Source organism: Bidens hawaiensis, unplaced genomic scaffold, assembly GCF_021521415.1.
Source record: "Bidens hawaiensis isolate Kalapana, Puna unplaced genomic scaffold, B.hawaiensis_p1.1 tig00021378_1, whole genome shotgun sequence".
NCBI classification, from domain to species: domain Eukaryota; kingdom Viridiplantae; phylum Streptophyta; class Magnoliopsida; order Asterales; family Asteraceae; genus Bidens; species Bidens hawaiensis.
This window is the reverse complement of record NW_027493320.1, coordinates 2,826-74,914: the sequence shown is the minus strand read 5'-3', so window position 1 is coordinate 74,914 and position 72,089 is coordinate 2,826. Positions and strand designations below refer to the sequence as shown.

The 72,089-nt window shown below is 35.8% G+C and overlaps 3 protein-coding genes and 4 pseudogenes across 7 annotated transcripts; 3 read left to right on the top strand and 4 right to left on the bottom strand.

The window, feature by feature from the left end:
• Positions 1-1,255: 1,255 nt before the first annotated feature.
• Positions 1,256-3,152, top strand: LOC143563385 (putative pectate lyase 18; annotated as a pseudogene). Its single transcript, XR_013140658.1, has 4 exons — positions 1,256-1,406; positions 1,508-2,247; positions 2,631-2,769; positions 2,849-3,152. The product of XR_013140658.1 is annotated as a putative pectate lyase 18 (transcript).
• A 2,119-nt stretch (positions 3,153-5,271) lies between these two features.
• On the bottom strand, positions 5,272-8,966 carry LOC143563408 (protein SIEVE ELEMENT OCCLUSION B-like). Its single transcript, XM_077050953.1, has 7 exons — positions 8,633-8,966; positions 8,173-8,295; positions 7,568-8,016; positions 7,381-7,490; positions 7,132-7,274; positions 6,567-7,049; positions 5,272-6,001 (listed from the first exon to the last, which is right to left on the bottom strand). Exons 1-7 carry the CDS (start codon positions 8,816-8,818, stop codon positions 5,384-5,386), a joined length of 2,112 nt encoding a protein of 703 aa, XP_076907068.1. The 5' UTR covers positions 8,819-8,966; the 3' UTR covers positions 5,272-5,383.
• Positions 8,967-37,650: 28,684 nt separating this feature from the next.
• On the bottom strand, positions 37,651-45,909 carry LOC143563401 (protein SIEVE ELEMENT OCCLUSION B-like; annotated as a pseudogene). The gene is made up of 7 exons (XR_013140662.1): positions 45,716-45,909; positions 41,719-41,841; positions 41,112-41,560; positions 40,516-40,628; positions 40,275-40,417; positions 39,709-40,191; positions 37,651-38,260 (listed from the first exon to the last, which is right to left on the bottom strand). The product of XR_013140662.1 is annotated as a protein SIEVE ELEMENT OCCLUSION B-like (transcript).
• A 2,014-nt stretch (positions 45,910-47,923) lies between these two features.
• Positions 47,924-50,748, top strand: LOC143563403 (28 kDa ribonucleoprotein, chloroplastic-like; annotated as a pseudogene). Its single transcript, XR_013140663.1, has 4 exons — positions 47,924-48,435; positions 49,623-49,724; positions 50,244-50,525; positions 50,618-50,748. The product of XR_013140663.1 is annotated as a 28 kDa ribonucleoprotein, chloroplastic-like (transcript).
• A 1,265-nt stretch (positions 50,749-52,013) lies between these two features.
• Positions 52,014-54,095, bottom strand: LOC143563384 (high-affinity nitrate transporter 3.1-like; annotated as a pseudogene). The gene is made up of 2 exons (XR_013140657.1): positions 52,795-54,095; positions 52,014-52,654 (listed from the first exon to the last, which is right to left on the bottom strand). The product of XR_013140657.1 is annotated as a high-affinity nitrate transporter 3.1-like (transcript).
• Positions 54,096-58,894: 4,799 nt separating this feature from the next.
• Positions 58,895-61,352, top strand: LOC143563382 (uncharacterized). The gene is made up of 6 exons (XM_077050935.1): positions 58,895-59,209; positions 59,759-59,976; positions 60,062-60,142; positions 60,619-60,705; positions 60,862-60,982; positions 61,080-61,352. The coding sequence occupies exons 1-6, from the start codon at positions 59,068-59,070 to the stop codon at positions 61,232-61,234; spliced, it is 804 nt and encodes a 267-aa protein (XP_076907050.1). The 5' UTR covers positions 58,895-59,067; the 3' UTR covers positions 61,235-61,352.
• A 1,540-nt stretch (positions 61,353-62,892) lies between these two features.
• Positions 62,893-64,169, bottom strand: LOC143563381 (uncharacterized). The gene has a single exon (XM_077050934.1). The coding sequence runs from the start codon at positions 64,001-64,003 to the stop codon at positions 63,107-63,109; it is 897 nt and encodes a 298-aa protein (XP_076907049.1). The 5' UTR covers positions 64,004-64,169; the 3' UTR covers positions 62,893-63,106.
• Positions 64,170-72,089: the final 7,920 nt, after the last annotated feature.

Here is a 72,089-nt window from a genome sequence, read left to right as displayed (position 1 = left end):
ACTTTCATACAATAAAAAAAATATAAATTCAAAAAATAAATAAATATTAGAACAAATAACATAAAACAACCCCCGTAATAAAAACTAGTTTTAATATGAATATACAAATGGTCGATTATTTCAAAATTATTAAACTGCTAAAACGTACAAAATAAATCCCGAGGACTTTTAATTTTTAAAACACTTCAGAGTTCAGATTCTGGTAGCAAAGATCGATACATATATACGTTAAACACACTCTTGTTCGAGTTAGATGCATAGTGTATTGCCGTGTTGGGTATGTGTTTTGTTTAGAGAAACTTATTAAAGGTTTGAACTCACCTTTTTTCCATAGACGAAACAATACAACAACTATTTAATTAAATCATTTTTATATACAACAACATTATATAAATATCAAAAAACCATAATTTCTTGCTCTAACTAAAATCATTATTCATCATTCATCAATGTACCATTTTTTTCAGCTTTCAGTGCACCACTAGGATTCATTGCCTTTAGTTTCAGGACTCCTTTTTTCTTTGCACCGTAGCTCTCCCTAGTAATGTTTAATAATTAAACTTAAGTATCAATTGTATAAATTGATACACTGATTGAAAAAAAAAAACAGTTTCGTATATTCTCTTTATATAAATATATTCTTAACTGTAACTGTCATTAATTTAGCTAAAAAGTTATGTATATCCTTAACAAAATTCTTAAAATCATTGATTGATATAATATCAGAAAAAGGTTCGTTTGATTTCTTTATTAATCAATCAAAGATTTCATCTGTTTTTAATAAAAATAAAAATAAAAATTAGTAGCCGGTAGAGAAAATAAGGTAGTAGCCGGTACTGGCAGGACAAAATGGGTTAACTAAATCGATTCGATTTTAACCTAAGCCAGTTAAAGGTTTGAACCGATTTATGCGCACCTCTAAGCTATAAGGATTAAAACTCGACAAAACCTATTTCTATATAAGTTGATAAATCTCAAAAATTATAACAAATAATTTAATATATCTTCCTACTCCTTTTAGAATTCTTTTCCATTTTTAACTTCATTATTTCCCTCTACAAATTATGTACACGTACGTTATATATTTATGTAAACATATACATACATGCTGTATATATATATTCAAACATTGTGTGTTAGAATATGACAGAAAATAACCACCAAATTAAACCACAACTATTTTAGTTAATCACGGCATTACTTTGCACTTTTTCTTCTCTATATATATACCTTTGTAAATGTTAATCAAAACACTCAAAACATATTAACAACACAAACACAAACACAAACACAAACACAAACATGTCCCCACTGTTTTGTTCTCTCCTTGTACTCTCTCTCATCTCCCCCATCCTCGTATCCGCCGTCACACAAGATCCTCACAACATAGTACTAGAAGTACAAAGGTATATTCACCACTACCAACTATTTATATTTTATATTTTATAGTTTATACACATATTATATTATAATATTCAAAACTAATTTCACCTTTGTTTTTGTGTAGGAGTTTAAATGAATCCAGACGCAACTTGGGTTCCGTGTCTTGCGAGACAGGAAACCCAATTGATGACTGTTGGCGGTGTGATCCTGACTGGGATAAAAACCGTCAACGTCTGCAGACTGTGCCATTGGCTTTGGAAAAGATGCCGTTGGTGGCAAACACGGGGATATTTACGTGGTCACTGATTCTAGTGATGACGATGCTGTAAACCCTAAACAAGGGACCTTACGGTATGGTGTCATTCAAGATGAGCCGCTCTGGATTATTTTCGAGCGTGACATGGTGATTAAGCTTAAAGAAGAGCTAATCATGAATAGTTATAAGACGATTGATGGTCGTGGCGCGAGTGTGCATATAGCTGGTGGACCGTGCATTACGATACAATATGTTACGAATATTATTATTCATGGTATTAATATTCATGATTGTAAGCCTGCGGGTAATGCTATGGTTAGGAGCAGCCCGTAGCACTACGGGTATAGGACAATGTGTGATGGTGATGGTGTGTCGGTGTTTGGTGGAAGTCATGTGTGGGTCGATCATTGCACGTTGTCGAATTGTGCTGACGGCTTGATCGACGTCATCATGGGGTCCACCGCGATTACGTTATCGAACAATTATATGACCAAACATGACAAAGCGATACTTTTAGGCCATAATGATTCGCATGAGCAAGACAAGAATATGCAAGTCACTATTGCTTTTAATCACTTTGGTGAAGGGCTAGTCCAAAGAATGCCAAGGTAGTATTATATTTATTTAGTTATTAAAAATAAATGTTATTGTTGTTATTTTTGATTCAATGTTTACTTTCATATGAATATTTTAAAAGTTTTAAAGATTTTTTTCCTTTTTTGTGGTATTGTTTACTTTCATTTGAATAATTTAAAACTTTTTAAGATTTTTTTATTTTTTAAACACTTTTTTTTATCAATATTTTATGATATTTCATAGAAACATCCAAACGATTTACAATGAAGTGGCAGGTAAGCGGGCAACAAGCTGCGCCGCAACCCCTTTTTGGATAGCAAACACTTGTTTATTTGTAAAGAGGATAATGAGATATGTTTCTGTTAGAAAAATATTTGTTAAATTTTAAGTAACATTTGATGTAACTATATTGTAGATGCCGGCACGGTTACTTTCATGTGGTGAACAACGACTACACCGAATGGGGGATGTATGCGATCGGAGGAAGTGCTAACCCGACCATCAAAAGCCAAGGGAATCGGTTCTTTGCATCTGATAACAGATTTACCAAACAGGTAATCAGACTTTTTTTAAAAAACAATTTCGCGCTAGTGTAATATAAAATATATTATTTAAAAATGTGGTACTATGTAGGTGACTAAACATGAGGGTGCACCGGAGAGTGAATGGAGAAAATGGGATTGGAGTTCGGAAGGCGACTTGATGTTGAATGGTGCATTTTTTGTAGAGTCGGGTGTCGGTGCTAGATCTAGTTATGTGAAGGCTTCAAGCGTTGAAGCTAGGCCCTCATCGGACGTTTCCAGTATCACAGCCAGTGCAGGCGCACTAGTTTGTAGAAAAGGCTCCCGTTGCTGATCCAAATGCTTAACTTTGGCTCAAAATTATGTCAAAGTTATTAGCCGTATCTTTTAGATGTTTTGTTTTTAGTTATCTAATTTAGTTTGCTCCTTAATGCGAGCTACTTTTAATTTTATTGTTCTTTTTTTATTTTTACCTTTTGATTTTATGCTATGTTCTTCCAAGGTACAACATTGGCTTGCCACTCTACGAAAACTTTAGTTGAAATAAACATATTCAATCTCTAACAATCACACATATATTTCTCCTTTATCTTTGTATGTTTTTGAAATGTTAAGCATGACAAAATAGTTCTTATCTATTGATTGAATCTCATTTCAAATCCTTCAAAGCATCCACCATAAAGTCGCCATAGTTGCATCGATCATATACCTCTTGTTCTTGTGAATCACAAGCGAATCCATCTACGAGGCTAACTTCCTCGGTTTTTTAGACCAAGGGAAGTCAATCTCTTTACCTTCTTGTTTTGAAAGGATTATGGGAAGAGAGTTTTAAATGTCTTGTCCAAAACAATACTTATATTCAAATGAATTTAATTTATGTTAAATAAAAAAAATTCGTTTTATTCTTTTTCTTATATTTGGTGATAATTAGAGTTTAGAAGCAGACTGCTCTTTTATTGGAAAAAATCAAATAGATTTTTATATTTTATGTTAATTGTCCGAATGAAATCAACACCTTAACTAAAATAATCTAACTTAGTAACTTATGTAGACAATAATAACTAAATCAAATTTGTCCTTTTACGTTTTAGTTTTTCTGTTTTGTTTTATTGTCAAGGTCTAATAAACACTTATATATGGCTATAAATATATTTGTATATTTAGGAATTGGAATATAATAAGTTAAAAATTAATACCTTTTTTTACCAAAGGTCGTCAAGAAATAACATTAAACAAAAATAACCGATACTTGCGAGGATCATCAATAAAACACATGATACATAATATTTTCGTAATTTTTTTTTTTGGATAAAAAGAAAAAGGTTGATGGGGTGAGAGAGGCTCGAACTCTCGACCTCAGGATAACTCTATATTGCTATGAGACCTACGTGCAAGCCAACTGCGTCACCACCTCGTTGTTTATTCATAGTCAGGGTTTAATATAACAATATTAATCATTAATATCGTTGATATTTTATATTTTGATCACTCGGTGAAATAATTATTTAACGATCTTAATTTCAGTTACCCAGAACATTTGCGATTACAATTATTTGTGTATGAAATGAAATGTGTACCTTGTCTATTTTAAGTGTGTCTTCAAATCTGTAATTTGCTATTTTAATGTACTGTTAGTGTAGCAAATTCAAATGCTACGAAGTGTTGTAGGAATTGCTATTGGTCGATTAATCGCTAGTTGGTGTGTTATCGATTTGATTTCACCTAATTGTACCAACAAATCGGTAGTTGGTCAAAGCATAGTTATCAAATGCGCTAGGAAAAAAATGCACTTAAATAAAAAATATATTATGCATACGAAAAATAATACTAATCTTAAAATAAAATAAACAAAAGTTATTTTATATCCTTTAATATTATTAATTAGTACCAAAATTTCTAAATTAGTCAAGATTCAAATGTAATTCCAAAATTGAATAACTATGGGTCAACACTGATTCAAATCGTTCAAAACCGGTCAAATTTTGGTCAAATCTGTCAAAATCTTTGAAGTATTTGACTAGTTATTAATCCAATCGGATTAATAAGTTTGAAAAACTATATATAAAATTTTGAAAAAATTTGTATGTATATATAATTTTGAAGATCCATGTATATTGTATTGTAGCCACTTATTAGTATACAAGAAGGTGTGACCTTGAATGCTTGTTTCCTGTGAAATTTAGTTAAGCAAAACTTTATAAAAGTATATTTATGCAGGTATTATTTTGTCAATGCACAAGCAGTTAAATGACCTGCTGCTATTGCAGAAGCCGAAGGCGGATACAAGATCGAAGCTAGTTTAGATTCCTAAGGTACCATTGCCATAACTGCAATATTGGTTTCTCCTACAATTTGTGAATGAAAGAATTTGATTACCATTTTCGGATAACCTGCCGTTGCATCTTTTATTTGTAAATATTAGAATGTATGTTTCTTTAAACTGAATACAAGAATACAAGTTTTCATTCTTGTACAATGCAAGTAGAAATAATAATAATAATAATAATAATAATAATAATAGCAATAACACACTGTTAGTTATTTAAAAACAAAGAACCAGTATCACATACTGGTGCTGATACCAAAACAAGTAACAAAACATAAATTCAAACTCAACCGAAACGAAACAATCAAGCGATCATTCCAGTTAATCGGTACAACAACGAAACATAAAGAACTTCTCCATAGTCTGACCACATTCCGAACACACCACCACATCAGGAATTTCGCCACTAACCCCGGGAAGAATAAGCCGAGTACAATGATGAGGTGTTTGATTTTGCGCCAAGTAAGCGTTCAAAGCCGGGACAAACCCGTTCTCCTGTGCATCTCCTTCCCAGTTACCATACTCGGCTAAACTCGAATACGCCAAGTCAGCATTTGCTCTTGCCATGTCACTTGATCCCTTACAAATCAATGCCCACCCTTTATCACCCCCATCAAAGCTCATCATGGTCATAACTTCTTTCATAATCGGGTCGTTTTCGACACTTTTACCTTGATGAATCTTTGAGTGCAACATGCTTTCGAGTCGGGTCCAGAAGTACCACACGGATGTTGGGTCGGGCCATGTGTGGCTTAGCTTCTCTTCACTGATTGTTGTGCTTATTTTTCTTATTCTTTCTTTGGTTCCACTTTTTCCCACATAAACCATCTCTAATGGGATGCCTGTGGCTCTAGCGAGATCCGTTGCAATCTTTGTGAATTTTCGGATCCATTCTAGATCATCTCCTCCATACAAGCATATGTATTTGTCTTCAGCAATCTAGCAATGTTAAACATATTGAGAATATCTAATTAGTATTAGGCTTGTAAACAAACCGTCCCTTTAAGTTTAACCAAACCAACGATCAAACATGAAGAACTAAACGAACAGGGATTTCTTGTTCATGTTCATTCATTAAGTTAATGAACATGTTCGTCTTCGCTTGTGTTTGTTAACAGTGTAAATGAGCGATTCACGAACGAACATAACTGGACGTAGATGAATGAACATAACTGAGCTAAAAACCAGTTAAAAGTAATGTGAAAAACAATGTGTTGGTCCTTAAAAGTTATTAAACTAAACTAAATTGTATTGGGCCAAAAATATTTAAATTATATATTAACGAACATAAACGTAGTTGAATAAACGAATGTTCGTGAACATAAATGAACGAACTAGACAAGTGTTCATGTTCGTCCATTTGTTAACATAAACGAACTTCCGTTGAACGGTTGACGAACTGTTCATTGGACGTTCGGTTCGTTTACATGTCTAGTATAACTATTAAGTTATAAGTTCATAACTAAACTTATCAAAATGCTACTAAGTAAGAGAAGTTACTTACCCAACGTAAAATATATCGATCAATGTTGTCTACCAAAAACTCGAGTGTCCAAGATTCTTCCTTCCATAATGCATCCTCTTTCATGCTAGTAAAAGGGTAAGCAACATTTCCCCAAATCCAAACCATATGAAGCGCGTTTGCTGATGTCACTTTGCCTTGCGGATCCAGTGGTACTAATATCGGCTTCTTTTCAAAGTGCCATACTTGCTTAATGTACTTAATAACTGCTGGTTCTAGCATTGATGGGTGATGCAGCATATGCCACGTCATCATCGATTGAAGCTGCTCAAGCTTGTGTTGACTTAAATCATTCCATGCTGTCAAATTGTCCACAACGGGGACCCACACGACTTCATAGTTAAGATCCGGTTGGGTTCTTGAGTTTTTGTAGATTTGAGTGAGGACTAGTATCTCTTCGTGAGAGATGTCGAGGTCTGATATTAGCAACAACACTGTCTTTCTCCTTAACACGTCCACGTTAACCTGTTTTAATCATTTGATTTATTAATGAAAGTGTATTAAAGAATTATAAATATAAAAGGGATCCAAAATGGCAAAATCTAACCCGTGTTTTTGTGGATCCATCAAGAAGCGGATGAATGTCGTCTTTGGCACAAAACAAAGCCTTGAGAATCTTCAAGTTGTCTATGTGAGACACATCAAAGATTCGTACAAGCATGAGATAATATTCATCATGTTGTTTCTCCTCTGCAGTAACATTAGTATGAATATTATTTTTTCTTTCTTTCGAGCATATCATCAAATCATAAACATTAAACATTAAACGTGTAATATTATTTTATTAAATTCCTACCTATATTTTGCATGCAAAGAAGTAGTAGTCCTTTAAGGTGTTCATGAATATTATGAACCTTATGAGCCAAACTCGAAAGCTCCCATGCTTCTGAGGTAGCCGTGATATACCTGCAACATGTAGGATATTAGACATTATATCTTATGATTTCGATTTTCGACATAATAAAATAAAAATAAACACTTACTCATAATTCATGCCTAAAAGGCTTGTTAGTTGAGATGCACAAGCCACCATACTCTTGATGGACCAATAAATCGCAGTGGGAATATGAGTCAACGCCGTTGACTTTGGTGGCGTGTCATCTTGGAGATACTGATAAGGTAGATTCTTGAATGCAATGATACATTTGGTGACATCCAACATAGCCTTAATGAGAATATTAATCGCGTCAAATCTAGGTTTGAGTGACTTATAATGTTCTATGATGTTTGGCAGTTGTTTGAGCAATGCAACCGATTTAGCAAGTGGATTGGTGGCAAATAGTTGAGCCACAAGCCAAAATTCTCCAAAATTGACTGCGAACGCGCCTAACGAGATTACGAATTTAGCTTCCCATGTGTAGTTTGAAAGCATGTTGAGAATGGCTAGTGCTGATGCATGAGCATCTGATCCACCCGAGCATTTGCAAGAAAACTGCATGCGGTTAAAAGTATTAATAATGCTTTGCAGGTTGTACTTTATGCATTCATGCTTTACGTCTTGTACCGTATCAGGTTGTACATAAAAAAATTTAAAAAATTATGTCCAAAGTTTCATTTTTAGTAAACGGGTCAAAATGTACATACTAACCTCACACGCGATTTTATGGATCACACTAGCCAATCCGTCTGGTATCCCATCAACATCTTCAAAGCTTGCGAAAACGGGCTTCTCTTCTCCGGCCAATGCATCAATAGGCGCGCTATGTGTGCCCTAAAATGACAAGTTAAGCATCTAAAATATTAGAGTTGCTAGTTTGAGTAACGCGTCAAAACCGATAGTTTTATTAAGTTGATTAATGCGTATTGTGTTAAATATGATTACAAAACGTATATAATTATTTTGACAATAACAATAAACCCGTTAGAAATAAAAACATTACCCAAACATCACAAAATGTTTATTATTACTATAACAATTTGGACAACTTTTGACCTGTGTGATTAGTTCAGCCCGTTAGGATAAACCACAGCCCAAACCGACCCATTTAAAATCAAATGGGTCAAAACTGCCACCTTTTATGTAAACATAAGTATAGAAATGCACATACATTAATGACACCATCAATACTTGCAGGAACGGCCCGCTGCAGCGTTTCTTCAATGACATTAAGAATGGGTTCCAAGAGAACCTCACGACCATCGGGTGAGTGGGTCCCAACAACCTGTTTCATTATTGCATTGTCATCAGACGAACTGAACATTCGTCGTTCCTTCTTAACCACTTGTTGCTGCATATTCGGGCTGCTGTCTTGTCCGTTTGGGCTCAAACCAAAAGGGTAAAGAAAGAAAGAAGGTAAGTTTGGTGTGGTTTTCTGATTACGCGATATGCAGACAATATATAGTACATGAAAAGATGGAGAATATCTTAAAGTTGATATTGGATCAAGTACCTTACTTGAAGGTATGTGCTAACTCTTAAAACTAAAGCTGTTTTTTATCTTTGGATAAGCATTTAGATCATGGTGGACCACTGCATATGTCTTAATATCTTAAGACATAGTGTGCTAAATTTGATTGTAAAAAAGTATATATGTACAATAATAGAAACTTGTATCTCACAAAATAATTTGAGGGTTTTATGCATTTTTGAATACATTTGGTGTTTCATTTTTGGTTAAATCTTTTAGCCTAATTATCATGTCTAGTTGCCATATAGCCAGCCAACACAGTTTAATAAGTCTTCATTTTCATATAACTTGTTAGTCTTGCAATCTTTAATTAATCTAGCCTGTCAAACCCGTTCGTTATGCCGGATCTGACTCAACAAATAGGAAGCACATGTGACCGCGTTATACCCCGAATAGAGGTGTACAAACAGTGTTCTTTTTCCCTGAAAAATGTTTCGGTTTGGGTCAACTAAAGTCAAAACCGGTTTTTTCCCAATCGGTTTCGTTTCCAAACCGGTTTCCAAGTGGAAAAAAATTGGTTTGGTTCCAAAGCAGTTCATGCGTTTGACCGTTTTGGTTCGGTTTATCCACTTTCAATGGAGAGGTTCTCAACTGATTAATGATTACAAACCGGTGGTTCGGTTTAGTTCAACTGGTTCATTCCAAACTAGTTATGGTTAGGCCTGTAAACGAACGGAGCATTTGGTGAACTATTCGTGAACAGTTTGGCGGGAAGCTCGTTTATTTAATAAACGAACGAACATGAACTAAAAATTTGTGTTTGTTTAATTAAACGAGCGAATATGAACACATGTTTCGTTCGTTCATTTATGTTCGTGAACGTTCGTTTATGTTCCTTTATGTCTGTTTATTTATGTTCGTTTACATATTAATAGAAAATAATAAATGTTATCTATGTCCGTTTATTTATGAACACATGTTCGTTTACATATTAATATGAACACATGTTTCGTTCGTTCATAAACGTTTATTTATGTCTGTATTTATGTTCGTTTACATATCAAGTAAATGGTTTTATATTTGTTCATTTGTGTTCAATTATGTATGTTTGTGTTTGTTTGTGTTCATTTATATTTGTTCATGCATGTTTATTTTTGTTTGTTTAAAAACATGATATGATCATGATATGATCACTTTTGTTATTATAAGTTAATAATAAGTATAGACAACAGCCTGTCAGTAAACTTTGTGAGAAACAATCAAAGCATTTGTATTCTTTTACTTTTTATAAAGCCAAAGGAAGTGAATAAAGCCAAAGGCAAACTGTACTTTTACTTTTAGTTAAACAAAAGGTTTTAACCCGGTGTTAGTTGCTTCTCGTTAATGATACGTATATTTATTTGTGTTAAAAACATCAATCCTAACTCTTAAGCACGTTTAGGATCATGTAACCCGACTAGTCAGAATGGGTTCGCGGGTTATAATTTGCGTTTTGGGCTGCATCAAGTTGTGTCAACGGATTGATGACTCGACCAATTTATTTACAAACCAACTCGAACACGAATAGTTAGTTAAATTTTATGGGTTTATTATTTTTGTTTTTCATCACCAAATTTTAAGCAACTGAAAATTTATTTTGATAAATTTACAGTTTTAAGTTCACCATTAATGATCAAATTAAAATAAATAATGTCAAAAGTAAACTCATTTTGCCTTAAAAAAAATGATTCAAGTTGTTAAAATCCCATAACCCAATAAATAATCGGTGTTACAAAGGGGTGAGCACAAGACCAACGAAAATTTTAACCGAATCATGGGTATATATCCTAGCTTGTCCAAAGCGCATGATTTTGTACTTTAACACGAGTAAATTTTTTTATTTAAATGGTGTTACGAACAAATTTGAAGAAGAAGACAGAGTTGAAAGAGAAGCGTAAGAACAAAGATAATCCAACTAATCTATGTCCATGTCTCATGCCGATCGTCCTTTTGTACAAATAGACTATTACAAAAGACCCCTAATACTATTCGAGAATTACACTATAGTCTCTACACTATTTATTACTGTACCAAAGGGAGTTAGTGCCAGGCTCTCGGCTCGTGGGCCAGCCAAATCAAGCAGTGGCTTTGGGCCTCCGGTATTTTTAGGCCTCCAATTTTATATGGGTTAGTGAGCTTTTTTTTTTATTAAGAACTAGTCGTTGATTGACCATAAGTTAAGAGTGATGGTCATGTGAATTTTGTTCCTATTTTTGGCTACTTAGAATTTCTGTGAATTATTAGCAATTTGTTGTTTTTTAGAATTAAAGATTATTTATAGTTAGATTTTTTGTAATGTCAAATAGATTTCGAAAGTTTGAATCAGGTCATTCTAAAGGGTTAAAGAAACAAAAAACTCCGTCAACTATAAACTTATTAGTTTATCATTGTTGGTCCAAGCCCGGGAAAAGGGAGGAGGTTACATTTGATAGATTTTTTAAACCTCAACATTTTAGTTCGCTTTAGGCTTTCACAAACGTTGAGACGACCCTGGTTAGTGCAAAAATATGGAATGAGCAAAAGTATTTGATGACTTAGTTCATGAATCATGTGAAAAGATTATTCTCTTTAGTTTGTGTGTTACACATCTATGCTGCTTAATAGGGGAAACTTTACTATTTCATATCCCATATGTTAACAGCACGGATACTATTTTTAGTGCAATTTTTTTGTATCAAAAATCTGAAAGTTAAGATGTTATGCAATGATAATATAGGTTGCTTCTAATTTTTAATCTAAAAAAAAAATTATTTATATTATTTGTTAAAGGATAAAATGTTCACGTTTGTGGAACTCATTGAAACCTAAATCACACTATGGAGGTTATGGTATCGGGTAACTGTGTTAGAAGAGATAACTCTTGTTCAGATCCGTCTAGATGTTGTTTGGTGCAGGTGTCCTTTTGTCGGACATGAAATGAGTTGCAACTTGCAACCACAAAAAGTACTCGTTAGAGGGCCCATGGGCTTTAAGCCTCGTGGGCACCCCGACGCCCAAGTCAGTCGAGTCCACATTTAAGAAACTTGCCTTGGTTGTTGAAGACTCCATATTTATAGAGGTTATCCATGGGGTTAAGTTTAAGTTATAGCCTTTTCGAATTCTAAAATCATTTCTTTTTAGCTTTTTTTTTCCATTGTGTTGTACAATCACATCAAAGGGTCATGCGACTTGCAGTTGTGATGGCACGGTTGATAAGTATCTTGGACGGGCTTCATCATGTTGATATCATTCGACGTTGTTCGACCCAAAACCAAACCTTCCTCCACCACCCTGCATTATTGACCTATATCGTTTCTCAAAGTCGACTTTAATTGTGGGACAAAAATGCACCACATTTCACATAAATAAAAATGATTCCAAAGCTCTTGGTTCCTAATTGTACAACTTGCGCAATCGTTAAGTTGCTTGACGAAGATCCACCACCAATGGAAATGGAAGATTGTGATTGACCATAAGTGTGCGCCATTTTGCGAGATTAATGACATGTTTTTGCATTTCGAGATATTAGAGAACATTTTTAGTGTTGTAATTAAACCAACAAGCCTAATACCAATATATACTAACAAATAAGGGTAGAAAGATAACGAAACACTAAAAGCGCTCAAAATTGTATTCACAACGGTAAAGGCTGGTTTTAGATCGGTTCTGTAACACCCCACTCCGAAAGGGTGACGTGCCACTATCATAGATATCAAAACATAAGACATAATTCCATAAGTCAAACAGTATTATAGAGCCCTAGGTTTAATTATTTATTACATAACATCAGTTCTAGATGAGCTAGCATAGGCTACCAAAAGTGACTAACTTTATCAATCCAAAAGTCCTAGAGCTCAGTTTTTCTCTCTACACACCCCGCCCAGAGTAACCTGTGAAGCTGCTAAAGAAAGGATTTACGGAATGAGCCGAATGCCCAGTACGGATAAAATTGCACAAGTAACAATAATAACAATTTAAAAATATCAAACAATAACATAGCATAATATGATACGACACAAAGTTATTAATCCAATTGGATTAATAAGTTTGAAAAACTACATATAAAATTTTGAAAAATTTTGTATGTATATATAATTTTGAAGATCCATGTATATTGTATTGTAGCCACTTATTAGTATACAAGAAGGTGTGACCTTGAATGCTTGTTTCCTGTGAAATTTAGTTAAGCAAAACTTTATAAAAGTATATTTATGCAGGTATTATTTTGTCAATGCACAAGCAGTTAAATGACCTGCTGCTGCTATTGCAGAAGCCGAAGGCGGATACAAAATCGAAGCTATTTTAGATTCCTAAGGTACCATTGTCATAACTGCAATATTGGTTTCTCCTACAATTTGTGAATGAAAGATTTTGATTACCATTTTCGGATAACCTGCCGTTGCATCTTTTGTTTGTAAATATTAGAATGTATTTTCTTTAAACTAAATACAAGAATAAAAGTTTCCATCCTGTGCAATGCAAGTAGAAATAATAATAATAATAATAATAATAATAATAATAATAATAATAATAATAATAATAATAATAACACAGTGTTAGTTATTTGAAAACAAAGAACCAATATCACACACCAGTGATGGTCGGGTAAAAGTCATGTATATTATTACATTATTTGTTTACTTTTAGTTTAAATATTATGTGAACTTTGATATTTCAAGCATCTTTATATGTTTCAGGATACTTGACGTTAAGGACGCTTAGCGGGATGAATTAGTTACTTGGAACGAAGATATAGAAGACTCATGATAATTGGCACGCTTTCCTATGCAAAATAAATGAAGAAAATAAAGAAAATTTTGTCAGACACCCTTAGCGCGACGCTTAGGGTCCTGATGGTGATGTCAGATATACTCTAAGATCATCATAAAACTGAGTCTTTAGCGCCGCACTAAAGTCCCACTGTTACAAGCCAAACAGAAGAACTCAACCCAAAAGACTAGTCTGATAGGTGAGGGAACTCATTTGGCTTATAAACCCACATCAGCTGCCCATACAACCGATGTGGGACAAGTCCCATACCTTGCAATGGTTTCAGTCCGTAACACTCACCCCCTGGATGTTAGCGCGGCGCTAACATCCTCCTGACGGGAAAATTAAATCTAACTCTAATATATTTATTTTTCAGCCCCCATTTGAGAAATCTTTCATTCCTTCAACCAAGTACAAGCCCTAAGACGATTTTGCATCATCCCGAAGCCTCCGGTTCGTCCGTTCATCACATGCTTTCATCCTGTCATCATATAAGTGAATCATTCGTGATGCCGATGTCAGGCTAAAACCACTGTATTCACTTTAGGCTAGGGTTTTGCGTAAACTAACTTTGATCAGATTCTATGTTTTGAATGATTATAAACTTTATTGAATGTCTTTAATCTTGTTTTACATTATGAATTGATTGTCTAAACAGTTTATGATTTTGATTATCAAACTTTGCATCACTTTTCTGGTTGTGTTCATCACATGTAGGGGAAGCTCTTATGTCATTGAACCAATAATCGTTAGTCATTGCTTATAATTGATTTTCATATTTTAAACTGGTAATTGGGTAAACCGGGGTTCAGTTGTGTCAACAATTCGGTTAGGGGATCGATTGTCTTCACAGCGCAACTGTTATGTTTAGTAATTACTGCGCACTTAATCTTATGAATATGTGATTAGTCGGTCATCACATCACTTGAACGTGAAGTGAATCTTTCTCTCATAATTGTTTACAAACTTTTCCAAGTAACCGTGTGTTCTTATAATCATCTTCATAAACTGCCACTACGTGAAAAATGACCTTCGGCCACACGAAAAAAGTGTGGTCGTAGGCCTTTAGCCACACACATTTGGTTCAGGTCATATGTGGTCAAAGGTCGCGACACCGTGGGTATGATATGGCCACACACAGTTTTTAGTGGCCTTATGTGGTGATAAGTGTGGCTAAAGGGTACAGGCATTAGTTCCTGGCCATCAAGAAGCCTCTCCAATAAGTGTGGCTAAACGGTAGAAATTGGCCACATGATAATTTACTATGACTGACCATTTCACGTATATAGCCACATGAATTCATGTTTCAGTCACATGAATTTTATATTATTGTGGCCAATAGGGTTGTGTTAATCTTGGATTGTGACCTATACCATGTGGATATAGCAAATAAATAGCCACTTAAATTTAATAATAAAGTGACTAATTATATGATATAGACACTGGATATTACATTAAAAGTGGCTAAATATGTTTACTTGCCACTAAAACACTCCTTTGTAGATTATAGTGTGGCCATTGTCTTACCCTTTGTCACACATAATGCTTTTCCTAATTTAAAGTGTGGCTATTGTCAAACTTTTCGTCACACATAGTGAGGTACTGTGTGGCTAATAATATCATATAGACAATGGAGGTTGTTGTCAATGTGGCTAAAAATGTGAAGTTGCCACTCAAACACTCTTTTGTAGTTTGTGGTGTGGCCATTGTCTTACCGTTTGTCACACATAATACTTTTGTAATATAAAGTGTGGCTATTATCATACTTTTCGTCACACATAGTGAGGTACTGTGTGGCTAATAATATCATATAGACAATGGAGGTTGTTGTCAATGTGGCTAAAAATGTGAAGTTGCCACTCAAACACTCTTTTGTAATTTGTGGTGTGGCCATTGTCTTACCGTTTGTCACACATAATACTTTTGTAATATAAAGTGTGGCTATTATCATTTTCGTCACACAAAAATGTTTATGTTATGGCTAATGGTCATTTATAGACTCTAATTTTTGTAATTTCAGGTGTGGCTATTGTCTTACTTTTGGCCACACCTATTTAATGTGTTCTATGTGGCCAAATTGTGTGTAATTAGGTAATATATAATTATTTTTATTTTTGTGCAGTAATATAAAACAGCTATAAGCAAGCATGACAAAACAAAATTAGAAACACATTATAATAACAATAATATTCACTTAAGAAAATGTATATGCAAAATATCTTACAAAATACAAAAATAACGACTACCTATATACTAGCTAAGGCGTCGGTTTTCTTGGCACTGCTCCTTGTCTTCTGTTTGGTCACCCTGTCTATCGCTGTGTACTTTGTCTTTGCCTTCTTGCAAGCTCTGTCTGGTTCTTTTGAAGATGGGAGTGGTGGTAGCTGGAACAACAGAATATGAAAAAAATATGTATAATTGATGTCGTATTTTGTAATTGAATAGAACAAAATAGTAGGCCTGCAGACGAACCGAACGTTCGTTTAACTGTTCGTGAACCTTTCGGCTGGAAGTTCGTTTATGTTCGTTTATCTTTGTTCAATTACGTTAGTTTAGATTATAAACAAATGAACATAAACGAACACAAGTGTTCATTTTTTAAACTAAATGAAAATGAACTTAGATATTTGTTCGGTTAAGTTAAAAGGGAACAAACCTCCTGGTCACATAAGATTAGGTGTTCTGGCCAAGCAACAAAAGTACCAATTGCGTTGCCAACAGTCGTAATTTCACCTGCCTCACATGGAATAATTGCTTGTTCCTTTATGGCTCCATCAATACTAAATTTATAGCAACCCTCCGGGATTGCTTTTCCATGTAACTGTTGTGGAACCGATGACCAATGAACTTTACCATTTGCCACCTTGTTACGCTTGTCATGCACACACAAACGACACTCATACACATATAATCAAGCATGTGAAATTAAGATGGCTTAGTTGAAGTCAATATATAAGTACATACCCATGTTGGTGGGAAATTAACAATGTTTCGCGCAGTACATACCTTTATATCAGCAGGTGGGGAAGCTTCACCCGTAGATACATCAACTTTTCTTTTGCGGCTTCTCTGTTTTACCTAAAAACCATTCAATGAATCAATCAACAATTAAAGGAAAAACTGAAATTGCCAAATACTTCCTGATGGTTTTTTCGAGCCGTTACTATCCGGAGTGTGGTGTAGTTGTGTTGATGCTTGGTCAACATTGTTCTCTATAGGCTTCATTGGTAATATAAAAGAAACTGGAATTGTTAGACTTATTAGTTATAAAATATAAAAACTGAAATTGCCAAATACTTACTGATGTCGCGCTATGGGGATCGACTACCGTTTGGTCAACACGTTTTTCCACAAACTTGGTCTGCAATTCGGTAATAGAAAATGAGCACACTCACATTGGAAACGAATTATAAAAAGTACTGAAATTGTCAAATGCTTAATGATGTCGTGATATGGGGAGCGGGTACCGTTTCGACAACTATTTTATCCGCAAACTTGGCCTACAATTAACTTATGCAAAATCAACACACTCACATGGAAAGTTAATTATTAAAACAAATCAATCAAACTGTCAAATGCTTACCTGAGAAGCGGATTCTTGTTGCACAGCCTCACCTGAGGTTAAGATGTTTCCCACAGAATTGGCCTACAAATCAATTTATTAGGTTATGGAAAATAAAAAATCACATGGAAAGTTGTAATAAACAAAGAAACTGTCAGATACTTACTGGTGCTGGCATTTTATTTTGCGCCACAGCACTAGTACTTTGGTTAGAACCAACCTGGTTGGGAACAGGATTTACGAATTGTGACAAAAATAGTGCCAATTATGTATGTCGAATGCATTAATTAATATGTAGCATACGTCACTTACTTGACTTGCCGACATTTGCGACAACAATCCTTCGAGATGTCTGAACCTGGCCTCAAATGCTAACTGTTCCTTCTCACGGCTTGCTAGCATAACATTCGTGGATTCAAGTAGAGTCGTCAACCTGTTCACCACTTCATCTCTCTGCACCGCCTCATACTCAAGTTGGGAAATCCGTTGCTTAAACGAGCCTTTTACCCGACTCACACCCCAATATTTACCTATTGTCAATCCGTACCCAATCTCTTTTAAAAACCCACCTTTCTCTTTGCCAAGAACTAAGGTGACGGCATCTGTGCCCGGTTCAAGTGCCAGGCTCCGGAGGCGATATGCTCCTCATGCTGAACCTGCAAGAAAACAAATATTCTAATACAATTGTAACACGCTTATGTACAAAAACATTTATAAATATTCTAATACGCTAGTAACACGCTTATGTATCCACATCAAGTGTTGAGACAAGTTATACAGACTCAAGTTTTTTTGACACCAATATAAGACAATGAATTGACTATAACAAGATTTAAAAAGTTTAATACTAAAACATACTAATTTGGCTGCCATGCCTTCGACAACAGCATTCTTGTATGCACCATCTTTGTCCTCCCTTCCTTTCATCCACATTAACGCACGGCCGGGGATCTCATCCGGTTCAATTTTCTTCTTTTTGACCTTGTAAAATATTCAAGAGAAAGCAGCTGACGGTCATGCATTAGACACATAACCAACAAATCATTAAACTAGAGAGAAAGCAGCTGACGGTGATTACCAGTTTCTCTCAAAGGTAGGTATAACCCCCTCGTCCCATGTGATGATCAAAAACATTCTTTGCTCGAGCTCCCTTTGATGAAGCCGATTTTTTCTTCAACCACACATTATAAACATTTCATTATATTCAAACAAAAAACATAAACCATATATAGTCGATCAATCTATGTTTGCAGAGTAGATGATTTATACCTGAAACTGCTCTAATTGTGTGTACTCAACGAAGCCATCCCAGTCTTCTTGCCTGATCATCGTCCTATATCCCTTGGGTATCGCCTTCAGCTTCAGAGGTTTACCGATGTTCGGCATAATGTATTTGGCATACATTTTTCTTCTGAAATCCCGAAGAAGGTGTTCGAGCCGATTCATCACAGAAGGCCTGTGAACTTGGTTTTAAAAAGCGAGAGGCGAACAAAAGCGATGAGGTCTAAAACTGAAGCGCGAAGCGCAAAGCGCAAAAAGCGAAAGCTTTTCGTATATGAGGCGTAAGGTTTTTACATAATTTTTTTAAATATATATCTTATGTTTTTAGCATCCCAACTCTAAATGTAGCAATAAATAGATGTTATATATGATTCAATATATAAATTATCTACATGTACAACCTAAAAAAACATGTTTTACAACATGTTGATGCATAAAAACGACATCTGTACGAAAGGCGCTCGCTTCGGGTTCGGCTCGGCTTCGCGTCAGGCCGCTTTTTGCCTAAAAATAGCGTCTCACTCTCGCCTTTTGAACATTGCTCGCCTTGAGTAGGCAAAAGCGATGAAGCTCTCGCCTTAGGTCGCCTCTCGCCTCGGCTCGCCTCAGGCGCGCTTTTTTAAACCAAGCCTGTGAGACGCCTCAATCTCAAAATATTTCTGCATAATATAATACAATAAAGGTAAATTACTTCTCAAAATATAAAATGCACAAATAAAAATTAAGAATAACCGTTATTTGTTCTCACAGTTTATCTCTAAGCTCCTTTGTGACCTCCCTCCAACTTAAATGTCTCAAGCCAACTATTTCCCTTACAACATCCCCAAAAAAACTTGCAAACTTTGATCTGTTTTGGCCAGTGAACCTACCCAGATTATCAAACTCCACTACCAGTCTGACACCTCTAGAGTTTGCATAATCGGTACGTAGCTTAGGTAACCTCGTCAACCCCCTTGTAGGTTTTTGAGTAGTAGCAAAACTGTTGAAGGGTTCGATAGCCATCGTCGCTATAGCATCGTCTTCTTGACCGTCGTCGTCGTTGGCTTCCTCATTGGAGTATAAAACATGTTCTTCTTCGATTCTTTCATCTATAAGCTTCATCGTCGATTGTTTTTTAATAATTTGGAGTGTAATTTGGAGTATAAATCACTGTCGTGCTGATTTGTGGAGTGGAAAATTTTTAATAATTTGGAGTGTAATTTGATTTTTGGAGTGTTAAATGTAATTTGGAGTTTTTGAATATCTGGAGCCAGTATTTTGGAGCCTTTTGAGTTTTGCCTCCTTTTAAATAAGAACCAATAGATTATTGGCATAGTTTTTACGACAGAGAACCTGTGGCTGAAAATAGACACTTTGACAGAAGATGGTTCGATAAGCGTGTTACTTGCATATTAGGATATTTATATATGTTTATGTACATTAGTGTGTTACAAGAGTAATAGTATTTTTTAACAAAGTGTTTTTTTTATTTTTAGATTTAACCAAGTGTTTTTAGTTTTTTCGATTTGTTTTAAGATACTCCATAATTACCATTCATTAAAAGTTTTAATACAAAAGGCATCATTACAATACATTCTATGAAACAAAATAAGAGTGAATAACAAAATAGATGATACAAGAAACTATAAAAGTAAAGCATTTAAAAGCTAACCAACCAACATTCAACACAATAAACTAAAAAGTTTATCAATACAACCATACAAATATTACCCAGAGTGACCAAATCACAAATGTTCCAAAATTCACCAAACACATCACCAAATATTTCCCAAATGTTCCAAACATCACCAAATCACTAATCAACTTTTGAAACTAACAAAGTAGCTTCATTGAAGTCATATTCAAATCTGCACTTATCACCAATCTGTAACTCATTTTCCTCCTTGAAAATTTTCCACTTTTGTAAATAATATCTGAATTTCAGCTTCGACACTTCACCATGGAGTTTCATTTTTTTACGACCTTCGGGATTGACCAAAGTGATTAGCATTCCATCATAGGCATCAATCTTGGTAGCAATGTGACCCGGAAGACGCTGTGAAAAGCAAATTTCAAATATACTTGTAAATAAAAAAGAAATTTAAAAATTCAATTTACCAATTTCTTTGTGACGTTCATGTGGAAGACGATTTTAGAGTCATCATTTTGCTCATCAAGATGAATTGGGTTTTGGGAGGAACTACCTTGATTGCTTAATTGGTAGTTGAGAAACAGCTGATTTGACCAGGAAGGATAAATTCTATGCCATCTTCATGAAAGACATTAATATGAAATGTCTTATCTGATATGATTTCAAACACAGCAAACAAACCACCTTTCAAGTTGGTTTGGTTAAAAACCTCAATCCATCCATCCTCTAGCCTACAACCCGTTCCATCCCAATGACATGAAACGTTAAACAACACTCTATCTGGAGCAATAAGCTCGAAAAGCAAATTCATGCAATTTTCACCAAATTCTTGAATCACGTACCACTCAGGGAAATCCTGTTAAACATGTTAATTAATAGACATTTAAATTTGGAAACAATCATTAAAAACAAAAATTAAAACTTACCAAGTAATAAACGTGCCGGTTTCTGACTGGAATGAATAACATTGTACCGGATTGATCATTTACGTTTCTTTTGAAAGTAAATATCTTCAACATAGATGTTGACTTAACCTCAAAAACAACATATGTTCCAGCTTCTATACAACATTCTCTGATTAATTCAGTCCAACCGGTTCCAAAATAAAAGTCATCAAGTACTTTGATTATAACTACAGAAAACGTTCTACCACTTTGATCATAAATCAAACAACAACCGGTATTCGATTTCATGTCAGCAAACATTGGTTGAACAGCTTTAGGAATGAGCTATAAGTAACACAAAAAATGTTCTTAGAATCGCTGTAAAATGTTTCATAAAAAAAAATTACCCAGATAACATTAACATACCATCCTACTCATGGAATTGGTGTCGATATCTACCAGGAACTTAACTCCATTATTGAGACGTGGCATTTTATGTCAGACGATTCTGTATGTTCTTACCAGAATAAGCGAAGTTAGAAGTCAATTTAGGGTTTTGAAGTAAAGGAGTTTTATCATTGAGAATGGTTTGAATTTTTATTTTATTTTTTTATTTTTTTCTACACATTAAATTATATATATATATATATTTGGTTTTTGTTTTATAACTTATTATATTTAACTCTATTAAAAAATAGTACAAAAACATAGTCTTACTTTTAGTTTTTTTTTACTAACATTCCGGTATAAATTTCGTTAAAAGTTGAGTTCGTTTAATAAATCGTATTTTTTAAATAAATTTAAAATTTTATATATTATTGAACCATTAGTAATATTTTCTAGATAAGATTTACAACTTCGTAATAGAGAAGCTCATAACCTTCTAGTGTTATCATTATCATAATGAATAAGTATGTAATTGTGTATCATTATCATCTTCCAGGTTATCATCATCACCATATGTGTTATGATGATGATCAACATCATAAAGTTATCATGGTTATCATGTATTATAGTGGTTATCATCATCATAATCATCGATCACCGTCACCATGAAACGACTTCATCATCAGACGTGTGGGTAATTAACGTGGTCATTGTATAGGCTATCGTAGTCGGCGTTGATCATACGGGTAACATATATCTCGCTATCAGTGTCGTCATCATCGTCACACATCATCATCATCATCATCATCCGATTGCCACGTACGGGATGTAGTCAGCATCGTATGGGTTATCGTAAACAGAACGCCCAATATTAGCGATCACTGTCGGCACCATCTTATGAATTGTTGTCGTCATCAAACGACATCATCAGTCGTACATGCTACCATCAATATGACCATCGTATATGTTATCATAGTCGTCGTCGATCATACGGGTTACATGTCATTAAACATTGGTGTCACCATCATCATCAACATATATATATGTGTGTCTGTGTGTGTGCGCGCGCGCCTGTGTGGCGTATTGTCATATAGGTACGTATAATTGGTCATCATCATATATATGTGTGATCATCATCATAGACGTCATGCTCGTCGTACGAACTACAGGCTCCATCATGTGGGTTGGCGTAAGCAAACCGTACCATATAGGTTAGCAGCATCAATATGATAACCACCAACAACCCAGGTTGTTATATTAGCATTGTCTCGTCATAATTGGGCAAGTCATCATGGTCATCATACAGGATAGCACCGTCATCGTCTCATGTATTACATATCCGCAATCATACTACACACCACCTACTACCACCATCCACCGCCCGCCACAACGACCTCCAGCACCAACCACTAACCACACTCCACCACCACCCACCACAACCACCCACCACACCACCACCACCCACTAATATTATATATAAATATATATACATTTATTTATACCCATCCACCACCACCACCGACCTCCGCCACCACCACCCACCCACCACCACCACCACCGACCTCCCCCACCACCACCTACTGCCCACCCACCACCACACATCCGCCACCACGAACCAACACACCTCCGCCACCGTCCACCACCATTTAATATTATATATATATTGCTACTATACAATACAAACCGTACGATTAAAATTTAAAAGCCCGCACCTTTTTGCTACTATACAATACTAACCGTACGATTAACTCATCTACTTCTGGAACAGCGATAATTATTCCCAAAATCCAACCTCGTAAGTCAATATTCCTAAAAATCATCGACGATTCGTTTCTACTGTGAAGCACAAGCACAAGCACAAGCCCGACTGGTTTAATTATTCTGGAACGGAACCAAAATGAAGAACCCTAACTCATCTACTTCTGGAACGGAACCAAGGACGAAGCAAAAGCACGATAGGTCTCAGAATAAAGATGGAACATGTGTTAATTTATGATTTTTTTAGCGTTTTAGGTTTACTTAATCTTAAAATGTAAGCATTTGTTTGAATCTTCGTATGTATTAAAGCGTTTGATAAGCGTGTTGTTGTTGTAATACACATCTTTGTTTTTTTTAAATCTATGTATAATATTAAAGCATGTTAGAAGTGTATGATTAGCGTGTTATGGCTTTGGTATGAGAATTTATCATTATGATGTTTGATAAGAGTTTTCTGTTTCCTTGTGATTCGTGTTGTTATCCCCTACCCCCCGTGTTTTATTGTATGTATGTGATTCAATTGTCGAAAAAAACAAGACTGATAAAAGGAAGACTAAAAAAGTTGCTCCGATGGGGAAAACAAAACATGTTGTGGAAGCAGACTCTGATTCAGACCTTGACACAAAAATCGACAGGTTGTTGTAAAAACGGAAACAGGTGGAACACAGCACCTCTAGCCCGGACTTTCAGCGTCCGAAAAAGAGAGCCGTTAAAGAAAAGAATCCAGCCGAGAGGGGAAAACCTTTTGTTAAATTTGTAGACAAAAAATTGAAGAATAGGTGTGCACCTATTAATATTGTTGATGCAGTGAAGGCAATGACCACTGCCAAAAAAACTTGTGTAGAAGAAATGGGTTTCGGGTCAATGGTAAGACTTCAAGTAACCCAAACTCCAACAACTTTAGGATATTGGTTGCTCATGAACTATAATAATCGTTTAAATGAATTGAACATTGGGAGCGGTGTTATTAAGATAACACCTCAAAAAGTACATGAAGTGTTGGGTACCAATGGGTAAGATTCCTGTTTTAGACAAGAGTAGACCAAGATTGGGGGAAGATGTTACTACAGATTTGTTCAAAAATCAATTCCCGACAAATTCAAGAATAAGTATAAAGCATGTGAAAGACAAACTGGCTGTGGATCAAGAAGTTGGTGAACTGTTTAAGATTAATTTCCTTGTGTTGTTCAACACCTGTATAGGATTTGTGACAAAATCAACAACAGTCAATCAACGATTCATCTCCGCAATTAATAAAACCTAGGATATTCCAAATATGGACCGGTGCAGCTATGTTATTGAAAACTTGAAAATGACAAAGGAAGAATGGAGAGGTATCAACGCTCAATACAACGGTCTGGTCACCTTCCTTGTGATGCTTTACACGCATGAATACCAGAAAAAATATGGTCCATTTGGGACTCCCGTCACAACGCCTGCAGTCAACTACATAACAACAGCTACTTTTAATAAGATGGAAAAATACTTGGAGAATAATGGTCCTCCCTTAGAAGAAGAAGATGCTACTGAGGTTGCTACTGTGACGTTTAGTGTTGACGGGAAAGGGATTGATGCGGCTGCTGCTGCTCCTGCTGCTGTGACTGTTAGTGCTGCCGGGAAGGGACTTCATGAGACTGCTGATGCTGCTGTTGCTGATACTGCTGCTGTGAAGTTAGTGCTGCCGGGAAGAGACTTGATGAGAATGCTGCTGCGGCTGCTGCTGTGACGGTTAGTGTTGCCGGTAAGCCTGGAGTTGAAAAAAACACTGCAGCTGAGGAAAAACAAGAAACATGGTATTAAACTTGTTATTTTCTTCTAAAAAACTCTCATATCTCTTATATCTACATGCATTTTATGTAATACAACATTATATGTAATTAAAAACAGATGGTCAAAGTGCATCTGAAACAGATAATGCCGATCAAACAGCTGAACAAGATTTGGATGATTATGTAAGCGATTATTCACCTTTAAGTTTGCAATTGCCTATCGTGCTTGTTGACTATTATTTAACTCTATTAAAACTGGCTGGGATAAATTGAAAATGTTTTTGAATTAACAATAACTATATTTTCTTTTTACAGTCTTGGAATAAGGCAATGGATAACAAGTTGAAGAAATTTGATAAAATTTGCTCCGAGATCAATGAGTTGGTCCGTCAAGGAAAGGATAGACATCCATCAAATGAGAATATCTTTGCTAGATGTTGTGAATGGGAAAACAGATTCACTAATAATGTGGTCCCTAAAACACAAGATTCATATGTTGGTGTTGGTGGTCCAGTGGCTGCTCTAAAAGGTATTTGGGCTAAATTAATTATTAGTATAATTAAAACACTCTTAAAACACTTATGCTGTTATTTTAAACTTATTACATCTGTGTGATGCAGTTGATTCAGGTGTTGGTGTTGGTGGTCCAGTGGCTGCTCAAAAAGGTATATCATATATGTACCAGCTTAATTATATACCAGCTTAATTATAATCACAGTTGAACATATTACATCTTTGGTTGTCATAAAAAATGATGCAGGTGATGCAGGTCAAGAAAACAATGTCTCGTGCGCAGATATTGATGAAGTTGTTAATACAGTGGTTGCGTGGACAAAAGAAGGTATTTAATTATAAATAAAAACCAAAAGGGGTTGAAGGTATTTAATTATAGTTACAATTATTTTAAGTCAAATTTAATGTGAGTTGTTTTATTTTTAACAGTTGACACCGGATTGTCAACAAGTGATAATCTCATTACACTGAACTCTCCATCTGAGAGAGGTTGACGTATCCGCTAGTGTCATTGTAGATGAAGAAATAATTTAAAAGTATATATTTTTTTGTCTTGAAGACATTTGGGAGGAGGTCTTAAAGTCCACTCACACAGACTCGTTCAAGGTGGTCTTTGAAAGCTTCTGTCCTGGCATTTATGTAACCACCAATGCAATGGATGCGTTCAGTGAAGTAATGAACTATGAAGAAAAGAAAAATTCTGCAGCATCACCGATCAGATTCTTTGCTTCAAGCACTGTGCTGGTACAAATTAATCTATTTTGTTTGTACTATTAGAAAATGCACAATAAACGCTTTAATCATCTGCATTTTAATTATTATACAGACAAGTGACCATTATGCTGAGTCAAGGGGTTACACAGACAAAGAAAGACTGGATGTGTTTTCAGACAACATCGAAACAGAAATGGCAAGGAGTGGAATTCTATCACTCAAGGAGGTTGCTATAGTGCTCGTGCCAATTCTACAACGCCATCATTTCTTTGTGGTTACCTTCAATCTTCAAACAGGAGTGATAGAATTACTTGACAACAGTGCAAATCAAGAAATACCAGCTGATGCAAAGTTTATAAGCTTAGAAGACAAATCAAAAGCAATTAGAGAGAATTTTGTGGAAAGATACGGAAAGACTCCTGATATACTGGTAAACATATATACCTTTAACCGAAAAAATATACATACATGTTATAAAAATTTTCAAAATACTTAAATTGCTTTCTATTTTGTTTAGAGAAACGTCTTTTGCATGTATCTTAAAACAATCAAACACCCCATTACTCAGCAAATCCAAGTAGCAACAATAATAGATTGAAAATGACATGGAGAACAAGAAATAATGGAATAGATTGTAGTATTTTTGCTATGAGACACATGGAGATATATGATGGGAAGAGACCATGGGGGTGTAATTTCAAAAAGGAAGGCCATAAACAACAAAGACAGCTAAAATGGTTGAGGTCAAAGTATTTGTGCAAAATCCTCCTCTCGGATATAAACCAACACAGAAATACTCTTATCAAGAAATCACTGTTATTCCATGAAAATGACGACACTCGTTTAATCGGAGAAGAGTTGATTGCTGAACTTAAGAAAAGGCAACAAAAAATTTGAATGATTTCAAAACTGACTGCTATGTACTTTAAGATACTTGTTATGGAGATCTCTAGTCTTCTGTTATCAGTTTGTAATCCACTTTAAGATAATAGTTACATGTTGAATCAATGTTTTAACACAAACATAAAAATTTTATTATTACCAAAACACACATATAAACACACCATCACAAACATACAAATTTTATTACTACTAATCTCTGGGTGACGCACATAAAAACACACCATCACTACATGATAAACACTCATGAGACACCATCACATACTAATCTCTGAGTGACATAAGAAACTTCAACTTCAATTCCATTGAGCAATTCAGTTCAAGAATTGTCTTGCCCAAAAGTTTTAACTCGTCAAGCTCTCCCTGTCCTACATCAACCATAAACAAAACAGCAAGATCTCGGATAGTACTATCGGGCATTCGAGTAAGAACTTTTGCAATGACATCCCTGGCATCCAAGCTGTTGCTAGTCTTTACAAATTCTTCAGTAAGAGTTTCTCGACTAGCTTTATCTATCTCGATTTGAGCCTCAATATGCCTTCTGAGGGCAGCCTTGTAGGATCTGGATGATGATGACGACGAGCAATCCATTATTAACTAAAAATAATAATTTAAAATTATGTAGGTATATGAGTTTCACAAATGTGGTGTAGGTATATATAACCAAAAGACTCACAGACAAAACAAAAGGGTGTCCCACGCTTGGGAAACGTAACCGGACGTATAGTAACTCTGTAATAAAAAAAACAAATGGGTGTCCCACGCTTGGGAAACGCACAAAATTGTCTCATGTGTTTTTGTTTAATCTAGAGATTACTTGCATTTATATCACCTGTCAGAATTAATTAATTACAATTATACTCCCCTGTCAAAAATGCCGGGAAAAATATTATGGTAATGATAGCCTACATTAAAGTTAAGTTATATCTTACTAAATCTTACTATATCTTACTAAAAATCAAACTTACTAACTTACTGGTTACTCAATCACACTAACAGTTTCAGAAAGATAATAAAAATGTATTCTTCTGATAAAACCGTGAAGAACATGGTGAAAACAACGACGGATCTTGAGAAAGATAAAGACGACACTTTGTTGAAGACAGTCGAAGCGATTAGGGCTAGACTCGCATTCGAAAAAACAAAGACCTTCGACTCCTGTAAAATCATGTTGTTTGAAGACGACAATGAGTTGCGAGCAATGGTTGTTGATTATCATAAACAACAGTCTGAATGCTACGACTCAGTGTGTGAGACCCTGGTTGACACCATAACTACAGTGTCAACCAACATGATTTTTAAGGAGATGGGGGCGGAGACTGTGGACAAGGCGGAGTGATGGTGATGTTAGCTTTGCTGGTCTTGGTTTTTTTGTGTTGTATTGTAATTAATGGTACTTTTTGTATGGCATCTTTTGATGGATGGTAAATATGGATTATCTTAAAATGCTTTCTTAACATGTTTTATGTATTGTAATTAATGGTACTTTTTGTGATGCACCTTTTGATGAATGGTAAATATGGATTAATGGTTCTTATCTTTCTTGGTTAAAAATGTGTGTAATCAATTAGCTTAAAATATGTTATATATTTGTTCAAAAGAGTCTATTACGCTTGCAACACGCTACTGTACAAAGACATATATAAATATCCTAAAACGCTAGTAACACGCATGTGTACAACAACTCCTTTCTAGTTTTGTTTTCAATAAAAACTCTTTTTTCACAATAGAAGAAATCTCATCGTGGACCACAACATCCAGTAACAATCGATCTCAGGTTTATTGTTTTTGTGGTCAAGAAGTCATTCTAAGAACATCAAGGACCACCAAAAATCCAGGTCGGAGGTTCTACAATTGTGCATCTCAGGTTAGTGAAATTGCAAATAAAGTTGGAATTCATCTAAACTCTATATTTTTTAATTTAGGTAAAAAAATGTGATTTCTTTACATGGTCTGATTGTGTTTCGTCCACAAGATATGATGTGTGCACAAGATGTACAGACATAATTCCAATCTTGATAAGGGAAAATAAGTCATTAGAGGATCAACTTGCAAGGAGTGTAGCTTCACTGATTGAATCAGAAAAAAAAGTGAAGATATTATATTTTATTTGCTTCTTGTTGTTTTTAGGGCTTTTAATTAGTTTTGTAATTAAAAGCTAAGAAACTTTGTTATAATTTTAGACCAGCTATTATGATGTATTTTTATGTTTCTGAACGGATTTAAAGGCCTTTTAATGAGTAGTTTAGTTTGAGTGTTTTCAAAATCACAGTGTATTTATTTCATTAAAAAGAGGTTATTATAAAAAGGGGATATTGGTTTTTAATACTCCCAAATTTCCCTCATTGGTAGATAACACTCCCAACTTTTGATTTGTCACCCACCACTCCCAACTTTCACCATATTTTCCTGTATCACTCCCCGTCTAAAGGAACACTAACCTCGTTAATATTTTGGACTAAAAATGTCATTCAAATTAGTTGAGGGGGTAAAACAGAAATTTTATTTTTAACACACAACCTCCATTTTTTGTGACCTCGTTTTTCCGGCGACCTCATTTTTTCGGAAGAATTTTAGTTTTCCGGTTATCTCGTCTTTCAAAACACCATATCCATCATTTCACCGAGCTTCACATATGACTTTTAGTTTTCCGACGAGTTACAGGTTTCCGGCGAACATCATATCCATTATTTCACCGCCCACCGCCCCAAAACCGCAACCCCCGCCCCCCGCCACCACCAGTGTCTCACCCAGCCACATTCTGGGATCGCCTGTGTGCCGGAAAATCGAGTTGCAGGTTTTCGGCGAGCACCATCTTCATCATATCTCCACTGGTGCACAATCTTTATGATCTCCATCAATTATTACACCTCTGAACCATCTCTATTTTCTGAAAGACGAGATAGTCGGAAAACTCAAATTCGCCGGAAAAAAAGAGGTCGCCGGAAAAACGAGGTCACCGGAAATGGAGGTTGTGTGTTAAAAATAAAATTTCTGTTTTACCCCCTCAACTAATTTGAATGACATTTTTAAATCCAAAATATTAACAAGGTTAGTGTTCATTTAGACGGGGAGTGGTACAGGAAAATAGGGTGAAAGTTGGGGGTGATGGGTGACAAATCGAAAGTTGGGAGTGTTATCTACCAATGAGAGAAAGTTGGGAGTATTAAAAACCAATATCTCTATAAAAAATTAATAAAAATATGTTCCCTCCTGAGTTTCGAACCCGCAGTATTTGCAATCTATGTTTAATCACAAGCGCCTCAACCGTTTGAGTTACACCCTGAGAACGTAATAGAACCTCTTCTAATATTTGTATAACGAAATTTAGAAGTTTAAAATTTTCATTTTTACCCGCCAATTAATCGAGTTATCTTCTGGAAGCCACCTACATCAATTAGTATTGACCAAATAAAATCTCAAAATCTCACCAAACCCTAATAAATGATCTGCTAGTGCATTTATTGAACTCTCATCAATCTCAATCCTACCAAACAACTTCATTAATCTCAGGTAAGTACCAAATATTTTTGCATTTAATTAGTCAGTTACATTTATTGGCGTTAATTAGTATATATATATATATATATATATATATATATATATATATATATATATCATTGATGAAACAGTTAATAAAAAAATTCTTGGAAGATGGATAAGTCTTGGATGTCAGTAGGCGACATGTCAGTAGGCGACAGGTGCAGTAAAGCATATAAAGATGGTGTTAAGGCATTTCTACATTTTGCAGTTCGTAATTTCAAGGAGATATCACCACAAATTTCTATTTCATGTCCATGTGTTCGGTGTGTGAACCACGTATCTGTTAGTGTAGACGATGTAGAACATGACTTGTACAGGTTTGGAATTGATAAGAGCTATACTACTTGGATAAAACATGGAGAATCCGAAACCAACATTCCAACTAATGTTAATAATACTGGGTTTGCCTACACCTGCATTCCAACTAATTATGATAATAATACTGGGTTTGTTGACACCAACATTCCAACAGATGCCTGTGAAACTGTAGAAATGGTAAATGCTACAAAAGACAATTTCAAAGGCGATAAGAAGTATCAACAGTTTCTCACAACTACTTGTTGACGCTGAGAAGACCCTATACAAAGGATGTCTTGACTTCACCAAGTTGTCTGCATTAGTACAACTACTTAACTTGAAGAGCAATCACAGGGTATCTCATAAGTTCGTTGATGAACTTCTGAAATTGTTGAAAAAGATGCTACCTGCAGATAACGAAATGGTAAATAATATGTATGAGGGCAAAAGGATGATGAAGGCAATGGGCTCAAGACACGAAAAGATACATATGTGTATCAATGACTGCATTATTTACTATAAGGATTACAAGGATTTGGAAGCATGTCCAGTTTGTAAAAAGTCAAGGTGGAAGGTGGATGAGAAGACTAACAAAACTTACATAAACACGCCCGCTTAGGTACTGTGGTACTTTCCCATTATTCCACGATTCAAGCGCCTCTTTCAATCAAAGACCACAACAGAGAATTTAACATGGCACGCCACGAGTACCAATAAACCCGGTGTTTTACGCCACCCATCAGATTCACCAGCATGGAAAGCCATAGATGACAGGTACTCCGATACCATCAGAAGCGATCCAAGAAATCTTCGTCTAGGGATTTGCACTGATGGGGTCGACGTACATAGAGGCAACAGAAACCACAGTGTCTGGTCTGTTTTAGCAGTCATTTACAACCTTCCACCTTGGATGTGTATGAAAAGAAAATTCATCATGCTTTCCTTATTAATATCCGGAGTGCCAGGAAACAATATTGATGTGTTTTTACAGCCTTTAATTAACGATCTTGCATCTTTATTTGAGGTCGGGGAGCCAACATATGATGCATATAAACAAGAAATGTTTACACTACGTGCAGTTGTGTTATGGACGATTAATGATTACCCTGCTCTTGGTACACTATGTGGTTGCCCTTACAGTGGATTCAAAGGTTGTGTGGTGTGTCGGGGCGGCACTCAGTGTGTTCGACTTTATCACACAAAGAAGCAGAGTTATGCTGCCCACATAAGGTATTTATCACATGACCACCCTTTCAGAAAACAAACAAAGACGTTCAATGGAAAAGAGGAGATGAGAACCGCTAAAGAGCCTATGACATGGGAAGAGATATACGACGAGGTCAAAAACATTAACAATGAATGGGGAAAGGGATCTGAATTCCTAAGTGGGAATAAGAGGAAAAGGGATAACACAACGCCGCAGCCATATTGGAAGAAGTTCAACATATGGTACCAACGGCTAAGCTATTGGAAGTATTTACCTGTCCAACATTGTATTGATTTGATGCATGTTGAAAAGAATGTGGCAGAAAGTATTGTCGGGACGTTGCTGAACATTCCCGGTAGGACAAAAGACGGATTGGCAGCTAGAAAGGATTTGGATTTTTTAGGGATTAAAAAAGAGTTGCAACCGAAAGCAAAAGGCAACAATACAGAACTGCAGCATGCTTCACATTATCAGCACAAGAAAAAGACATGTTTCTTGAAACATTGTATAAACTGAAGGATCCACTAGGGTATTGTTCTAACTTCTCTAGTTTGGTGAATCTTAAAGAAAGGAAGCTACAAAGCCTTAAATCACATGATTATCACATGCTTATGCAACAGTTTCTGCTCCTTGCAATACGGTCTATCATGCCAGAACCAACGAGAAATGCTATAATCAGGCTTTGTTTTTTTTTTCAAGTCAATTTGTAGCAAAGAAATCATTGTAGAAGAGCTTGATAAGATGCAGGAAGAGCAAATAGTTACGATGTGCCTGCTGGAGAAGTACTTTCCTCCATCATTTTTTGATGTTATGGTTCACTTAACCGTGCACCTTGTCAGAGAGACAAAATTATGTGGGCCACCATGCTTTCGTTGGATGTATCCCTTTGAAAGGTGTATGAAGGTTATCAAAGGGCATGTGCGAAACAAAACTTATCCAGAAGGGTGCATTGCTGAGGAGAACATTGCGGAAGAAACAATCGAGTTTCTGAGCGAATACCAAAAAAACATCAAGAGTACTGTTGGTATTCCACATGATAAGCATGATGATAATGGGGAGACAATTCCTGTCACAAGCGCTAAATCAGTTGAAGTTTCTCCTGATCTCTTCAAGAGAGCACATTTCTATGTGCTGCAGAATACGCCTGAAATAGCGTCGTATATCGAGTAAGTATTACTAACATATATACTCTAAATTATATATATATATATATATGGTGAAGTTACTGTACGCTAATGCATTAACAGACGGTAGATACGCGAGACGCTCAAAGGCAAAAAGCAAAGGAAAAAACCTAAAACGCTTAGAAAACTTAAACGCTCAGCAAACGCACCCACATATATATATATACATATATATATATATATTAGTTCAGAATATACCATACGTTAAGGCATTAGCGTACAGTAACTTCACCCATATATGTATATATATATACATTAATTCTCAATATATTATACTCCTACTTGCAGACAACACAAGACCTCTTTGAAAAACCAAATTCATGGTAAACGACAAGCATTGCTAGAGAAGGAGCATACTTTAAAGTTTGGTGACTGGTTACGCGACAAGGTAGATCAATTTATTAAGTCTTTTATAATTTCAAAAATCTTTTATAGAGAGAGCAAATCCTTGTAATGAAATTCAGGTTGAAAGAGAGCCAGCGTGCTCCCCAGGTTCTGTATCGGAAACCGTAAAGTGGATTGCACACGGAGCACACCGCAACGTTTACAAATACGACTCATACGACATCAACGGTTTTGCATTTCGTACAAAATATTATGATGGTAGAGTTTACCAGAACAACGGGGTTGGTGTAGAAGCGAATGGCATGCACATCAAAAAAGACGTTGTGACCTATGGACAAAACTTTATTTTGGGGTTTGCAAGAGATATGGGTCCTAGATTATCATACTAAAAGAATTCCGGTCTTCATGTGCCAATGGGTTGACCATAAACATGTAAAACATGACATTCTTGGTTACACGTCGGTCGACCTAAACAAATTTGGCCACAAGGATGATCCGTTCATATTGGCCTCGCAAGCACGCCAGATCAGCTGGATAGAAAAAAGCATGTTGTCCTCATGACTCCACCCAAGAATTATAGGCATTCGTATGACGAGGTCCATGAGGAATTTAGTACGATAACTTTCCCTCATGAGGGTAATACATTGCCACTTGTACAACCAAATCAACTGCTTCGTAATGAGTCCCCGGATGATTACTGGAGGCCCGAAAAAAAGCCTACAACTATTCGTAATGGAGATTAACACCGATGTCGGGGTTGTTGACCCAGCAGTTGTGTTCGTTCGGCTAGTTAGATGTAAATATATGTTTAAATTTAGTTGTGATACACGATATCACCATTCTTTACTTTGTACTTATTAATTCAAACTAAAGAAATATTGGTTGTTTTTAATACTATTACTACTTATACATCATCTTCTGGCTATTTTGGTCAATTGGTGTCAAGTTCAAACATACATCATGTTACATCGATAAAAGTCACAATTGACTTGTAGTGTATCATAGTAAGATCAATAAAGTCATTACACTCATAACTGACTCGTGCTATATCAAAGTTACATTAATACAAAGAAAGCCCAAAATGCATCATGTTGTCTAGGGTGTTCATGGTTCGGTTGGAAACCGCGAAACCGCCCAAACCGGCCATCGGTGACAGTCATCATTTCTCGTCTGATGGTTTTGTTTCTTGCACAACCTCTATTTGGTTATGTTTCAACATACTTTTTAACAGCTGGTTTCCTGCAAAACATTATCAACTCATTTTATAAAAAAAACCATTATGCCCTTCTTTTCACTAACCTGCATACCAAAATTGTACCCTCCATACTCAGATCTTTGACCAAAGCATCTGTGGGTCTTAGACTTTGAAGAAACATTTGAACAAATAAAATTCAGTTTTGAAAAACCCCTTCCAAACTCAATGCCATCACCAGTAACCTAATTTAAGATTGGGTGATGGCATTGAGTTTTGGAAGGGATTTTATCAAAATTTAAGATCTTTGGGAAGTTTAAGATCTGTGGAAACCTTAGATTTTTTCTGCTTGGCCAAGTTTGGAATTCACATAACATATATATATATTAAAGCCTAATAAATTTCAGCCACCAGTTTTATTGCAGACATTAAAGTCTGTTGTTTTATAGTTGGTTTATTGCAGTCATTAAATTTCTGCCACCAGTTATATATATCACGCTTTGGAAACTCTTATACGACTTACAGTTAAAAATAACATTTACAATAATAACATTCACATAATATAAGTGATTATGTATTAAAAAAAATTTAAATATGATTAATCAATTCACATAACATATTAATACCAAAATATAATAACATTTACAATAATAACATTTACATTAATATAGAAAACCAAATTACATAAAACTAACTAGCTCCTAGCATCCGACTCCATATCATAATCTACATCGACATCCATCGTAGACCTCCCTGTAGATTCCGTATCCGAATCTACATCCGGATTCTCTTCTGGAGTATGAGAGGGCATGATCCTCTCGTACATGCCATTCGAGGTATAGGTGGAGTCCTTAAGCCTTTGGGGCGAAGGTTCACCTGACTACGAAATGCCCCATAAAAGGACACCGCCTTGAAGTGCTCCAAGTCGTTCAACTCGATGTACGCCACCTCAATTCTCGGCACTACCATATCAATGCTGAAATAATCAGCAGTCGTGTACCCAAGCCACCTAACCATTCGGTTAAGTTGTTGGTACGTGAAGGTGTGAGGGTGGACATAGTCCACATACCTCACCCTTTGATTCCTCCGGACGGCACCGGAAGAAAAGTGGAATCGTATGGTGAAAAATGTGGGGTCGTAGTAGATGGGGGCATGAGCATCCGGTGCACGTTCGACCCATGTTGAAGCCATTATCGGAAATTTTAATCGGAAGAAAGGTGGATTGTGATTGTGATTGTGGATTGTGATTATGGATTGTGATTGTGATTTGTGGATTGTGATTATGATTGTGACTGGTATTTAAACACCATCAGAACCCGGCGGTACATCTCCCTGACAATTTGAAATTGGCGGCACAAGAAACTGTAAAGGCAATGATGACGTCGCCACTCGTTAAATCAACGTGTGGCCATTAATTACGTTTTTGACACGCTTAAACATATTTTAGTGTGACCATTTATCACTTATAGCCACACATAATAAGTGCATCTGTGACAATAAAAAACTTAGAAAAAATAAAACTAACATACTCTTTGGTCACACAACCTCGTATAAGTGGCCATTAATTACATTTGGACACACTTAAAAATATTTAAGTGTGACCATTTCTCACTTATAGCCATACATAATAAGTGTATCTGTGACAATAAAAAACTTATAAAAATAAAAATAACATACTCTTTGGTCACACAACCTCGTATAAGTGGCCATTAATTACATTTGGACACACTTAAAAATATTTAAGTGTGACAATTACTCACTTATAGCCACACATAATAAGTGTATCCGTGACAATAAAAAACTTATAAAAAGCAAAACTAAGATACTCTTTGGTCACACAACCTCGTATAAGTGGCCATTAATTACATTTGGACACACTTAAAAATATTTAAGTGTGACAATTTATCACTTATAGCCACACATAATAAGTGTATCCGTGACAATAAAAAACTTAGAAAAAATAAAAGTAATCTACTCTTTGGTCACACAACCTCGTATAAGTGGCCATATATTTTAAGCGTTTTAGCCACATTACTAATAAATACAATGGTTGTTCATCATCTTTCGCCACTTCATTAAAAATGTGGCTATAAAATGTGACATTAGGTCACACAACGTAATATAAGTGGCTATATCTTTTACCTTTTAGACACATCTCTTATCAATACAGTAGCCGTTTGTCACATTTGGCCACACTATTAAAACATGTGGCTAGTTAAATGTCACAGTTTGTGGCTAATGCATGTGTTTTTGGTCACATGTATCAAAGATCAAACAAACTATGACTGTTGGTCACATTTCGCCACACGTTTTTACAATGTGGCTAGTTTTTGTCACAGTTTTTTTCAAAGTGTGGCGAAAAGTACCTGAGTAGGTATAGAATGGTCACATGAAGAATAATATGTGTGGCCAAAACATTCTGGAAGGATTTCAAACATGGTCAAAGACCTTTTAGCCACACATTTAAGCCGAAGTGTGGCAAATTGCCCAGACCACATGTGTGGCCTAAAGTCGATATTCACGTAGTGTGCTTGACATCGACTGTCCGCTTAATATAATAATTAATAATTAGTACTTGCACTTTCCACTGATTCCCTGTGGAGACGACCTTACTTACCCATAATAATTATAAGTATTTAAGCTTCATAAATACTTGTTTTTTATTAGAGCACGACATCTACATCAACCAGTCCTAATGCCAAAACAAGTAACAAAACATAAATTCAAACTCAACTGAAACGCAACGATCAAGCGATCATTCTCGTTAATCGGTACAACAACGAAACATAAAGAACTTCTCCATAGTCCGACCACATTTCAAACACACCGCCACATCAGGAATTTCACCACTAACCCCGGGAAGAATCATCCGAGTGAGGTGTTTGATTTTGCGCCAAGTAAGCGTTCAAAGCGGGGACAAACCCTTTCTCCTGTGCATCTCCTTCCCAATTACCATACTCGGCTAAACTCGAATACGCCAAGTCAGCATTTGCTCTTGCCATGTCACTTGAATCCTTACAAATCAATGCCCACCCTTTATCACCCTCATCAAAGCTCAACAGGGTCATAACTTCTTTCATAATTCGGTCGTTTTCGACACTTTTACCTTGATGAATCTTTGAGTGCAACATGCTTTTGAGTCGGGTCCAAAAGTACCACACGGATGTCGGGTAGGGCCATGTGTGGCTTAGTTTCTCTTCACTGATTGTTGTGCTTATTTTTCTTATTCTCTCTTTGGTTCCACTTTTTCCCACATAAACCATCTCTAATGCGATGCCCGAGGCTCTAGCGAGATCCGTTGCAATCTTCGTAAATTTTCGAATCCATTCTAGATCATCTCTTCCATATAAGCACATGTATTTTTCTTCATTAATCTAGCAATATACATATTGAGAATATCTAATTAGTATTAGGCTTGTAAACAAACCGTCCCTTTAAGTTTAACTGAACCAACGATCAAACACGAAGAACTAAACAAATAGGGATTTCTTGGCCGTTTTCATTCGTTAAGTAAATGAACATGTTTATGTTTGTTTATTCATTAACGGTACTATAAACGCGTGGTTCACGAACGAACATAAGTTACATAACTGAGCTAAAACCGATAAAAGTAATGTGAAAAACAACGTGTTGGGCCTTAAAAGTTATTAAACTAAACTAAGTTGTATTGGGCCAAAAATATTTGAATTATTTATTAACAAACATAAACGAATTTAAATAAACGAACGTTCACGAACATAAATGAATGAACGAGACACGTGTTAGGTGTTGTTTGTTTTTGAAGACAGAAACTGTCTGCAATCTGATTTCATGTCTGCAACTGAAGATGTGGTCTGGAGGTCTGCAATCTGAAAATATAATAGTGTTTGTTTTATATACTAGATGTTGTCTGCATTATCTGAATGTTAGTTACCTATCATATATATCACATTAGATAGAGGTCATTTAACGTCTGTTGACTGCTAAAATAATTGGTAGCGGTGTACGAACTATGGAAGTGGGTGGTGTTGTACGAACTATGAAAGTGGGTGGTGGTGTATGAACTATGAAAGTGGTTGGTGGTGGACGATTGTGGTAGGTGGTGAATGGTGGTGGTGGACGGTGGGTGGTGGTGATGGACAATTGTGGTGGGTGGTGGACGCCGGTAGTGGACGGTGATAGTGGCCGACAGTGGGTGGTGGTGGTGGGTGGTCGGTGGTTGTGGCCGACGGTGGGTGGTGGTGGTGATGGACGATGGTGGTGGTACCGTACGGTGGGTTGTGGTCGTGTATTGTGGTGGCGGACAATGGGTGGTGGCGGATGGTGGTGGCGGACGGTGGTGGTGGCAGATAGTGGGTGGTGGTAGCGGACGATGGTTGTTGCCGACGGTGGGTGGTGGTAGTGGTGGTGGGTGGTGGTGGCGGCGGACGATGGGTGGTGGTAGTGGCGCACGGTGGGTGGTGTTGGTGTGACATTGGGTGTTGGTAGGATGTTAAGAAGTGTGAAGATGGTGGATATTAGCTTATCTTTTAAGACATAAAAGCAGTTTTCAGATCTTTTTTTTTTATTTTAAACAAACTGTCTTAGAGGCTTTTGTCTGCGTTTGCAGATGTTTGAAGCAAAAACAAACACAACCTTAATGTTCGTTCGTTTAACTAACTAAACAAAATTTTTTGTTCATGTTTGTTCGTTTATTAAATAAACGAACTTCCTGCCGAAGGGTTCTCAAATATTGGCTCTACTAAACGTTTGGTTAGTTTGCATGCCAAATTAGTATAACTATTAAGTTAAAAGTTCATAACTAAACTTATGAAAATGCTACTAAGTAAAAGAAGTTACTTACCCAACGTAAAATATATCGATCAATGCTGTCAACCAAAAACTCGAGTGTCCAAGATTCTTCCTTCCATAATGCATCCTCTTTCATGCTAGTGAAAGGGTAAGCAAGATTTCCCCAAATCCAAACCATATGAAGCGCGTTTGCTGATGTCACTTTGCCTTGTGGATCCAATGGTACTAAAATCGGCTTTTTCTCAAAGTGCCACACGTTCTTGATGAACTTAATAACTGCTGGTTCTAGCAATGAGGGATGATGCAGCATATGCCACGTCATCATCGATTGAAGCTGCTCAAGCTTTTTTTGACTTAAATCATTCCACGCTGTCAAATTGTCCACAACCGGGACCCACACGACTTCATAGTTAAGATCCGGTTGGTTTCTTGAGTTTTTGTAGAATTGAGTGAGGACTAGTATCTCTTCATGAGAGATGTCAAGGTCTGATATCAGCAACAACACCGTCTTTCTCCTTAACACGTCCACGTTAACCTGTTTTAATCATTTGGTTAATTAATGAAAGTGTACTAAAGAATTATAAATATAAAAAAGGATCCAAAATGGCAAAATTTAACCCGTGTTTTTGTTGATCCGTCAAGAAGCGGATGAATGTCGTCTTTGGCACAAAACAAAGCCTTGAGAATCTTCAAGTTGTCTAAGTGAGACACATCAAAGATTCGTACAAGCAAGAGATAATATTCATCATGTTGTTTCTCCTCTGCAACAACATTAGTATGAATATTATTTATTTTTTTCGAGTAATCTAAGGATATCATCAAACCATAAACATTAAAACTACTAAAAGTAGTTAAATACCTACCTATATTTGCATGCAAAGAAGGAGTAGTCCTTTAAGATGTTCATGAATATTATGAACCTTATGAGCCAAACTCGAAAGTTCCCATGCCTCTGACGTAGCCGTGATATACCTGCGCCATTTAGCATACTAGACATTATATCTAGGGGAAGGTTCATGTGCATTTTAATCTTAACATGAGAACGTAGAAAATAATACCAATTTATGAAAAAATGAGAACGTAAAAAACAATATCAACTACAATACCATTCTATATAAACAATGATTTATAATAACAAAGAAAAAAACCTAAAAATTACAACAAAAGAGTCAAAATCAAGAACAAAATAATAACAGCAAATACCAACAAATACTTATAATAACAAAAGAAAAAATCTAATAATAACAACAAAATATAAATCAGCAAATACTTATAACGTCTCATAATAACAAATTAGCAAATATGAACAAAAAATAACAACACACACCTATAAAATTAAACCTAATAAAAACAGCAAATTGGTTCTCACTGTTTTCTTGTTAAAATAAAATGTATTTGATCATGTTTCATTATATTTAATGATTTCGACATAATAAAATAAAAATAAATACTTACTCATAATTCATGCCTAAAAGGCTTGTTAGTTGAGATGCACAAGCCACCATACTCTTGATGGACCAATAAACCGCAGTGGGAATATGAGTCAACGCGGTTGACTTTGGCGGCGTGTCATCTTGGAGATACTTATAAGGTAGATTCTTGAATGCAATGATACATTTGGTGACATCCAGCATAGCCTTAATGAGAGTATTAATCGTGTCAAATCTAGGTTTGAGTGATTTGTAACGTTCTATGATGTTTGGCAGTTGTTTGAGCAATGCAACCGATTTAGCAAGCGGATTGGTGGCAAATAGTTGAGCCACAAGACAAAATTCTCCGAAATTGACCGCGAATGTGCCTAACGAGATTACGACTTTAGCTTCCCATGTGTAGTTTGAAAGCATGTTGAGAATTGCTAGTGCTGATGCATGAGCATCTGATCCACCCGAGCATTTGCAAGAAAACTGCATGCGGTTAAAAATATTAATAATGCTTTGCAGGTTGTACTTTATGCGTTCATGCTTTACCTTCTTGTACCATATCAGGTTGTACATCAAAATTATTTAACAAATTATCTCAAAAGTTTCATTTTTAGTAAGTAGGTCAAAATGTACATACTAACCTCACACGCAATTTTATGGATCACACTAGCCAATCCGTCTGGTATACCATCAACATCTTCAAAGCTAGCGAAAACGGGCTTCCCTTCTCCGGTCAATGCATCAATAGGCGCGCTATGTGTGCCCTAAAACGACAAGTTAAGCATCTAAAAAATTAGAGTTCGTAAAATGGGCCGGTTTGAGTAATGCGTCAAAACCGATAATTTTATTAAATTTATTAATGCGTAATGTGTTAAATATGACTACAAAATGTATATGATTATTATAAAAATAACAATATAACTTTTTAAATGAACGAAATACACTATAGACGACTTTTGACCCGTTTGAGAAGTTCAACCCATTAGAAATAAAAACATTACCCAAACCGACCCATTTGAGCTTTGTGTTAAGTACGGTCATAAATATAAATTATGAACAATAAAATACACTTTGGGCAACTTTCAACCCGTTTGATCAATTAAATATGACTGACTGTTGTGCCCATTGAAGGTCTTGGGCAACGGATGTCGGCAGTTGAATACAGAGCCATCCTTAAATACCGGCTCATGATTCATATTTTCCCTCTAGGCGAATCATGCCCCATTTGTAAGAAAGCCTGTTTGGATAAATTTGGTGAGCATGCCCTCCACTGTAAGGAATTGCCGGGGTTCAAGTATCGTCACGACTGGGTTAGAGATGTCTTATGGGATGTGCTTAGGCGTGCCGGGATCTCAGCCAAAAAAGAGGCACCTGTTAACTTTCTGACTGATCCGAGAGAGGGAAGATCTACACTGCGTCATGCGGACGTTCTTGTGTTTGGCTGGGCAGGGGGTAAGCATGCGTGTGTCGACCTCACTGGGTGTCCCCATTGGTGGGGCTGAGAGAATGGCTTCGTTCCAAGACAGGCGGTTTTGAGGGCGGAATCTAGGAAGGTTGCTAAGCATGAGGCAGCGTGTTTGGAGAATCAGCACGTTGCCTTCGACACATTTGGATCCCTAGCTCCCGAGGCGGTTCGCTTTTTGGAGCGGGTGCAGAAGGTGGTCCACAGTGACTCGTAGAGCCCGAGGAACCAAGGATTGATATTTAGTAGAATAGGCTTTGCGATCCAAAAGGGGATAGCGGCGCAGCTTGTTGCTCGCTTGTAACATCCCGAAATTTCAAAGGTAATATTAATTATATTACTTATTAATAGATGGGAAGTTTACTCGGGTTATCAGGAAATAAATAAAAGAATAGGAGTTGGTAAGGGTCGGGCTAGTGTCGGGTAATGGAAGTGGGTTATGGACTTGGGTTAATTGAGATAGGTTAAATGAGAATGGGATTTCAGGGATATAAATACCCCCAAAATCCCAAAATATCTCATTTCTCACCAAACTCCCTAACACACACTCCTTACACCCTCAAAACACACACATTCTAATCGATCTAGATTCGAAGCCGAGACCCGAGATTTGTTGATAGATCTGAGTTGGTAAGGTAAGAACTAATCTAACAAAGCTATTATTACTGAAAATGGTTAGGATTGGATGGGTTAACCGGACCCGAAACCCAACTGCCCAAATCGGACCCCTAAAACGTCGATTTTAGGCCGATTTGATGGTTGGGGTTTGTAGGCGCCGATCATACGGTTCCGTGGGTACCAAAATCGAGTTATTTGGCTAAGAAACGAAGGAGTTATGGGCAAACAGATCTGCAGCGCGACAACTTCGCCTGCAAGATTAAGTTCGCCTGATGAACTTCGCCTTCAAGCGTAACTTCGCCTTCAAGCGTAACTTCGCCTACGGCCAAGTTCGCCTAAGGATAACTTCGCCTACGGCCAAGTTCGCCTAAGGATAACTTCGCCTGAAGCCAAGTTCGCCTAAGGTTTAACTTCGCCTGAAGCCAAGTTCGCCTAAGGTTTAACTTCGCCTACGGCCAAGTTCGCCTAAGGATAACTTCGCCTACGGCCAAGTTCGCCTAAGGATAACTTCGCCTGAAGCCAAGTTCGCCTAAGGTTTAACTTCGCCTGAAGCCAAGTTCGCCTAAGGTTTAACTTCGCCTGAAGCCAAGTTCGCCTAAGGTTTAACTTCGCCTGAAGCCAAGTTCGCCCGAGGTTTAACTTCGCCTGAAGTGAGGTTCGTTTAGAAAATAAATTAAAAACCTAATGGAAAATGTGTTAAGGCAGTTATCGAAAATAAAATTTTTCCAAGCTGACCTGGCAGCTTAACCCCAGCCAGGGGCTCTGCCCCTTGGACCCCGCTAGGGGCTGCCGCCCCTAGAACCCCGCTACCAGGGGCGCTGCCCCCGGACCCCCGTTCGTTGTGGGTCATATAAAGATAGAAACGCAACATAAGTAGTAGTAGCTAATTGATACGTGTAAATATTATACAGTTAGCCGTGCACAGCTCAAGAGGGGAATAACTATTAACGGAGAGCGTAACAGTATTCAGGTGAGTTTCTAGCCCCATTCCTTGTTATGTTTTCGGGGCTGTGTGCATACTCGATGTGTTGTTAATACATTTATCCTAAGTGATAAGTGTATGCCATATGTGATATATGTGATGGATATGAATGATTGCTTGTCGGTACGCGAACGATCTTCGGATATTGCGCGTACTGTCAGGTTAAAAATAAAGGTACGAATATTAAATATCGAAGATATATGAACATTACAAATGAATACTTGTCGGGGCGTGAACGATCTTCGGATATTGCACGTATCGACAAGGGGTATGGTTGTTAAATAAATGATGTAAAGAACGCCTAGAGTGTTCTTATGCTATAATGTAATTATTGTATATGTGAAGTATGTGTATACAGGTACACGAATGGTATGTGAGTTCTACGTTCGACATAGTAAGTTAGGATGGCAAATCCCTCTAGCTTTTGTCGGACATAGACTCGGCTGGTGATGGCGTAGTTAAGGACTGCGGGCCTTATACGTAATGTAGATGATAGACGTAAACGTAGATAGGGACGGTGGGCCTTATACGTGTTACAGATAATAGACGACAACGTAGTTAAGGACTGCGGACCTTATACGTATTATAGATAGGCATCAGCATAGGAAAGGACTGTGGACCTTATACGTGCTGTAGTTGTATTGTGGTAGCATAGGGGAGGACTGCGGACCTCGTACGTGCTATGGTTTAGGTTGCAACATAGGGGAGGACTGTGGACCTTGTACGTGTTGTGGATGTAGGATGGTATAGGGAAGGACTGCGGACCTTGCACGTACCATAAAGGGTGAACATAGGTAAGGACTGCGGACCTTGCACGTACCATAAAGGGTGAACATAGGTAAGGACTGCGGACCTTTGTACGTGTTCACGACCTTGAGTACAGGTATAGACGGTGAACTATGAACGTACTCTCGGTAGACTGAGGTTAGTGATTGTAGATATGTATGTATGTATGGTAGCAAGTATGTAAGTAGAACAGAAGGGTAACTAGTGAAGTATGGATATGTATCTACGGATATGTATGTGTGTGTATGTATTGTATGGCGTTCGATTAACTAGAACTCACTCAGCGTAGCTGACTTTTAGTATGCACGCAGGTGAGCTGATTACAGAGTTAGCATGAGGATGACACACGGCATGGATTGAACGGCTGGCATCTGAAGAAAGAAGTAAAGATGTTTTAAATATAAAGTTTTGTGTTATGGTATCAAAGAAAAGGTTTAACGTTTTGTAACAAATGATTGATGTTTTATATTCCGCGAAAAGTTTTAATAAACTCTGATTTGAAGAACTGTGTTTATGAGTAAATCCGACGCTAAAGTAGGGCTACCGGGTTCGGGGCCTTACATCGCTTACCCATTATCCAGATGTTGTTTGGTTTGTGTTAAATGAAAACGATCGGTTGTTAAATATGATTACAAAATGTTTATTATTACTACAACAATTTGGACAACTTTTGACCTGCGTGATTAGTTCTGCCCGTTAGGATAAACCACAACCCAAACCGACCCATTTATAATCAAACGGGTCAAAACTGCCACCTTTTATGAAAACATAAGTATAGAAATGCACATACATTAATGACACCATCAATACTTGCAGGAACGGCCCGCTGCAGCGTTTCTTCAATGACATTAAGAATGGGTTCCAAGAGAACCTCACGACCATCGGGTGAGTGGGTCCCAACAACCTGTTTCATTATTGCATTGTCATCAGACGAACTGAACATTCGTCGTTCCTTCTTAACCACTTGTTGCTGCATATTCGGGCTGCTGTCTTGTCCGTTTGGGCTCAAACCAAAAGGGTAAAGAAAGAAAGAAGGTAAGTTTGGTGTGGTTTTCTGATTACGCGATATGCAGACAATATATAGTACATGAAAAGATGGAGAATATCTTAAAGTTGATATTGGATCAAGTACCTTACTTGAAGGTATGTGCTAACTCTTAAAACTAAAGCTGTTTTTTATCTTTGGATAAGCATTTAGATCATGGTGGACCACTGCATATGTCTTAATATCTTAAGACATAGTGTGCTAAATTTGATTGTAAAAAAGTATATATGTACAATAATAGAAACTTGTATCTCACAAAATAATTTGAGGGTTTTATGCATTTTTGAATACATTTGGTGTTTCATTTTTGGTTAAATCTTTTAGCCTAATTATCATGTCTAGTTGCCATATAGCCAGCCAACACAGTTTAATAAGTCTTCATTTTCATATAACTTGTTAGTCTTGCAATCTTTAACTAATCTAGCCTGTCAAACCCGTTCGTTATGCCGGATCTGACTCAACAAATAGGAAGCACATGTGACCGCGTTATACCCCGAATAGAGGTGTACAAACCATGTTCTTTTTCCCTGAAAAATGTTCCGGTTTGGGTCAACTAAAGTCAATGTTGTGACTTTAGAAAAACCCGATTTGTGCACCTCTATGTGTGATTAGGGGTTATCTAATGTTGTGACTTTTGTTATAATAACGTAGCTTTTAGGATCACAAATAGCACGGGGCTATATATAAGAACAGAAAATAGACTTCGAACGAACCGAACGTTCAATAAGTCATTCGACGGGAAGATCGTGTATTTTCATTTATTTAAAAAACGGGCGAACATTAACAAAATATATTGTTCATTTTGTTAAATTAATGAGCAAGAACAAATGTTTCTTTGCTAATTTATGTTAATGAACATCCGTGTATGTTTCTTTGTTTAAAAATGACTCAAAAGCTTTTGGTTTTAAATTGTAGGTACAACTTGCACAATCGTTAAGTTGCTTGAGGAAGAACCACCACCAATAAAAATGGAAGATTGTGATTGACCATAATCGTATGCCATTTGAGAACCATAGTGAGACTAATGACATTTTTTTTTGCATTTTGAGATATTAGAGAACATTTTAAGTGTTGCTATTAAACTAACACGCCCAATACCTATATATACTAACAAATAAGGGTAGAAAGATAAGAAAACACCCAAAGCGCTCAAAACTTTATTCATAACGGTAAAAGCTGGTTTCAAACTAGTTTCTAATCGATTTTTTACGAGAACTAAACAAACATATCCCTAGCCACCTATCCGGATCTTTTTCTAACTGCTTTCCGTCAAATTCGACAAACTTGTTTGTATCAACTTCGTTTTCTTTTTGGTTGTGGGTTGGTTTCGAAAACCAGGGTTTTTCCATCTCTCTCTCAAACTAGAGGTGCACAAAAAACCCGAACCTGGAACAAGACCCGAAAAAAAAACCAGCAACAGAGTTTTTTTATACCCTGGTTTTTAATACAAGACCTTACACGTAGAATACGGATAGGGTATACATTTCATTACCAAAACCCGTACCCGGAACCGGACTCGATTTGTACCTGGTAATACCTCGATAATTGGGACCGAGTTTTTCCAATACCCGAAACCGGGTTTTTCAAATACCCGATCTATACCCGAAATTACCAGAAAAATACTCGAAAAATACTTAAAAAAAGTGAAATTATTTAAAAAACCCAATCTATACCTGAAAAATATCTGAGAAAAAGCCCCAAAAAACCCCCAAAATAGGTTTTTTTTTTTCAATACCCCGAAATATGGATTTATCTAAAAATCCGAAAATAGAGTTTTTTCAATACCCGAAAATAGGGTATTCAAATACCTTATTCTATATCTGGCCTGAACTCGATGCATAGGGTATTGTATTGTTTATAAAGACAATATCCAGACTCGAACTCGACCCAGGTATTGCCAATACTCAATTTTCCAATTCTTCTATCTGAAACCATTTCATATGGGCACACGAATAAAATATGTCAATAGCAAAGAAAGCCCATCTTCACCCATCATCAAATTCAAAACCATAAACCTTATCTTCCCTTAAAAACTTAAACCCATAACAATGGCTTCCATCATCTCCAACACCTGCTTACTCTCATCATCATCATCATCATCTCCAGCAACTTTCACCTTCAAAACCCACCACCACCAACCCACCAACCTCCACGTCACCACTTCCTTCAAACCCATTTCACTCCATAAAAAAACCATAATTTACCAAACTTTATAACCTTTGTTACGTCCAAAGATAACAACAACAGCTCATTGGTTCTAGAAACAGATGAACAAAAGTTAACGTGGGAAAATGAAATTATGGCTGTTGATAATGGTGTTTCTGAATGGGAAGGGATTCCGGTTTCCGCAGAAACGGAGGAGAATTATGAGCCGCCGGAAGTTCGCGGGTAACTTGCCGTATGATGTGGATAGTGAGCAGTTAGCTCAGTTGTTTCAACAAGCTGGTGTTGTTGAGGTTTCTAAGGTGTGTTATTAATTGCATTGTGTGTGTTGATTAACTAGGGGTGTGTTATTAATTACGCTCTAGTTGTGGTGCGCGCATATAATGTATTTATTATGTGGGCCCTCAGGTGGTCAAAAGTGAAATTGCACTAATTTTGACGTTATTTTACTATTTTCGTGAAAATAACGTTAAAAGTGGCGGAAAGTAATCAGGCATCATGTGGTGGCGTTAATGGCCGAAAGACAAAGGTACATGCACCAATCAGCCGGTGTCCGGACAGTTGAGTGTTATGTGTCTTATGCCCAATGCTTGATGCAAAACTACTATCGAGCCGGGGGTCTCACCGGAAGCAGCCTCTCTATTTCTAAAGGGTAGAGGTAACCATAGCTTTACTATTGGTGGGATGAACTGAGTACGATGATGATGACGGGCCGTTTGAGCTCGGTTTTGCAGTTATATAGAAGTTCAAATGAGTTAAAAGTTAGAACTTAAAAATACATGAGGCTTGTTAATCTTGACGAGACTAAACGATCTCAAACTCGATGATAATTAAATGGGCTTTATTTCATAGCCAAATAGCAACTACCCTGTATTTTTTTTTTATATTTTTTTTATTGTTTTATTTATTTATTTATTTAGCCTTTTTTTGCATTGTGTGTGTATTGATTAATTAGTGGTGTAAACAAGCCCAAGCTAGACAAGGTTCAAACCCTGCTCATTTTGATTTAGTAGAGAAAGTCTCATTTCGAGTTTTTTTTTTTTTTCTAAAGCTCGAGCTCATATTAGGCTCGACTATTTTATTATTTATTAATTTGTAAATATTTTCAATTACTTTTCTTTTAATTTTGAGAGAACCCTTAAACAGCGACGAACCTAAGCTAGGCTTGAGCTCGTGTGTGATACATTTAACGAGCCAAAGCAGTGTGTAATTAAATACATAGAACAGTAGTCCATATAAGTTAAAACTTAAAAATGCTCGAGCTCGACAAGCCTAAACGATCTTTAGTTCTTTATATACAAGGCTCGAGCTCAATAACTAAATGAGCTTTATACGAGGCTTGGGTTGAGCTCAATAAGGCTCAGATCATTTTGAGCTTTTTATCGATCCAATTCTGAGTAGCGCGTGAGGGGATCGGCTTGTTTACACCCCTAGTTGATTCTGGGGAGTTTTGATACAATTGAAAGTACAGTTTTGTGTGTTGAATTAGGTTATCTACAATAGAGAGACTGATCAAAGCAGGGGGTTTGGGTTTGTGACTATGAGTACAGTTGAAGAAGCAGACAAGACTGTTGAAATGCTCCACCATTACGTAAGTCATCAAACCATAACCGAATTAACCGAATTAGTAGAGAACCGATTAGTCGGTAATACATTTTTATTTTTTAAGATAGCTGTATCATATATGTGTATAAGTAACTGCATTAACCGAATCAAACCGACAACTTTAATATTTTTTATTAATAATATGTGTATATCTTGAAAATTATTATTATAACCTTTTATTAATAATGTGTTGTAGAATTCGCTAGGCACTAGTCGGCCAGTGGGGTACCAACTAGCACTTAACATGGATTTTTGGATTCGATTTTTATATGTAATTTTTCAAAATCGTATGTATATACACACAACACACATATATACAATATTTCAAACTTATTAATCGGATTGGATTAGTAACTACAATTTTCAAATACTTCAAAGATTTTGACCGGAATATGACAGATTTTAACTGAAGTTGACCCATTTTGACCGACTACCAATTATTGGGTCCGATTAGCTAAAATTGCATCAGTCACTCACCAATAATGACGTGTTGTAATTGAAACAGGAACTAGGAGGAAGGTATTTAACTGTAAACAACGCTGCACTGAAGGGATCAAGGCCCGAACGCACGACTCAGATAAGCGGGTTCTCATACCGAGCTTATGTTGGTAATTTGCCATGGGATGCTGATGACGTTCGGCTCGAGCAAATTTTTAGTGAATATGGGAAAGTTGTGAATGCACGAGTTGTTTATGATCGCGAAAGTGGTCGATCACGAGGCTTTGGTTTTGTGACCATGTCGTCTGAAAGCGAACTTAATGACGCTATTGAAAACCTTGATGGACAGGTTTATTTAATCTTATATTAAATTTTTAAAAATTTAATGAGTTTATTGCTTGAAGGCTGAGATAGTTGTATGATCGTTTGTGTATGTTATAGAGCTTTGGCGGGAGAGCGATTAGAGTAAACGTAGCAGAGGAAAAACCACGACGCTTTTGATTTGATTCTTTGAGGACCTTCAATGGTGGCTTGGTTCTAAACTGGTAGTTATATTTGTGTACTCTTTTTTTAGGAAGTTAACTTATTTACTAGTTGTATGATTATTTGCACATGATGCCTTTTTGATATGAGGTATAAAAGTGATCTCCTTTATTATATGCAACAATTGTGATGTTGTTAAATACGACATGAAAGTAGTCAGGTTTTGAGTTAACAGGTCGCATCTGCTGCACCCTATGTTACACAATTTTTACAAAGCACATCAAATTGAGTTAACATCAATTTGATTAGAACAAATCAGCCTGTTTTAAGGTTTTCTTTTAGATAAATCATAAAAGAGTTGAACACAAATAAGTATATGGATCGCATTGAGATTCTTTAATTCAACTTGACACGATTAACACCCAATAGCGTCTAGCTGTGAACAAGTATAACAAGCTACATATAAACCACCGTCTTTTAAGTCAACTTTGGAAAACTAATAATGTTAGAGCATCTTGATCTACAACAAACTCAACATTAACCCTTGATCTAACATATCGGCTAATACGATTACCAGACTTGATAGTTTATATTTCCGTAAGTTTGTAATAACTTCAGTAGAGGTGGAAAAAAAACCGTTGGAAACTGAATACTGTTTTGAACCTGAACCATAGGGCTAAAATCGTGAGTGGTTTTTCAACCCGGTCAGCTCCGATCCTTCCCCCCCCCCCCCCCCCCCCTTTTTCTGTTTGGCTGATTTGGCAATGTAAAAGTGTTAACCTAGAGACTAGACCCGTTTTATATTGTTAAACCAAGCTTATCAGTTTGACCAACATTTTATCAATAAAACAAGTTCGATCGAACCTTGTTTTGGTAAAGAAATTGAAAACTAATCTAGAGGGAAATAAGGGTGTGCTTGGATCATTTTGGTTGATTTTAGACTCAAACCAAACCGAAAACGAAACCGCAATTTCGGTTTTTCTGTTTTATACTTATATGTACGGGCTTGGTGCGGCTAAGGGTCGGTTTTCAGTCTTACTTTTGGGCTTTAAATCTTTGAGACTGAAAAAAATTGTAATTAATTTGGACCTATAATTTGGTGTCAAATTAATGAACTTAATGACATAAATCTAATTGCAAACATCCAAACTAGTTCAGTTCCCATGTTCAGTGTGTTCGATTTTGGAACAAGGTATAACAAATATCCTAACGTCTTCCGGCTAAAATAAAGTTTGTGTCCGTTATGTTGTTTTGGTTAATCGGTTTTTTCTCAGCCCAAGGCAGAAACGTATTGTGAAAATGTTTGTATTTCTATTTATGACTCAAAACAAATCATGTAAGCAACTCCATATAATTTATTCTAAACACATACATGCCTTTCCATAAAAGAAGCTTATTATGTCTAATCCATATACACTTATATGCACAAGCACATCACACTCTTTTAGAATTTAATCATCCATTAATCATTCATTAAACTTAAGAGAAACAACCATTACATTATTCTCACCTCACTTGTATTCCAAAACTTTCCCCTTTCTCCTCTCCAAATAAAAAAACCCCGCCGACGAACCAACTGAAAACAACGAAAAACAAGCCGATGCAACATCAATCGAGGCATGACGCCCCGTGATCCCATGGACATAAAACAAGTCAACAGTCTTGCTGTGGTCCGTGTTCTGGCCATACCCAACCGCAACTTCTTGACCATCATATGCATACACCCGCACAAAAAACTTAGCCGAAGGGACGTCTCTTTCAACCGTCCAAGTAAATGAGTTGTTTGAAGGGCTATAAGGCCTTGCAACAATCAAGTGTTGGCATGTTTTGTCTTTCTTTAAGTTGTCCACTGTCTTTCTCCACGGTCTGTCCTTCTGGCTCTCGGGTGCGTAACATAATTTGAGTTTTATAGTCTTGTAACTCGAATCGGTACCGGATGGAAAGTCTGGTTGAATTCCCATTTTATTGTGAGTTCATCTTTCCCAGCTTTTAAATCTTCAAGATTCAGAATTAGTTAGAGAAATTAATAAAACTTCATTAAACATTCGTTTCAACTACTCTACTAATTACGCGGTCTCAAAATAATAAAAACCAACACGCGATATAAACGGCGAAAGTTAAAAAAAATATTATACCATGGCCTAGTAGAGATGAAGCTGAGACAATAAGTGTCTTTTGAAGGGAAGAGAAGGTGATACCATGGCAACTTGCTACAAAACATGATAATATTATTAGATAACTAATAAGATATACAAAAGGAAGCTTCATTGGTGAGTTGAGTTGATGTTTTGAAGCTTGAAGTTAAAGATGTTCACTTATAAATCTAGTGATGATTATAGGTTAAGAACATATTTCAAGGCCTACACTTTTGGAGGTCCTATATATACACACAATCTCCATGTGAGTATATACTAATATCCCAAGTGACAAAGAAAACATCTAAAATTTGACTTTAACTGTCAAGTTAAGTTACTTTTTAACTTACAAAGTAGACAAAGATTATTTCATATATAAATAAAGGTGCACAGTTTACGTGGAAAACAGTGACGGAACCAAGATTTTCTTTTTCATTGGGTCGGATTATGATGCTTAGATATCTATGAACTCGACTTTCAAATTTTCAGTTTGGGTCATATAAATAATGATAACTCGACGTTGCAACCCATAAAACTAGAAGATAAGCTTTTGAGGCAATTATGACCACAAAAATCTGTCCGATAACCATTTAAAAAGAATAACTAGAGTACTTGATCAAATCCGTTAATTCATTTTTTTTTTGTGTTGCGTTGCATCTAAAAATAGAAAAGTTACCAGTTTGATTAACCTGCACCCTAAATACCGGTTTTGCCCATGACGGAAAGCCATGGTTTTATGGTGGTGCTTACAACGTTAACAAGAATATCTTAGGATAATACTTGGGGATGTTTTGAAGGAGTCAAAATAGAAAAACTCAAAAGTGTTAACATTTTATATGTAAGATGACTCTTAAGCATGCTCAAGGGGTCAGATTCGTGTCATTTTTAACTCGACTTGTTTGGAGGTTAGTTTTGTGTGCCAAAATGTGTTATCAGTAAGTATAAAATAGTCCAGAAATGCTTCGGAAAATGACAAAGGGCGAAACAAAAAACGAGAATAAGTTGCTTGATTGCCGACTTATGATCGTACACACATGTGATAAGTACAAGAATACGTAATATATTCGTATATGGAAACAAAAGGAGACGTTGACGTAGGCAAAATACGTAAGTTGAGCGTATACTAATAATGGAATTGAGATATGGATGAAACTGACTCGCGATTGTGAATTTGGTTTCCATAGGATGAATGGGAAGATCTTGTAAGATCGACAATAAATTTGTATGATTCATGTTTAGAGTATATCATTATCAGGCTTCTAAATCATGGAGTTACCTGTGTTTTTTCTTTCATTATGTAGATGTTACATACTGAGACCTTGAATGTATTTAATTTTGACAAAATGACAAAACATGTCCTTTATGTTTGAACGTTTTTTCAACAGTAGTCCTTTAGCAAACTTAATGTCAGAGAACATATTTGATGTTTCAAATCCCTGTCAGGTTACGTCCTTTGACACTAACTCCGTTAACTTTTCTCGTTAAATCTGGTAATATGCATTAAGGATGAGGCTAATTTTGTAAATTTACATATTTATTTAATAATTGAATAAAACAGTTAATATATTTACAAATAAATAATCTCTCTCTCTCTCTCTCCTTTCTCTCTCTATCTCTCTTTGCCATCATCCACCGTCAAATTCTATCCATCACCACCACAAACTGTTTTTCGGCGAGGGGTGTCCTAACTTTGAAACCCCCAGCCACCACGTAACCCTCTCATTGCCTTCAAAACCTAGCCTGCAACTTCCAATTTCGGCTAATGAAACAATATCTAAGCAGGGTTTAGTTCTGCTTGTCAAACTCTTTGCTCGGATCTCAAACAACGCGGTGATGATTTAGACCCGATTCAAAATTCAGATCTGAAACAAGGGTTTGGTGTTGCCATTAGAAAGAAAGGGACGGTGATGGTGGTGGGTGAACAATAAAGAAAGAGGAGATTGTGAGATAGAGAGAGAAAGGAGATATATATTAATTGTTTTATTCATTTATTAAATATATGTGTGAATTTACAAAATTAGCCTCGTCCTTAATGCATATTACCAGATTTAACGAGAAAAGTTAACGGGGTTAGTGTCAAAGGACGTAAACTGGTAGGGATTTGAAACATCAAGTATGTTCTCTGACATTAAGTTTGCTAAAGGACTACTATTGAAAAAACGTTCAAACATAAAAGACGTGTTTTGTCATTTCTCTTTAATTTTGGAAAACCATCTCAAGAAATATGGTGTGGACATGGTAAAGTTTCTTTCCTCTATCCTAATTGTTATGAATCTTATGGGCTCAACCCAGTAACCCAATATCCATATGAGCCCAACCAGACAAACCAACTCATGGCCCACACGTAATAAGTATAAGAAAAAGAAACATCTCCCTTCTCTAATCTCTAGTGTTTTGTTAATCTCAGTTTTATTGTAATTAGTTTTGAATATATAATGGAAATTACCGTCTTATGTTATTTGATTGTTTGGTTGTGAAATTTCACTTCACAACACTAATCTAGAGGTCGAGGATTCAAATCTTGCAAAGTGCAGGTATATGTGGTTTGTACGAGTATTTAATAATATGTTAGTTTGTCGTTAAAAAGATGAAAAAAATCTTGTTTTAATCAAACTCGTGTTCGTATTAATTGATTAATTTACTCCCATTTCCTTTGTAAATTAAATTAATTTTTAGTGAGCTAATTAAGCAGAGAATTAAGATTCATTAAGAAATCCAATCCAACACAGCCCCAACCAAATATGAAAGAAAATTTAGAAAAAGGATTTTAAAAATCCAGCAACTTACTATCAAATGTATAACATAATTAACTAAGATTAAAATAAGACACAACACAATGAAGAATATATATATACATCGTCAAGGCTAAACAAACTAATTGAGAATTCGAATACCATGTTGTTTACCCCTTAAGTTTCTTGCTATGGGTATCTTTTTTTCTTTTCTTTTTTTCAATATAACATAAAATTGTTAAGAAAAAAACTTAAATGAGCTAAAATGAGCCGGACCTAGTTGAACCAGGGTCAAGCTTGAAGTTGAGCCAATGACTTGACTCATTTACAAAAGAACTGATTTCGAACAAGTTATTTCTGTACTTATTTTGAGTGAACTCCAAGTTACAAAAGAAGCCTAATTTGAACCCCCGATAGTCTCTCTCTTTCTACCAAAAAAAGGTTTTCTAGCGTCGAAGGTTATTACGTCCATTGCTCAAGTCTCAAACTAAAGCAGATAATAAAATTGGTTCCTTTTCGTCAAAAAACATATTTACATTTTTCTTCAAATTATACGATTTCTACATCTGTCCATGTGTATAATTATAAACCACTCACCGTTACATATAAATTTCTTTTTTTTTCTTCTTCTAGAAATTGGGCTCCAAGGGAAATGAGGGCTCAAAAGCTCTTACTTTATTTCACTTTCACTATATCTTTTTGAAGCCTAGTCTAGACTTGCATTCCAAATCTTAGTTTTAGTTGTGCTAAATATAAAATAACTAGGGTATAAATATAGAACAATACTCATAGGCTACTACTTAAAACTAACAAAAAGGTTTGTGTTTTTAAAGGATTCATAACCTAGATGAAATATTTCTCATTATGAGTTTGGTTTGGTTTGACTTGTTTGACCTAAGTTCACCGCGTTTATCGTTTCTTTAACAAAGTCGTAGATTGAGTCTACACTCCTCATACTTTCACTTCATGTTGCTCAACATCTAGGCTCTCTTGTTTTATAATTCGTAACTAGTCCTATAGTAACGTGTCCGTTTTGCATCAAAATGTGTATATTACATAAGGCTTGTTGAGTATCAAAACTCAAAAGTTTATTTCCTTAAAATTAGTCCCACAAGAAAAGAACTCAAATTTGTATCTTTTCTAGAGCAAATGAATCCACAGAAAAATTACAAGTAACTACAACTATGACTTTTTTTTGCATAAATTTTCCATATTTACCTAAATCACTTTAAAACCCAAATCCAAAGGAACTATCAAATATGTACCATGATTAGTATAGCACATAAAAGTTATATATGTTTCTGGATTTACGAATTTCATCTATGAAATAAAGTGTTATGCATTTTATCCAAGTACACATTGTGCATATTATGCACTGCATAAACTTATTTAGAAAATGAGTAACCATTGAGCCATCCATTCAAAACGAGTAATTAAGGTCTAAAAGCAAGCCTTTTTTTATCTCAAGGTTTATGGCAGCCTTAATATCTATACTGTTTTCGTATTCGAACATTGTCATAAAGTAAACGATTTTATCGGTATACTGGTTGAACCGAACAAAAGAACTGATAACATCAAAAAAAATATTTAGAAACAAATGATACATAAAATTTAAATACTATTTTAGATTGAAAGTTTAACACAGTTGCATCTATGTTTTGTTAATGATATTTAAAAAACTACATAGATATATTATTTCTTTTTAAAAAACAATTAATAAAAAAGTTGATTTTTTTACTGGTTAGCTACCGAAATAAACAGTAGCAACTTTTGCGACTGATTCGCAATCTAATGTGATCGCGAATTAGCAAATATTGAGATTTCGTTCGCAAGTCAGCTGTTAAATGATACCGTTTCTTCGGCTTAAAATTATATCGTGATTGCCTAGTTGTATAGTGCAATTTTTGCTAAAAGTCATTGAAAGTACATTTCTAAACACATCACACCATTTTAATACGGTACAGGCCATGAAAAAAAAACATATTTTAAGACCAAAAATACAAAAAGTATATGTTTTTTATCACATAAGAAAAATTCAAAAACATACCTTTCAAATGTGAGCATCTTATAACAACACTAATGGCACATAGATATCATCTCCTTTTTTATATAATAATAATGCCGGATTTTATGCAATATTACACAAACAAAACGACATCGTTGCTCCATTTGCCGGCTATCAACCCCTTTAAAATTCTTAATCAAAATCTTAGTGTTCTCAGCCTTGTTAACGGCATAATTCATCTTCAAACCCGATCACGGTGCATGTTCGCATGCTCGTTCACATTCGTTAATGGAACCACAACCACGCCGATTTAATAAAAGTGTAGGAAATGAGAACCTTCAAAGGAAACTCGTCGAGAATAGACGAAAAGGGAGTCGAGGCCAAGAGCAAGTGCCTGACATTGCGGATTTTATGAACGATATGTTCTTTGGGGCGGTAAATAATGAGAAAAAAGTGTATAATCTTACTGGTGATGGTGCGGATGTCGTGGATGAAGATGATGATTTTGACTCGAGTACCAGGAGTACTAGTAGTAGGTTGACTCAAGAGTGGCTAGAGGAAGCCAAGAAGCTAGTAGCCTCTTCGCCTAACCGTGGCTTGTCACGAGCCGAGGGGCATTCGCCTTCTCGGCTCAGTGGATCACCTAGGTTTGGTGTGTCTGGACCTAGGTTATCCACTTCAGATAGAGATCGATTATCAAGATCAGCTAGAAGGTAATTTCATGTTTTTACCTATTAAATTATTAATTACTCTTTATATAAAAATATTTTAATGAAAAAAAAATATTATAAAATTTAAATGACAAACAATGATAAATGATAAATCAAATAATAATAACTAGAATATAACTGGGTCTGATCGGTTGAATGTTACAATAAACTGAATAACAGACACAGATCAGTGGACGGATTCACGGGAGAAATCCTGACAAAATCCGCAAACAAGACTCACAGTCGTAACAACTCTCAGACCGCTCTCGACTCATTTCCAAATTCTCCACCACCCACCACCGATCAATCCCCCGCTTTCGCCGTCCAGAAATGGTTCAACAACATCCTCAAACCACCCAACGCTAGCGATCCTGCTCTCAGCGCCACATCACCACCTCCTGACATTATCCCACCTCGAGCATCAACCCACCGCCGCTCCAGATTCGAACCCCAGTCTCCCCCACCACCACTACCACCAACACCACCATCCGCCACCATGACCACAATGGCAGCAGCCGACCCCACCACCGCCCTGGTCCCACCACGGCTATCAACTCACCGACGATCACGATTCCAAAATGACCCGAATTTAGCACAGCCCCAAACAATATTATCATCCAAAAGAACTAGTATTCACACTACAACCCTATCTCCACCAAAACATTTGCATGAATCAGCTCAAAGGAGATCGATATCATCTTCTACGTGTTCTTTTCCGGATAAGCAAATTCTTTCGCCTCCAAGGAATCTAGTGGAATCCGCTCAACGGAGATCGATTTCCTCGTCGACATGTTTCACAGACAAAATTATAAAACGTTCCAGTCCTATGAATGGGGAGGTTAAGGACTCGGATGTGGATCCATTGGATCTTAATGGGTTCTTGAAGAAACAAAGAATTAATATCCTTAAGCTATTGAATGGTGAAATCAATGGGAAAGCAAAGATTGTGCTCTCTGGACATTCAAACAGTAAGTTTGATTCTCATTATTTGATTAAATATTAATTCTCTTTTGTTTGAAGGAATAATATATAGGTCAATGCAAACACAATATGTTTTATAAATGAGTTAACATGACACGGTGGTCTAATAATATGTTTACATGTTAATCCGTTTAAGGGATTTTAAACAAAAGGTTATTTAAAAGGTGATATCATTTAGTGTTTGATTTTAGGAAAAAACGATAGAAAAACAACATACTTTTTGTTTTTTTACCCGCCAACATTTTTTGCACATAAAAGAAAATTCACGATTGTGTTCAAAGTTAACATGTATGTGGACTTGAATGTGTTAATAATTGTTTAAGGGACTTTTATGGAAAATTATATGAAATACTATGGTTTTTTATGGTATTTGTTCTTACTTAAATTCACAAACAAACAATAAACGTGTTGACCCAAAACACGACCACGTCACAAATAAATATATGGGTCAGGTTTGGGTTGAAGAAGTCAGTCCGTGAACCCAAAACCTATCAAACTGTCAACCCAACATGATTGGCACCATTGAAACAATGTAGGTACAAGCTCGATGGTGGCAGCTATTTCTTACGCGTGGTTGTTGGATACTAAGATGAGAACAAAGAGAAATGGGGTGGTTGGGGACGGTGGTGCCACCGTGGAAATGGTGGTGCCGGTGTTGAATGTAAGTAGGGGAAAGATGTGGAAGCAGCGGCAGGCCGCCTGGCTCTTTCACCATGCCGGTGTTGATGCCACCTCTATCTTGTTTTCTAATGAGGTTTGTTTGTTTTAGACTTTAGTAGTTTAGTACGTAAATAAAATGTAAAGTTTTATGTTACATTAATCCTATGTATGGACATCAGATAGAATTGGAGGTGTTAATGATGAAGAAGCAGTTAAGCATCGTTGTCGTCGGCCAAGAAATATTGAAGACTAATGGCGAGGTTCGTACATAAACTTCATAGTTATATAAACCTCATTTGCCTTTTTCACATGGAACCAATGTTTTCATTACCAGACCAGACAATGAGGTTGTTTCACTACACCACTAGTCCCGCGACCCAAATTGGCTTAAAAAACCGAATAACCTCATATATATAGGTTAAAAAATTGAAAATATAAATATTACTAATGTAAAACATGCTGTGGAAAACACAAATTTTAAATTATTTATGATGTCAATAAATAAGATGTGAAAAAAAAAACATGTTTTGGAAATCCAGTCTAACCACCGTTAACGAAGACGGTCCAAATCGCTCAATGCATCGGTCGTGTGGTTGGTTTCTAGTCTGGCTAGTCCACACCGGTCTGGTCATATTGTAAGAACACTAATATATGTGTTACATGCCACTTTTTAATCGGCTTAATCAAAATAACTAGGTCCATATATATTTTTAGTAATCGTTGCCAATGTGAATAGGTTGGATCCAAGTGCACGATTGTTACGGATAATTATTGCGAAGATGCATATGATCTACTTCAAAGCCCCATTTTGAAGAAACTCATGGTATGTAACAGTGTTTTATTCATATTCATAGTATTTTTAAGAACACCATTATGTATGATAGTTCAAAAGGTTGATCACTTGATCACTAGTTTTCTTATGTGTTTTTAGTGGTGAAATACTCTTCTAATGCTTAGTGCATAATTTTATGTAATTCAGCTTGCCGGAATTTTATTAGATACGCAAAATTTGAGCATAGCTACAACTAAAGATACCGAGGCTGCACGTTTGCTTGCGGTTGGTTCTGCACCCAACTATGGAAACAGTTTGTATGATCAACGTACGATTCTTTATAAGCTTCTTCGTGTAAATGACTACTTTACCCTTAATTACTAGCTCACGACGATAACTTTTTTTTCTCGTTTTTTTGGCTTTAGTGACACAAGAACAAAGAGATGGGGCTTTCTTTGAAGCTCTTAGGCACAACTATGGGAAGCCTCCTAGTGAGAGTAAGTTTTCATGCTTCCTAAGACAAATTTTAGTGAAATTCATGTGTCGTGAACGAGTTTGGGCACGTAAGGCGGGTGGGTAATTGATTAAAAACGGTAACTTTTAGTACTGGTTAGGTTAACCCAAGACACTTCTTGGTCGTTTTTAACTTTTTATACAAAAATAGTTTTAGGAAACCACTTGTTTATAAGTGAATGAGTCAAAATCGGCCTATCTACTTCTTTACGTGTTCTTGATAAGTCATGTTGTAATATACAGGCAACCTCGAGAATACGTCGCCATCAAAAGACAAAGCTCTTGAGAAAAAGCATCAATCCCCTAATACATTTGAAAAGAGCTCGAGAAATGATCAAAATCCACCAAAACCAAACGCACCACCCGGTACTAATTTTCTTACCATTTTCTTTTTTCTTCAGAAAAAAAACACATTTTTCAAAATTATTGAATTATTATATCTTCTAACTATAAAAGTATTCGTCGATTCTAACATCTCTAACATCACTATCTTGTGCCAGTTAAACCAAAACCACCAACGAAACAAACTCCATCACCAGCAAAATCAAGCGCCCCGGTTCGAGAGAAAGGAAAGAACCCGTTTTTCTTAGCAAAATGGTTTGGTTTTGCAAAGTGACACCCGATTTCATTTTTTCTATTCTATTATTATTTTTTATACAAAAAAATATATCTGTCAGTGTAACAAAAAGAAAACTACATTGTTTGTGTTCTAGCGATCTTATGACTCTTTCTTGTACACCTCATTCATATAATTATATGACATTTATTTTATTTTGCGATTTTTTTTGCCTTAGTGACCGTCATGCTTCTAACTTCTAAAGCCATGGCATGACTATATATAGGCGAATCTTTTTCATGGTTCGTGTTTACAAAATTGTGATTTGTCGGCTAACATAATTATTGACCTTCTTCTAGGTTTGGTACAAATGCCCAATGTGCGACACTACAATACTAAAACGTGTAGATTTAACAAACATAGTTGTTAAAGATCATACCCAGACAAAGGACACCCAAATGAAGGAATTATTGAGTCGAGTTCATTTCTGTTCATGACATGGATGAATCAAGGATAATGCTCGTAAAGCTAGGGTTTTTGGTCCACACAATTTAAATACTTATACATATACAAGTCATATGTAACACGTATATTATATTAAGATGTTTAGATGTATTGTCGAGTTATATAAACGTTATGGGACAGAACTTTAAAATAACTAGTAAACGCCTTCGCGGCACTATTTGGTAGATGGAAAAAATAGTAGTTTTGATTTAAATTTTATATGTTAGAATTAGAAATAACAAGTAGTAGATTTGAATAATATAAAACAGGTGAACGTATATTTTATTATTTACTAAATATTTAAAATTACATGATCAAAAAATTTTAAAAGATTATTTTAGACTTGTAAGTTCGTTAAGGAACAACAATCATTAATGATATTAATCATACAAATTTATTAATTAACATAAATAATTCATCAACAAAATTAATTACTTTTTTTGTTTGAAGAAGATCCTCAAAGTAAACTAGTATTAAATATTTACAATAAAAAAACCTGAGAAAAATAAAAATAACATAAAAGTAGATTTGGGCCTGAGAGTGGCCTTGTTTATATTATCCCAAATGAGAATTTATATGGGCTTGAACTTACATACAAAAAACACAAATGTCCAAGTGTGAAGTGTATATACTAATAATGCAAATATGCAATCATATTGATAAAGAGTTGGGTGTTTATTGGTTCGGTTTTCGGGTAGTTCAGTTTATCCGATTCGAATGACGAACACCCATATACAAGATTACACACAAAGTATAACGCGGATCATATATCGAGTTTGGATGTAGATACAAAAAATGTATAAAGACAAATAATTCCACTTAAAAATGCATAAAAGCAATACAAACATATAAATTGATCAAGTAATATTAATCTTGATCTCATTCAAGCTTCCAAGCATAAAGAAACAAGCAAAACTCATACAACCCACTTGAATCAAACCCTTCTGAAGAACCTGGGCTCATGGACTGCGAGGACCAAGATACCGTAGGAGAAGCCATCGGAATCGCTCCAACCGGAGATGTCAAATTAATTATAAATAGTGCATGCCTTATACCAGGACTAAAAAGCCAATCATGAACATCCCAATAAACCTCAATATTCACTTTCTTGAAATTAATAGACTCATTACCCCTAAACTTCCATTGCAAATGTTTCACATCAATCATCAAATGCCCATCAATTCTTATCTCCATTTCCGAATCCACCCCATGATCGGTACTCGTGTTCTTCGACTCAATCGATATCTCATGAAACCTGCCCTTTTCGTGAAACTTAACACGTGTCGAAAACCTTTTCTTCCCAAAAACATGCTCCTTTCTCGATACTAAAACCGGATCAAACAACGAAGGCCTACATCCGGTTTTCCTATACGCGTCTTTCTTCATATCCCCTAACAAAAGAACAACTTCTTCATCACACACAACCGCAACATAATACTCAGAACTCGGCTCGGTTTCACCATGAAACTTTGCGGATTTTAGGTCCCAAAACACATCTATACTCTTCCCATCCAAAACAAAGCTTTTGGACCCTTGTTTTCTCCAAAAGTACCACGGCTTTAGCTCGAGTTTGCACTTGGTGTTCGCATGTGGACCGTCTATAGACACGGATAGACCATGAAGTAACATGTTCTTGCACCAAGTGATGGTGATCAGCCAACACTGATCACCTACTTTGGTCTTGTAAGCTGACATGAAAATGCTCTGGCCTGATCTTGTAACCGCGGTTAGCTCATCGGGCTTGTCGCAGGCGGGTTTGGTAGTAAGGTCTTGCATGATCAAATGAATAATAATCAGATGAAGATTGGCAATGAAATAATAAGTGTTAATACATAAAGATATGGGAGGAAGGTATGCCAGAGGGGTTTCTTGGCAGCACTAATGGGATATCTAAGGAATTAAAAATGTTACATATCTGGCAGGTAGATGGGCAGATCATTGAGATTGAGCCAACAAAATTATTTTTATATAAAATGACACAAAATCATATCCAAATACACAATATTTATAGTGTATGGTACATATATGATATATCTTGAAATTCAATTTTCTCTATCTTGATGTGAGTTTGGCAAAATCTTTCTTGGGCATTAAAAAGATTCTAAAATATGGTAAACTAGTTTTTATCTCTATATTACTGAGTTTGTTTTATATTATTTATTTTTAATATTTATTTATTTTTTGAATTTTTAATTTTTTTATTGTATGAAAGTTAATAATATAATTATGGTTTGATGATAAGTTATTTCACAAATAAATGAGATTCATAACTCGGTTTAAAAGCTATATGGGTTTGATGAGAACCAAAACCCATTTATTTTTTTTTACTATAAAATTGGTTTTTTAATTATAAATAATATATATATATATATATATATATATTTAAATAAATCATATATTACTTTTTATTATAACCTATTTAATAGGATTTTTATATCAAATATTTGGTGAGATTAATTTAAATTTAATTAGAAGTTATAATCTGTTTAAGAAATATCTGGGTTTGATGACCCATACCCGTGAATTCGGGTCAAATGCATGAGAAGCCTCAATTTAAAAATCAAGCAAATCTGGTGACTCCAAAAAAAAGGGGAGCGATCACATCACGACACATAAGATTTTTATGGTTTCGTTTATATATATTATAGAAGATAGATGTCATAACCTGTTTAAGTTTAAGGTACAAAATAATTTTCAATTTCATGGTCTAATTTCATGGTATACTAGACCGAACTAAAACTTGTTAATACATGTGACAAGTTTTAATTCGATCAGAAAATCTTAATTATTAAAAGTTAAGTAGAAGAAGTTAAAATATGTTTTATAGGTTCAAGGAAAGAGACCCTTGGAAGCATGACAAGAGAACATGAGTTGAAGGTTGAATAAAAAGCCAGTCACGGCCCACCCGGTCAACAATTAACAAAAAATAATTATCATTAATCACCGATAAATATTTTTAAAAGTTCTTTGCCGTTAAAAAAATATATTTCTGAATGTTATTGGTTACATAGAGACTATAATATATTTTTGGTTATTTCATATAAATTTGCTTTTTTAACAATTTATAATCAAATTACATAAAATACAATAAATTGTAAATAATAATGTTTAAACTTTATAATGCGACATGACATGCGTACATGCATCTAGTTACTCCATGTATACATCCATTCAATTCATGGAGGCATTAGGCGCAAATACAAAAATAATTTAGATTTTTTTAATATTTGTTTTTTGGTGTATTATTAATTTGTAAATCAATTGTTCATTAACTTTGCATAAAAATACCACAAGATATTTTATTTATTGTTTGTTTCACGTATCTTTTCAAAGAGAGAGAACTAAAAATAAATCATATACTTTCAGTTTCGTTGTCAAGATCGACAATGATAAGGATTTACACTTGATTATTTTTTCATGATATCACTTACAATGAATTTACATTTCCCATGATATCGCTCAGGCATAGGGGTATATACTCCTTAACACCATTCTCCTCACTCACCACGTCTTTGTCACGTCAGCTTCCCCCACCTCCCCCCATCATTCAACAACACCATTCAATCAAGGAAATACATCATTCTCTAAGATTCTCCATAATTCCAATTCCATTATTTAATAATAAAAACAATTAAAAAAGAAAAAAAAATAATATATGTTTGGCAGGGAGGAGAACAGAGAGGGAATAACCATATTGACCACCGTCAGTATCCTCAGATCACGCATGATCACTTTATTTGGGGGGGGGGGGGGGGGGTTGTTTCAGGGAAACCCCTCGTGTGAGGTGTACCATTTGGTTGGTCAGACCAATGGGGGTTGCCCACTAGTGTATATCGATTAGCCTTATAATTATCCATGTAAGCATAATCGACTTAAACTCAAGTGTAACTTTATGATGATTATACAAGTAAGATTGCTCTAGGTAACGTCACCGAAAGTGGGGTTTATTGAACATCATATTATCAGTATCATTTAATATTGATCAATAAGTTATAGTTTAGATTATTAAAATCTTACTTTAATATAAAAGAGGCTCAAGGTTGGGTGTCCATACTCAAATCCAACCAATAAGAATAAACATTTTTAACCCAACGAATATATTTATAAAAGCCAATATAACTATAATTTGACTAGTTAAAACCCTTCCACTATAACAATTTATAAGTTAGCTAGCTAATGCCTTACTGCCTAAGTAGCAGAGACGTCACATCACTTTTAGTTAAATAACAAAGCTCCTCAATACATAGTTTAAGGCTAAAACTTATGCATATTTTTTGTTTCTTCGGAACCAACGCACCCCTTTAGCACCAAAAATGATGGTATATAAATATTGTTTAAAAGTGACCTCCACCTATTTGAGTATAGACTGATGCCGGGGTATGTTGGTCCAAGTCGAGTCATCTTCGGTACTTGGGTTCAACAATCATTGGATCTATCACACCTATCTCCTTAAAATCTGAAACCGATCCAAACTTTTGGGGTTTTTAAGGGATTTTTTTTATGTATGGATTTTTAGGTACCTTTTTATACATTATATTTCTTGAACCATAGTTAAAAATGGCGATAACTATATATTTTACTTTTAAATATATCCGATTTGATATCTTTTTAATGGTTACAAAGCAAATACAAGAGCGCCTTGTGCCCCGTATTGTTACATTTCAGCTTGTTAAAATAAAAAGTTAAGCTCAAATCCAATTTAAATCAGCTCGGCTCGGCTCGGCTCGGCTCATTTACAAGCTTACAACCATATAAAGTGTATTTATATTTATAACTTATAACATTTGCTTTATTTTGAAATTTTCATACCATTAGTTTGGTAGTCTAGTGTATATAATCATACTTAAACTAGTTAACAAAATCCTCAGTGTCGTAGTGACGCAACGATATGCATTCAATCAGCACCGGTAAGGTTCATTACGGTACTTGAATTAAATCTCGAAAATAAATATGTAACCGCTAATAGTATCGACACTCGTATAGCTTTTGATAAAAAAATTTAATATGTTTAAAAAACAAATATGATACTGACACTACAAAAATTAGTAAACGGCACTAAAGCAAAAATAATAAATTAGACCATGTGTAGTCGTAAAGCTCCACATCCAGGGGTTATGCGTCACGTGGCGCCCAGTCAGAGTTATGGTTTTGTACAAAAATAGGCTGTAGTCATAACTCTCCACATCCAAGGGTTATGCGCCACGTAGCGCCCAGTCATTATAATTTTATTTGTTTTCTTTAAATAATAATTCATTTAAATAAATTAACATAAAATTAAAAATTACATTAAACTTCCAAATAAAAATTACATTAAACTAAATTAAAAAAAATACATCAAATTAAAATAAAAAAACATAAATAATACTAATAAAACTAAAACTCATTTATATTTTTCTAAAATTTTTGCTCGTCGAGTGGCTTTTAGAGATTGGACTATCTGGTCGGCTTCGGATAGCTCGTTTGATAAAATCTCGATGTCTTTGTCCATCTCATTCCTTCGAAGTAGGTCGACGACGTCCAAATTTACTTGAAGTCGTTGGGTTCCAAGTTGGTGTAAATTTTGGAGTCGAGAGTTCATTAATTGGAATTGGCTTTCAAATTCGGGATTCGAACCCGTTGCCGACGACGAACCGGCCCCTTTCCCCTTTCCTTTGCCTTTGGTTCTTCTACCCCCCGGCCGAGGCATGTCGGTAGTATTCACGGGGTCATTATCGCTTAAGTTGAAGTTTCGAGCGTCGGAACGGGGCGTGTCTGGATCAACCGAAGATGATGTTTTAGACTTTTTTTTACGCGGACCACCTTCGCCTTCGGCTTCGGCATCCATCACCAAGCCCCATTTTGGGTGAAACCTCAAGAGGTCTTTCCAAATGCCAAAGTAGTTGAAGGTCCCGCCGACCTTATGTTGAAACTCAACCAACGCGTTATCCATGACTTCCGCGTCCGGGACACCGCTACTCCTAGTTCAATTCATCCGAGAGAAAACCGTATGGAAAGCCATGCATTTGGTGTTTATGTCGCCCCATTTCAACAGTAACGAATCTTTTTCTCGACACGAGTCCCCGCCAAGGTTGTGAAACCTCTCTATAATTTTGTGCCAAAATACCCCCGTTTTTTGATAGTTCGCTAAAAAAATAAAACATTACAAGTTTAATGTTTGTTATAAGAAATTTAAAAAAAATATATATGCATTTTAAAAACCTACCGCATTTGGCATCTTCCGATATTTGGCACCAAGCACGAGCACATAGTACGCACTCGTCGATACTCCACGATATCACCGTCTTTTTAACCCGAGGTTCGTCGGCGGGCTTCTTTGCGTGTTTTTTCGAACGTCCGCGTTGGCTCGAACCGCCCTCGGGTTGTGTCTCCGGCACGAACTCGACCTCGGGTTGGGTCTCCGGGGCGGGTTGGGAACCAGAACCCGCAAAAATGTTTGTCGATGGGTTTTGGAAACCGGGCACCCCATTTGGCATAGAGTTTTGTAGAAGTGTAAAGTACGCGGCCATTTGCGGGTCATACATTTGCGGGACGGGTACGGTTGGCGTCGGCGCGGTAGATTGGTTCGGTTGTGGATTTTGGTTGGCTTGACGGGCATATTGACCGAAACCGAGAATATTTTGGTTGTTGTTTGGAAACATGATGGTAGAAATATTAGTGTAAAAGATATAAATATTTGTGTAAATTGGTAGATTTGAAGGAATGTGTTAAAAAATATGAGTTTGGTTTGTTTATATAGTATAAATGTAATTAATTTTTTTTTAAATCCAACGGCTCCATTAACCCAAACGGTAACTTTTTTTGGTTCGCGTGCCTATTCTCGCGTTTTAAATACAACGCGCCCAAAAAAAATTCAACATAACGCAGGGGGGGGGGGGGCGGTGTACCCCCCGCGTTATAGCCCTTCACGCGCACATAACGCACCCATTACGGGTGGTCTTAGTACATGCCAAAAAACTAGCATCTACACTTACATAACTTACTTATGATGCAAAAATAAAATAGTAAACGCCCCAAAAATAGGATGCTACCGGCACTAAACACAAAAATAAATAAATTAGTAAACGTTTAAAACAGTATTGATACTCGTATAACTTATGATACAAAAGATATAATATATTTAAAAGAAATATTATCTGATGTTGTGGCTCGATTGGGGTTACGATGTGCTACGATGGTTGCATTGCCATGCCACATACATTGCTATTTAATGTATAAGTATCTATAATATATATAAACGAAGATCCAAAAATCCTATGTGTCGCGATGCGGTCGCTTCCCCTTTTTTTAAAGCCATCAGATTTGCTTCATGGTGGCTTCTCATTAATTTAACCCGGTTTGACCGGATAGCTCTCATGGGTATAACACCTCAAAAGTCTAATTCCTAAATATCTCTCTCACAATTAGACGTGTTTTCTTCATCTCTCTCTCTCCCTTAATTCTGGAAAACCCTAATTTCTTCATGATATCGAATTTAGGCCTCGCTAATAGATTTGGGTAATTTTCCAATAGCGTCAATTGCCAGGTAAACATTCTATTATGTTAATTTTGTTGCTTCCAAAGTGAATTAATTAGATTTTCATATACTTCAAGAGTACTGAAATTGGTAGTGACTTTGTTGATTTCGCTAACTTTGGGTGTCGACTTCGATGGGCAACTCTGTTAGGGTTTCATATCTTATATGTGAAGAAAACAAGATTCTTTCGAATTAAACAAGTTTTAGGGCTTTTTAAGAATTTGGGTTTTTATTCTGGTACAATTTAACTACATATTTGAAACATATGATCATGATTTTCTGGATCGTAAGTTTGGTTATGAAATCAGTTAATAATAATAATAATAATAACAGCAAAATCTTTGTTTTTCACTATACAGAAGCATGTATATGATTGCATAATAATACTTATAGTAGTTTCACATCTTCAAAATGGTGGGTATTCTGATGTCAACACTCTTGCGGGTATAGCTGGTAATGACTTTTGATTAGTTATAGAAAACAAAATCAGATTCACAATCATATTTGCCTAAAGCACCGAATCTGATTTTTCTTCATTATTCATATTATTAGTTTAGCGACAAAAGGGTAAAGAAATAAATAAGGTCAGTTTGATGTGCAGTTTTCTGATTGCATAATGTCTTGGTGATATATAATAATGAAAGATGGGGAATAACTTAGTTGAAATTGGATGGAGTATCTTACGTGCAGGTATGTGTTAACCCTTTAAAACAAGTAGTTTTTTTTTTTTTTAACTCTAGATAAGCATTTAGAAGCTTATGTTAGACACAATTCAAAAAATAGGTGTGTTATACGGGTTGGTTAGGGTTGGGTGACTGGGTCGTCTACACACATTTCTTTCTTCTATTTTATTTATGTTATAAACGAAAAAAAAAAGCAACAATTGATTTCAATTACTAACAGTCGAGCAAATAGTCACAAACATAGAGTTTTTTATTTAACTTATACTTTACTCTTTCCCTATAACTACTATTTATATTAATAAATTACTCTATTTACTAAGGTTTACTAAGGTGTTGTGTGAAGTATTAATTTGCTCAATCAACTATTAGCACGAAGCTGTAGCAAAAAAAGAGTAAATTTAGAAGTTAAAATAGATTCAGGTCAAAATGGGCTATGATAAAAAATAGGTTCGTCTCATAACTGTCTTAATAGGTTCGGATCACAACGGGTTCTTACTAAATTAGGTTTGTGTGAGGTCGGGCAAATTGGGTGGGTTTGGGTTTGTGTCACGGATCAAAACGGGTTCGGGTCAGAGCGAGATGTTTAAAACATGGTCATTTTGGTTTGGGTTAGGACAGGTATGATCAACATGAGTGCAGGTCAAAGGTCTGATAGAAAACATGGTCATATACGACTGGATGCAAAGAAGAAAGAAGAAAACAATCTATAGCAAGGGAAAAATCAAAGGTAAACCGATTATTTTTAACATTTTTGGCTCGCTAAAAAAATTGTAGTATAGCATTTAGTCATTTTGTATCTCACAGAATGCAACTACTGGAATTGAGGGTAGAATTGTAAATATGTCGTCTAAAGCTAATCACTTCACCTATCTATGAACAAGAGATCTAATGTGATCAAATCATTGATAAAGATAGGTAAATCTATCGATATTTTATCAGGTAATGTCGTTTAATTGCAGGTTTACTCACTACTGACCTATGCTGAATATTGCTACTATATTATTTGCAATTGTAGGTGTTGCAGATTTGCGAATAGAATGTCAACCAAAAGCTTTTTGTGAAAATACTACCTTTATGCCAATGTTGAAGACCTCTTAACACCTACAAATTTTGAGCCCCTAGGATATGTATTTTAGTAAGTATAACACAAATCTTGAGGTAAGCGCCAGCTTATCATTTGTAAGACATTCTAAATATGGGATGCCATCTAAAACCGGCCACTTAAATTAGAATCGATTCTCTTTTGGTTGCAACATGTATTTGTACTGTACCACTACTATAACGAAATTACACCGACACCGTTCGAATTCCTGCTTAAACATGTGGGTTTATTGTCATACATCATGCTTGCATATAAATGTGGGTTACTTTTTTGTTTGGTTAAAGGTTTAAAATATGTGATTGTAAATAAATATATGATGTTCCTTTCTATGCAATTAGTGTTAAGACATTAGTGTTTGTTCAACAAATTTTTAACTTGTGTGGAGTTACTAACACAATTCATACAACGCGCATATCTTTGTATACAAATAGTTTTCTTTACATGTATACAAATATTCGATAATGTCCTATCTATTAAATTTTTTAGGTTAACAAAAAGGTAACAAGATCGGTAATCGTCAAAGAATTCCACACATAATCAACAGTCTTAGGCATTAGAAAGTAT

What these genes read in the sequence shown, in the direction of transcription:
- LOC143563382 (XM_077050935.1), top strand. Translation starts at nt 59,068, where the DNA reads ATGAATGGGGAGGTTAAGGACTCGGATGTGGATCCATTGGATCTTAAT. An exon ending in GCTCTCTGGACATTCAAACA is followed by an intron (nt 59,210 to 59,758) that starts GTAAGTTTGATT and finishes GAAACAATGTAG; the next exon opens with GTACAAGCTCGATGGTGGCA. An exon ending in TATTGAAGACTAATGGCGAG is followed by an intron (nt 60,143 to 60,618) that starts GTTCGTACATAA and finishes CAATGTGAATAG; the next exon opens with GTTGGATCCAAGTGCACGAT.
- LOC143563381 (XM_077050934.1), bottom strand. Translation starts at nt 64,003, where the DNA reads ATGCAAGACCTTACTACCAAACCCGCCTGCGACAAGCCCGATGAGCTA.
- LOC143563408 (XM_077050953.1), bottom strand. Translation starts at nt 8,818, where the DNA reads ATGCAGCAACAAGTGGTTAAGAAGGAACGACGAATGTTCAGTTCGTCT. An exon ending in TCTTTGCATGCAAAATATAG is followed by an intron (nt 7,275 to 7,380) that starts GTAGGAATTTAA and finishes ATGTTACTGCAG; the next exon opens with AGGAGAAACAACATGATGAA. An exon ending in ATGGATCCACAAAAACACGG is followed by an intron (nt 7,050 to 7,131) that starts GTTAGATTTTGC and finishes TGATTAAAACAG; the next exon opens with GTTAACGTGGACGTGTTAAG.